At 56.7% G+C, this 56,065-nt stretch overlaps 5 protein-coding genes and 2 non-coding genes across 11 annotated transcripts; 6 read left to right on the top strand and 1 right to left on the bottom strand.

The window, feature by feature from the left end:
* The first annotated feature begins 2,693 nt into the window (after window positions 1–2,693).
* On the top strand, window positions 2,694–11,249 carry SLC29A2 (solute carrier family 29 member 2). Of its 2 annotated transcripts, none has more exons than XM_043926162.1 (12): window positions 2,694–3,101; window positions 3,369–3,450; window positions 4,937–5,097; window positions 5,328–5,467; window positions 5,851–5,985; window positions 6,598–6,695; window positions 6,911–6,995; window positions 7,783–7,919; window positions 8,182–8,287; window positions 8,391–8,476; window positions 9,225–9,424; window positions 9,573–10,105. In XM_043926162.1, exons 1-12 carry the CDS (start codon window positions 3,073–3,075, stop codon window positions 9,835–9,837), a joined length of 1,524 nt encoding a protein of 507 aa, XP_043782097.1. In that variant the 5' UTR covers window positions 2,694–3,072; the 3' UTR covers window positions 9,838–10,105. The 2 variants fall into 2 exon arrangements, with proteins under 2 accessions (XP_043782097.1, XP_043782107.1); XM_043926172.1 differs by lacking the exon at window positions 9,573–10,105 and adding an exon at window positions 10,112–11,249 and having other exon boundaries at window positions 2,710–3,101.
* A 4,115-nt stretch (window positions 11,250–15,364) lies between these two features.
* On the top strand, window positions 15,365–15,468 carry LOC122677693. Its single transcript, XR_006335891.1, has one exon. It is a non-coding gene; the product is annotated as a U6 spliceosomal RNA (small nuclear RNA).
* Window positions 15,469–19,170: 3,702 nt separating this feature from the next.
* On the bottom strand, window positions 19,171–19,252 carry TRNAS-GCU. The gene has a single exon. It is a non-coding gene; the product is annotated as a tRNA-Ser (tRNA).
* Window positions 19,253–19,707: 455 nt separating this feature from the next.
* B4GAT1 (beta-1,4-glucuronyltransferase 1) lies at window positions 19,708–21,969 on the top strand. The gene is made up of 2 exons (XM_043926198.1): window positions 19,708–20,882; window positions 21,107–21,969. The coding sequence occupies exons 1-2, from the start codon at window positions 19,827–19,829 to the stop codon at window positions 21,296–21,298; spliced, it is 1,248 nt and encodes a 415-aa protein (XP_043782133.1). The 5' UTR covers window positions 19,708–19,826; the 3' UTR covers window positions 21,299–21,969.
* Window positions 21,970–22,222: 253 nt separating this feature from the next.
* Window positions 22,223–29,340, top strand: BRMS1 (BRMS1 transcriptional repressor and anoikis regulator). 4 transcript variants are annotated; one of them, XM_043926227.1, is made up of 10 exons: window positions 22,223–22,377; window positions 25,081–25,226; window positions 25,299–25,389; window positions 25,549–25,676; window positions 25,824–25,903; window positions 25,979–26,075; window positions 26,606–26,698; window positions 27,877–27,941; window positions 28,352–28,391; window positions 28,790–29,340. In XM_043926227.1, the coding sequence occupies exons 2-10, from the start codon at window positions 25,088–25,090 to the stop codon at window positions 28,795–28,797; spliced, it is 741 nt and encodes a 246-aa protein (XP_043782162.1). In that variant the 5' UTR covers window positions 22,223–22,377; window positions 25,081–25,087; the 3' UTR covers window positions 28,798–29,340. The 4 variants fall into 4 exon arrangements, with proteins under 4 accessions (XP_043782162.1, XP_043782143.1, XP_043782170.1 ...); XM_043926208.1 differs by having other exon boundaries at window positions 22,239–22,354; XM_043926235.1 differs by having other exon boundaries at window positions 22,248–22,577.
* Window positions 29,341–30,239: 899 nt separating this feature from the next.
* On the top strand, window positions 30,240–36,981 carry RIN1 (Ras and Rab interactor 1). Its single transcript, XM_043926184.1, has 10 exons — window positions 30,240–30,413; window positions 30,560–30,740; window positions 30,838–30,952; window positions 31,053–31,125; window positions 31,262–31,353; window positions 31,519–32,265; window positions 32,553–32,858; window positions 33,178–33,309; window positions 33,436–33,587; window positions 34,549–36,981. The coding sequence occupies exons 1-10, from the start codon at window positions 30,328–30,330 to the stop codon at window positions 35,032–35,034; spliced, it is 2,370 nt and encodes a 789-aa protein (XP_043782119.1). The 5' UTR covers window positions 30,240–30,327; the 3' UTR covers window positions 35,035–36,981.
* A 9,559-nt stretch (window positions 36,982–46,540) lies between these two features.
* CD248 (CD248 molecule) lies at window positions 46,541–49,182 on the top strand. Its single transcript, XM_043926245.1, has one exon. The coding sequence runs from the start codon at window positions 46,583–46,585 to the stop codon at window positions 48,905–48,907; it is 2,325 nt and encodes a 774-aa protein (XP_043782180.1). The 5' UTR covers window positions 46,541–46,582; the 3' UTR covers window positions 48,908–49,182.
* The last annotated feature ends 6,883 nt before the right edge of the window (window positions 49,183–56,065 follow it).

Below are 56,065 nucleotides of genomic sequence, written 5' to 3' on the forward strand. Positions count from 1 at the left end.
TGGCTTTGTTTGGAACTTTGCCAAGACTTGGTCACCATTTCAGAAAATCATATCACCGAGAGCAAACTAGCAGTCCCGCAGTGGCTGGTTTGCCTACACTGTATGTGCATTATAAAAACAGTGGCTATACAAAGAGGGGCCAGCATCAGATTGCTTCACTGTGCCTGAGCATTAACATATTCAAACACTGCATTATTCTTTATCCTAGGTAGTACAATCAGGTATTTTATTGGCATTAATTTTTGTGTGTATAGATAGGCTTTATGATAGGTGAATTTCATTGCAGGATAGTAATAGAATGCATATTAGGAGGATGATTGGACTTTCCTGCTGGTAAGTGGATAAGAATCTGCCTGCCCATGCAGGGGACATGGGTTTGATCCCTGGTCCAGGAAGATCCCACATGCCTCTGGGCAACTAAGCCCATGGGCCACAACTACTGAGTCTATGTTCTAGAGCCACAACTACCGAAGCCTACAGCTTGTGCTCCACAAGAGAAGCCACTTAATGAGAAGCCCGAGCACCACAACTGGAGAAAACTTGCATAGCAACAAAGACCCAGTGTAGCCAAAAATAAATATGTAAATAAAACTAAAAAAAAAAAAGAATGACTGAGTCGAACTCCTCCTTTAAAATGAAATCCACACTCCTTACTCAGCACTCGGTCATAACCAGACCGGCCGTTGCAGAGGCTCGTCCCCCACTCCTGCCCTGCCTGCCAAAGGGATCTGTTTGCATGTCCCTGAACGTGTTGGCATTCTCTTGTCCCTGACCTTGGTACGGGCTGTTCTCTTGGAGAAATGCCCTCATCGTCCTAGCTTACTGCCTCACAAATGCAGTGTTTCTCAAACCTCAGTTCCTCATGTCTTTCCATGGAAGCCTGTGTCTCAGCTGTGCCCACACCTGCAGCCCCAACTGGGGCTTCATTTTCTATAAATTTTCTATAAATGACTCACTTTTCATAAGTAAATTTGTTAAGTTATATTAAATGTATAAATAAATTCATCTTCAAGGAAAAGTATCTATTATAATAAATAGGAAACCAGCATAAGTAGCCCTAAAAATAAAGTAACTATAAAAACATAGAATGAAAGTTTTAATAAAAATTGTTAATCTCTATTTAGGTAAAATCATCAGCAAAACCTCTGAGGTCAGTTTTGTGTGTGTGTGTGTGTGTGTTTGAGAGAGAGAGATTACCTAAATAGAGATTAATAAGTGTTAAAACGTTAGCACCACAATTGAGACTTTCCTCTTTGTCATATTCTAAAAGGTTGAAAGCAAATTGAAGACACAGTAACTTTCTCAATCACTGTAATTTAAAGCCAACTCTGTTCTCTCTAAAATCACTTGCGTATCACTGCAGCCCATTTATTAACCAAACATTTTTCAAGCATGTGTTATGTACCAGGCAGCTGCTCTAGACGTTTGCAATAAACGCCAAACTAAATAAGCACAGTCTTTGCCTCACAGACTGGAGAAAACACACACACAGGTAACCAGGAAATGGCCATAAAATGTCATTACTTATTAAAACAATTTGTGACAAAATTTTTCCAGCATCTTCATTACGCACGGCAACTGCAGAGAAAGCAAACCCTCTTGTAAATTATATGAGTTAGAGAAAATTAATTTCAAAAGTGCAATGGTTTATCATCTTTTCAAAGTTTTTCACGGAAAAAGGGTGGGAGCTGAATGCACGTTAATGTTTGATACGATGTGATGTGGGATCGTTGAAAGTCATATTTATTTATTAGCTGCACCCGGGTGCCTGTGTGTGTGCGTTAGTCGCTCAGTCCTGTACAACTCTTTGCGACCCCATGGACTGTAGCCCACCAGGCTCCTCTGTCCATGGGGATTCTCCAGGCAGGAATACTGGAGTGGGTTGGCATTTCCTTCTCCAAGGGATCTTCCTGACCCAGGGATCGAACCTATGTCGCTTATGTCTCCTGCATTGACGGGCAGATCTTTTACCATTAGCGCCACCTGGGAAGCCGGCACACAGGATCTTAGCTTCCCGACCAGCGATCGAACTCGCTTCCCCTGCAGAGGCCGCGGAGTCTTAACCACTGGACCACCGGGAAAGTCCCTAAAAGTAAATTTTTTTTTTTTTTTTTTTTTGAAGTGGCGGTGATGGGAGAGCCCCAGGTAAGACTAGGGAGCGGGCCTGGATCTCCTCTGGGTCTCCCTTTCCTCCGGAGCCACTGCTCCGAAGCTTAGCCACACCGCCACCAGGAAGCCCCTCTGGACTCCTCCTCTGGACTCGACCCTCCGCTGTGCGCCCCAAACTCCCGGCGATTCCCCAGGCACCCGCTGGAGGAGAAGGGTTCATCTATTTGTCTTCCAGATCTGCCCGCGGGCTCTGCCAGCTCCGACATCTGGCCCTCCCCTCTGCCTCCCGGGGGGACCCAGCTGAGTGCAGCCCGCCAGGACCGCCGGCGACAGACGGTCTCTCCGGCTTCCCCCGGGGCTGGCCGCGCTCGGGTTACCACCCAGGGGTCTTGCACTTTAGCGGGTGCTAGCACCGCCACGGCACCACCTCCGTCTTGGCGGAGCCTGGGGAACTCCGCGCCAGGTCAGCTCCATAGCACTCCGTTGGGCAGGGGGCCGGGGCAGGGCGGACACCCCTACTACCTCCCCCCACCCGCCCGCACAGGTCGGGGCCCGGCGCCCGCAGATCCGGGGGAATCTTCCCGGATCATAGCCTCTCGGGCGGCACGGGGAGCGGTGGAGTCCGGGGACCAGGAGGTCAGGCCGGGGGTGGGCTGGAGTCTGGAGCCCCTTCTCCTCGGGGGCCGGGAGGGGTGGGGCTCCCCGCTGTCCCCGCCCCGAGGGCGGAGCCGAGGTCCGAGCCTGCGGTACTTGAGACCGGGCGAAACTGGCGTGGAGCTCCCAGCCCAGCTTCCGCCTTCCACTGCCCGGCCTCGGACCGTGGAAGACCCGACCCCGCTTCCCGTGTCCACCACCGGCCAGACCCGGCCTCCCGGGTCCCCGGCTTGGCTCACGGGCCCCGGGGCAGGTGCAGGTGCGGCGCCCGCATCTTTTTCCCACTCGGGCTCACCCCGCCGGGCGGCCATGGCGCGAGGAGACGCCCCGCGGGACAGGCAAGTTGGGGACCATGTGGGGTGCGGCATATGGGGATCCAGTGGCCGTGGGCAGCGCAGAGCCGCTCCCTTTGGAATCTCTAAAGCGCAAAGAAGACCAGTTGGAACTACACTTCCCGTCAGCCCCCTGCCTGGGGTGCCTGAGCCTGGGTGATGGGGGTTGTAGTCCGCTCCCCGAGCCGGGTGGGGGGAGGGTGCTGGTCTGGGAGGCGGAGGGGCCGCCGGAGCGGGAAGTCCTCCGAGTGACCTTCTATCTGATCCTCACAGCTACCACCTGGTCGGGATCAGCTTCTTTATCCTCGGGCTGGGCACCCTCCTCCCCTGGAACTTCTTCATCACAGCCATCCCGGTGAGACTCGTGGCTGGAGTGACAGATCCAAGGCCACAACCACCAGCCGTCCCTCCAGCCGCCTTTCGCCACCACGCAGAGTGTCAGTGTCTCTGTCGGTCCGACTCGGCGACCGCAATGGACTGGAGCCCCGCCGGGCTCCTCTGTCCATGGGATTTCTTAGGGAATCCTCACTGTGTCCCCTTTGTCGGCTGAAACAGAGGGCCGCAGGGAGGAGAGGTCCCTCTCTCATGGCTAGGATCCACAAGCTTTCAGGAGTGCCCAGATCCTAGCGCAGGGCCACCAGGTCAGGAGATCCTGTGGAGCCAGCAAGGAGCTACCCACCCACCTCCACTTTGTCATTATTCCTGGGCTGGTCACTCCAAAAGTGGTTATCCAAGCCTTTGATTTTCATTGAAATAGCATGAATTACATTCATTCATCCAATGTACACCTAGAGTTCCTGGCACTGGGGTTACAGGAGGAACCACAGCCGAGGAAGATTTCATCCTCACTGTTTCAAGGGAAGGCAGGAATACAGGGCTTATGTTCTCTTCGGTAGGGGGTTGTTCTTGTATATTAAAAGCAACAACTTTCCAGATGCCTCTTCAGTGCCTAGCCATGTGCTGGGCCCTGGAGATGCAAAGATGAATCAGCCCCTGATCTTGAGAGCAAGACAGGTGCCAAGGAAATGTTGGTAATATAACATGACATGTGCCATCCCAGGCTAGGAGCCAAGTCCAAGGGGCCCCCAGGGGAGAGAGCAGTTCCTTCTGCTTAATAATCAGGTGATCTGTAACTTGGGAGAAGGGTAGGTAAAGCATTTGTGTTGGGAAGGTGAGTGGTCAGAGAGGGGAGGGCATTTCAAACAGCCAGGAGTCTGGTGAAGGCAACGAGAGGCAGAGAGTGCCAACCTCTACAGAGAAAGGGCCAGAGCTTGGGGTGCCTGAAGCTTAGCAGGATGGAACAAGAAATGGGCCACAAAATGGAAACTAGTTCTGAAAGGCCCCCAATGCTGTTCCCAATGCTGCAGGGCTTTGCCCTGCAGGCCACAGCGAGCCATGGGTGGGGAGAGGGGTAGTTAAGCAGAGTTGTGGCAGGATGTGTGTTCCAGAGAGAAAGCAGTTGGTCAGCATCTGATCCAGAGCCTGGATTATAGTTGGAGCTCCATAAATACTCAGGAATCTAGAAACTGCTGCAGGAGTGGGGGTGGGGGCTGTGACCGAGCCACAGGAGAGGAGGGGTGATCCAGAGATGGAGCACGGCCCAAGCTGGGGGATCTTTGGGCTTGGGCTCCGTCCCAGACTTCGATTCAACTCTGCACGTTCATTGAGCTCCAAGTGCATGCCAGGTGCTGGGGACAGCGCAAGGACAGAGAGCTAGTCCCGCAGGAGTTAATGGAGCGATCCCGGGCGTGGGAGGAGGCAGAGGAAGAAGGCTGGGGGGTTCCCGAGGGTAGGTAGGTTGTGGGGTGACCCTGTACCCTACCCCCCTGGCCTCCTGGCAGTACTTCCAGGGGCGGCTGGCGGGGGCCAACAGCACCGCCGAGACCCTGGGCACCAACCACACGAGCCCCGCAGATGCCTTCAACTTCAACAACTGGGTGACCCTGCTGTCCCAGCTGCCCCTGCTGCTCTTCACACTCCTCAACTCCTTCCTGTACCAGTGGTGAGAGCCCGCCCCCCGGCTCAGTCCCAGGCCCGCCCCCTGGGTCCCCTCCCCCTTTGCCGAGGCAGCTCCATCTGGGCCCCTGAGGGGAGCCCTCCCATCCTCCCTTCCCTCCCTCTGCGTCTCTCCCCAGCCCCCGCATCCAGTCCTAGGAGGAAACTCTTCGCCCTCCTCCCCTTGCCTGGCCTGAGCCCAGCGATGTCCACTCTGCCCTCCCCCTTTCCGAACAGCATCCCCGAGATGGTGCGGATTCTGGGCAGCCTGCTGGTCATCCTGCTCCTCTTTACCCTGACGGCGGTGTTGGTCAAGGTGGACATGAGCCCCGGGCTCTTCTTCTCCATCACAATGGCCTCTGTCTGGTTCATCAACTGTGAGCACCTCAGCCCTTCCCCACTTCCCCACTCTGCCCCCCCCCCACCAGGGCTTCAGCCAAGCCTCTTCTTGTAATTGAAAGGACCCAAGGTATCAAAGGGAAAACAGAAGAAACATCACCCATATCCCCGATGAGAAACCGAGGCCCAGAAGAGAGGAAAAGTCACTTGTCCCAGGCCCCGGAGTGACCTGAGAGCAGGTCTTCTGGCCCCCAGCCCCTCACACCCAGGGCTGCACCTCGGAAGAGGAATGCATGTGGGGTGTTACACCAGAGTGCCCAACCTAGTCTAGAGTCCCCTGTGCACCCAGCCGACACCCCCTCCAGGGAGCCCTCGAGGCCTACCTAGTTGAGCAGCAACCCTCAATCCTGTCCTTCCACAGCCTTCGGTGCAGTTCTGCAAGGCAGCCTCTTCGGGCAACTGGGCACCATGCCTTCCAAGTACAGCACCCTCTTCCTCAGTGGCCAGGGCCTGGCTGGGATCTTCGCTGCTCTTGCCATGATCATATCCATGGCCAGTGAGTAGACTTGGGTGGCAGGCTGGGATTCCAGGGAGCAGAGCGTGTGCTAAGGGTGAGATGCCTTGGGCGGTGGTGGAGACAGAGGTGATGGGGTGATGGGGGAGCTGGGGATTGGGTGTGGGGCTCTTGAGTCCTACCATGAGAGAATGATGGATGAGGACTGGGTTAACTTGGGGCCCAGAGCAGGGTTCCTGAGGCCAGCACTGGCCTGTGGCAGCAGGTTGAGGTTGAGGGAAGAGGGGACAGATGTGGGATTCAACCGGGTCTGAACTCCGGTTCCGCTGTTCTCTAGCCAGGGGCATTGGATAAGGCACTTACCTGTGTTCGCTTCCCAACCTGAATGATTCTTACAGCTCCATACTCAGATTGTAAGGAGCATACATTTATGTTGAGCACTTACTATGTGCTCATTAAAAATGACATGTGGGACAGAGCGAGAGACGCGAGGGGCTAGGCCAGGGCCCCCTGCACAAGGGTCCTGAGTGTCAGTGGGAGGAATGGAAGAGGCCGGGAGGTGAATCTGAGACGTGTATTCTGTGAAGTAGAACAAGCTCCCTGCGGGAGCTGGTGGACAGTCCCTTCCCTTCTGCAGCTGAAGTCTCTGCACAGGTGGCGTGGATGCCCAGACGTCCGCCCTGGGGTACTTCATCACGCCCTGCGTGGGCACCATCATGTCCATCGTGTGCTACCTCAGCCTGCCTCACCTGGTGAGCCTGGTATTGGGCTCGAGGCCCACTTTGGAGCATCACAGATACCGCCCTGAGTCTGAGGTCCTGAGAGAAGCCAAAGGAGGCAGAGGGGCCCAGTCCTGATCCCCAAAGGAGTCAGCCACTGGGGGAACCCAGCCTCTAAGTCAGCAGGGTGGGGAGGGATCCAGGCACCTCAGCCCAAGCCAGGCAGGGACAACGCTTTCCTTCTGCAGAAGTTTGCTCGCTACTATCTGGCCAAGAAACCATCGAAGGCCCAAGGTCAGGAGCTGGAGACCAAAGCTGAGCTCCTCCAATCTGGTGAGCCCGGGACCCTGCCGGGGAGGTGGAAGAGCCAGGGGAGGCTGGAGCCATCTCCACAGGGAAGCATTTTGCCTCTGTCCCCAACTAGAGCCCTCATCTCTAGGAGCCTTGTGTGAGCAGAGGCAGATGATCTTGAAGGGAAGTCAGTGGGATTGAAGTCATCCGTTCAATTCCCCTTTGGGCCTCAGTTTCCTCCTCCATAAAATAGGCAGGCAGCAGAGCTTCAGGTCTGCAGGTCCTAGATCCAGGTGTGTCTGAGTTGAAATCCTAGCTTCACGACATCCAAGCTGTGTGACCTCAGTCAAGTCACATAACCCCTCTGAGCCTCAGGGTTTTTGTTTTTTTTTATAAAGCAATGGTAGTGGAATAATCCATCTAAGGTGCTTAACTGTGCCTGATACATGTATGAACTTTAATAAACAGTGAAAGTGAAAGTGTTAGTTGCTCAGTTGTGTCTGACTCTTTGTGACGCCATGGACTGTAGCCCACCAGGCTCCTCTGTCCATGGATTCTCCAGGCAAGAATACTGGAGTGGGTGGCCATTAGGGAAGATCCAGGGGACCTTCCCAACCCAGGGATCGAACCTGGGTCACCTGCATTGCAGGCAGTTCTTTACCAACTGAGCCACCAGGGAAGCCCAATAAATAGTAGGTTGGCACATTTCCATTAGTTCTCTTGGCCTGCCCCTGGGCTGGTGGAGGGTCACTTGTTTTAACTGCTTGGAATCTCCCCTCCTCCAGCCTGGTTGTCACAGGCATGACCCTGCCCTCTCCTCTTGCCCCAGATGAGAAGAATGGGATTCCCAACAGCCCCCAGAAGGCAGCCCTGACTTTGGATCTCGACCTTGAGAAGGAGACAGAGGTGGAACCAGAGGAACTTCAGAAGCCAGAAAAACCTTCAGTTTTCATCGTCCTCCGGAAGGTTTGGCTTGGATACAACCCCCAACCCTCATCCCTGGGGAAGAGAGAGCTGCTCTCTCCAGCCTACCCCCGAGACGCTTAGAATGGACTGCGGCCTTAGTACTCAGCTTGTCCACCGGAGGTGACGGGGTCATGGCGGGTCAGGGACACGCTGGCCCAGGCCCCAATGTCCCAGTCCTGGGGCCAAGGCTGGGGTGGAGGGTCGGGGCTGCGTGCTGGGCTCTGAGCCTGGCGGCGTGCTCACCGCCGTCTCCGGCTCCCAGATCTGGCTGACGGCTCTGTGCCTCGTACTGGTCTTCACAGTCACCCTGTCCGTCTTCCCGGCCATCACCGCCATGGTGACCAGCTCCACCAGTCCTGGGAAGTGGAGTGAGTGGTGGGAAGTGGAAGGGGACAGGGCAATGGGAGTGGAGGGGAGAGAGGGGAGTGGGCAGCCTGGACCAGGATGAGCCCCCTCTGCCCCCACCCCCAGGTCAGTTCTTCAACCCCATCTGCTGCTTCCTCCTCTTCAACGTCATGGACTGTCTGGGACGGAGCCTGACCTCTTACTTCCTGTGGGTGAGCACATCTACTGGGGTGATCGGACGTTTGGAGAAGCTGTCAGGGATCAGAGAGTGTGAAAGAGCACAGAAGGGTGACTTCCCAATACTGACTGGCCCTGGTTTGGGTTTGGTAATGGAACAGCCAGTTAGCACAGAGCACCGGCCCCTGGAGGCATGCAAGCCAGGGCTTGGACGGTGAACTCTCTGAAAGCAGAAGCCATGTCCAGTTGATCTGGGTCTCCAGCGTCCAGCTGAGGGCCCAGCCCCAGGTGCTTGGAGAGTGTTACGCAGAGGTTCTTGTACCATGTGAGAGGTCAGACAGGATTCCTAGTATTTGGATTGCTTTTCACCATGATGCCCCTTCTTTCAATGAAATCTTCCAAGGACACACAACAAATATAGTAGATCAAAGAGGAGCTGCTCTGATCGGGTCTGGATCCCCAGTTTCCAATCCCATCTGCCCCAAAGGGTTCTTTGGAACCCCCAGGGGTGCTCAGCGCAACCAACTTGGAAAACCACAGACGTTCTTCTAGTTCTGCCACTGCAAGAGCACAAATTGGCGCTCAGGAGAGGCAGAGGCTGGGCGCTTATGGGCTGGGGGGCCTTGGCCCTGCCCGTTGCTCTCCAGAGGCCCCCGTGCTGGGTCCCCCCTGGCTCACACGGGGTAGGCCAGGGGAAGTGATAGTTGGATCTCTCGGGAGGGGGGTGGCCTGGAGCAGAGGCCCGGCTCCCGGGGACCGCCTCACCCCCGCCCTCTGCCGCAGCCTGACGAGGACAGCCGGCTGCTGCCCCTGCTGGTCTGCCTGCGCGTCCTGTTCGTGCCACTCTTCATGCTGTGCCACGTCCCGGAGAGGTCCCGGCTGCCCGTTCTCTTCCCCCAGGACGCCTACTTCATCACCTTCATGCTGCTCTTCGCTGTCTCAAATGGTTACCTCGTGTCCCTCACCATGTGCCTGGCGCCCAGGTCTGGGGCACGGGGAGGCGAGGGACGGGCTTGGGAGCAGGGAGATGGGGTCCGTCTTGGAGAGGGACAGCCGCCAAGGGTTCGGCTTCCGGCCAGCCCGGCCCAAGCTGTTTCTCCAGGCCTCACTGGTGCCCGCCCCGCCCGTCAGGTCAGGCCCTCACTGCTGGACTGGCCCCAGGCCAGGAGCTGAGGAACAGGGGACTCGGCTGGGAGGTTCCTGCCTAGGAAAGCAGCCCAGGCCGATTCTGGGGCCTCCTCTCTGGTCCTCAGTTTCCCCCTCAGTGAGTAAACAGGTTGCACGGTCGTTCCTTAAGGCCCAGCTACTCTCCCACGTTCTCAGTTGCAGGGGACCCAAGGTTGAGGTCACAAGCAGAGTTCCTGGGCTGCTCACCCTGGGGGACAAGGGAGCATAGAGGGGACAGGAAGACCAGGTAGGGGGCATTTTGCCAAGAAGGAAGGCAGGGGCATCTAGACCCCAGGGGCGTGAGAGATGTCCGTGTCCAGTGGCCCCATTTGACAGATCAGGAAGCTGGAGTCCAGAGGGAAGGGCCTCACTGTAGTGGCCCGGAAGTTGCGCCAGCCCAGACTGGAAATCATTCGTCCCGTTGTTAGAGGGGCAGAGGGCACGGGACTGGGTCCAGGGTGGGCCCGACATTTTTCTCAGAGCTCCTCTCCTGTGTATCCCAGGCAGGTGCTGCCACAGGAGAGGGAGGTGACCGGCACCCTCATGACCTTCTTCCTGGCGCTGGGGCTCTCTTGTGGCGCCTCCCTCTCCTTCCTCTTCAAGGCGCTGCTCTGAAGCGCTCCATCGAAGGCTCTCCCAGTGTCTCTATTCAGAGCTGAGGCCCAGCGCTGGGGGAATGACGGGGCCAGGCTCAAGCCTTCACCGGGCCGGGTGGGCGGGGGCCCTGTGGCCTGAGGGCTCCAGCAAGAGGCGGGCACAGCTCCTCTTCCTGGGCTGGCGGCCACCTGGAGTGCTGCTAGGAAGAATTCACCGCCTGCCATTCCAGCCCTCACCCAGGAGTGGAGCTGACGCACTATCTGGATGCACATAAGACCTCACTGAAAGGGTGATCATCAGGGAAAAGAGGGCCTAGGACCACGGCCCATCCTCACTGTCAGGACTGCGTTTGTTAATCACAGCAAACCCACTGGCGAATCGCTGGGACTCAGAGGCCACAAGTGGAGTCTTGCCAGCCATGTGGCTGGTGTGGACATGGCCTCAGAGTCTGTGTGGGGGTGGGGGCCAGTCCAGGGCAGGACCTCCTCTTCTCTCCAGGCTTCAACGACCCCACGGTCAGGTCTCTCGGACCTGTTCCTCCCAGAAGAGAGGAATCCAGGGAGGTTGAGGGGACGGGGGAGAAGGAGTTAGGGATCTGAGGGAGCTCAAAGGACCTCCGGGCCTCAAACAGTGTCTACGTTGCCAGGACTCACTGTGTCTACTCCCCGGAGCCCGGCTGGGCCCGGTTCCCGGAACTGCAGTTAGCCCGCAGGTGTGAGCTGCATTTTACAGTTTGCAAAACTCTTCCAACCCTGCCCTTTCGCTGAAGCCACGTTGAGGCCCTTGGAGGGAGGCTGGCAGGGACTGTGCCCCCCTCTGTACAGGTGAGGAAACCCAGTCCTGGGGGGAATGACCAGTTCTTGGCAGAGCCAGGACCCGGTCCCCACCTCCCTGTAGGTGCTGTTCTTCCTGCCCTCTGCCTGCTTCCCTTTTCCTCAAGGGGTTCAAGGCGAGAGCCCTGAACACTTACTGCACCTTTTTGTTGCTTGTTTTTCCCTCGGACCCTGCTCCTGGGTCTAATAACAACCGTCTTCATTTGTACAATGATCTCACTGAGTCTTTATTTCCAAAGCACTTTCAGTTCTGTTGGCTTTGATGAGCTGGGTGTAGTGGGGATGATTGTACCCATTCGACAGATGGGATGACCGAGGCCCTGAGAAGGGAAGGGATTTGTGGGCATCCCTGGGCTGGGCCTTCCTGGCCACATGATGGCCAAGGGGTACTGGCCTGTAAGAAGCCCTGTACTCCCAGACAGACTGCCTGGTTGCATGGATAACTATGACTCTCTCCCCGCACCAGCGTCCTCTGCCTCCCCAGGCTCCCTGCTTCTCAGAAATGGAGCCTCAGGGATACAGTCAACCAGCTCTGCAGAGGGATAGAGGAAAGGCCTGCTTTGCCACACATCTGTGCTACCCTGCCCAGGGCAGGGAAGAGCAGGGTGTTTGAGATTACCAGCACGGACCTTTCTGCCCATTTGCCCTCCTGCCTCCCACGGCCACTCAATGAGCAGCTATTATACACCAGGTGATAAATCAGCGCCAGGCCCTGCTCAGAAGCCAGAGGCTGCTTTGCAATCAAAGAGGAAAGTGAGGCAAGACATGACCTGGGGGACTTCCCCAGTAGTCCAGTGGTTAAGAATCTACCTTGCAATACAGGGGATGCAGGTTTGAATCCGGGTCAGGGAGCTAAGATCCCACATGCCCAGAGGTAACTAAGTTCATGCTACAACTAGAGAGCCTGAGTGTCACAGTGAAAGACCTGGTATGCCGCAATGAAGATCCAGTGCAGCCACACACACACACACAAAATATACAATCTTGGGAACTGAAATAAAGACACAGGGCCAACTCCAAGTGAGGATTTATTCCTTCGACCATTAGTCACTGTGCCAGCTTCTGGGTGGTCTGACGACCCTGAAACAAAGGAGCTATGACCCTACTCCCAAGGCCATGGGAAATAGAATGTAACTTGTGATAGGGCTTGTGAGGACCCTATAAAATGTGTAATATGAGATGCTAGAGGAGGGGGCCATTGATCTCACTGGGAAGTTCGGGCAGGCATCCCTGAGGAGGTGTCCTCTGAGCTGGGCGTTGAGGGATGAATATGAGTTTGCTGGGCTAAGGTGGGGGATGGGCAACCCAGGCAGACGTACCAGAAAATGCAAGGCCTGGATGGATATGGAATATTCAGGGGACAGTGGGGACTTCTGGCAGCAGGGCAGGGAGTGTGGGGAGTCCCTAGGGTGTGAGAGAGGGGAAGGGGCAAGGATAAGGCTGGGGCAGTGGGCTGCAGACAAATGATGAAGGGCCTTAGGGGTGAGGCCTAACCAGGGAATTAGAGGAGGAGACATAAAGAAGAAGAGGTGGCTCCCTCTGCAGAAGCCATTTAACTGGGTGATTTAAGTGCATGTGCCCTGACTCAGAGTCCTGGGTTTGAAGTTAGGCTCTTTCCCAGCAGTGGGAACAGGGATTCCTGAAGACTGGAGTACTGGAGAAAGCACTGGAGTACAGGCTGACATTTACTAAATGGTAGCTGTAGTCCTGGGAATATTTCGTACAGACCACTAAGCCTAACTGTACCCTTTGGCTGGGACTGGTGGGAGCAGGACCCCAATACTTCCGAGGTCCCCTTCTCTTCTTCACCTTCAGAGACTATTGTCTGTTGTACTCAAAAGCTCCCTAGACCTGCCAGACCCAGCCAACCTGGGGAACCCACTGGTGCTGGTCCATGGCCCTCTGGTGCAAGCCCAGGTGGGGCTGAGCAGTGGAGGATGGGTCCAGAAAGAGAACACCCACCCCTCAGATGCCCTTATGATGACACAACCTGGAATTCCTTCTTCCGGTCCTCCTCCTACTCTGCCCAACTTTCTCATCAGATCAGGATGCAGCTGGGCTTGATGTTAGAAACAAATACTTGAAATTTTTTTTTAAATAAAATAAAAGGAGACTTCTCCGGTGGCCCAGTGGCTAAGATTCTGCACCCCCAATGCAGGGGACCTGGGTTTGATCCCTAGTCAGGGCACTAGATCCCACATGCTGCAACTAAAAATCCTGCATGCCACAACTAAGACCCAGGGCAGTCAAGTAAATAATAAAACCTACTTTTTAAAAAAGAAACAAATACTTGAGCTGAGGGGCTCCACTTGCTGGTCCCTCTGCTGATGCCCAGCACCACCCCCTGCCTGCCCACTGCCACCTCCCCAGCCTGACACAGCTCCGCCAACAGGTCCCAGCTTCCCTCAGAAGCAGCCAGTGCCCATGAGCAAACAATTGGAGCAGGCTCTGAGTGGAGGGCACTGAGTCAGGCTCATGGAGGGACGCAAACATTGGAAGGCCAGTCCTTATCCTCAAGCTGCTCGCCCTTTCATGAGATGGACACTTCCTGGTTTTGTAAATGGATTTGGCTCTCCAATTAAAAGTTTGGACTTCCCTGGTGGTCCGGTGGTTGAGCATCAGTCTACCATTGAAGGGGATACAGGTTAGATCCCAAGTCTGGGAAGATTCCACATGCCATGGGGCCACTAAGCCTATGCTCTCTACCACTTGAGAGTAAAAAACACAAATAGGTTGAAAGTGAAAGGATGGGGAAAAGGTATTGTGTGCAAATGGTAAGCAAACGACAGTTGAGGTAGGTATACTAACATCAGAAACAAAAAAGACTAATTCAAAAATCATTCAAGAGACAAAGAAGGATGTTATGTATTTATAAAAGAGTAAGTCCATCAAGAAGATATAATAATTATATACATACCTAACAACAAAGTCCTAAAAAATATGGAGCAAAAATTGAAAACATTGAAGGTGAAATAGACATTTATACAATAATAGAGACTTCAAGATTCCACTTTCTTTTTTTTTTTTCAAGATTCCACTTTCAATAAAGGATAGAACCAGACAGAGGAGCAACAAGGAAACAGAGGACTTGAACACACATGAAACAAATAGGCAAAGAGACCTATATACACAACACTCTACCTAAAAATAGCAGAATATACCTTCTTCCCAAGTGCACATGGAACATTCCCCAGGAGAAATCATACATTAGGCCACAAAACAAAGCTGCAATAATTTTTAAAAGACTAAGATCACACAAAGCATCTTTTCCACTTACAGTGGAATGAAACTAGAAACCAATAATAGAAAAACTGGAAACTGCACAAATATGTGGAAATTAAACAACATTCCCCTAAACAACTAATCAGTTAAAAAAGAAACCAAAAGATAAGTTAGAAAATGCTTTGAGACAAATGGAAATGGAAAACAACATACTAAATTTTATGGGATGCAGCAAGAGCCATGCTGAGAGGAACTTGGTGTCAATGCCGACATTAAAAAGGAGGAAGTATCTCAGGCAAACTCAACCCAGAACCAACAGAAGGAAGGAGAGGCTAAAGATTAGAGTGGAGATGAACAAAATGGAGGATGGGAAAACAACAGAGAAAAATCAATGAAACCAAATGTTGGTACTTCGAAACAATAAAATTGACACACTTTTGAGTTGTTTAAGGAAGAAAGAGAAGATTTAAAAATTACTAAAATCAGAAATGAAAGGGGTCATTACTATTGATTATACAAAAATAAAAAGCATTGTAAGAGAATACTATGAACACCTGTATGCCAACAAATGAGGAACCTAGATGAAATGGACAAATTCCTAGAAACATACAAACTACCAAAAGTAACTCAAGAAGAAGTAGAAAATCTGGATGTATCTATATCAAGGAATGAGACTGAATCAGTAATCAAAAACCTCCCAGGAAATTCCAGGACCAGCTGACTTCACAGGCAAATTCTACCAGTCATTTAAAGAATTAACACCAGCCCTCAAACTCTTCCAAAAAATACAAGAGGAGAATACTTCCTAACTCTATATGTGACCAGCATTACCCTGATGCCAAAGCTAAATAAAGATATCACAAGAAAATAAAACTACAAACCCAAATCCCTTATAAATATAGGTGTAAAATTCCTCACAAAACACTAGTAGACTGAATTCAGCAACACAGTAAAAGAATTATACACCATGACCAAGTGGGATTTATTCTAGAATGAAGGTGGTTCATTAGAACGAACCTAACATTGGACCTGGAATGTTAGGTCCATGAATCAAGGTAAATTGGAAGTGGTCAAACAAGAGATAGCAAGAGTGAACATTGACATTTTAGGAATCAGTGAACTAAAATGGACTGGAATGGGTACAGAGAAGATTAGCATGACCCCTGAGCAAGAATGACAGACAAATTTGTGAAATGTCCCATATTTTTATTCATGTCGATGTATGGCAAAACTCATCACAATATTGTAAAGTAATTAGCCTCCAATTAAAATAAATTAATTTTTTTAAAAAAGAAAAAAGAAAGCCTTCCCTTAGTGATCAATGCAAAGAAACAGAGGAAAACATTAGAATGGGAAAGACTAGAGATCTCTTCAAGAAAATTAGAGATACCAAAGGAATCTTTCATCCAAAGGTGGGCACAGTAAAGGACAGAAACAGCATGGATCTAACAGAAGCAGAAGATATTAAGAAGAGGTGGCAAGAATACACAGAACGATACAAAAAAAATCTTAATGACCCAGATAACCACGATGGTGTGATCACTGGCCTAGAGCCAGACATCCTGGAATGCGAAGTAAAGTGGGCCTTAGGAAGGATCACTATGAACAAAGCTAGTGGAGGTGATGGAATTCCAGCTGAGCTATTTCAAATCCTCAAAAATGATGCTGTGAAAGTGTTGCACTCAATATGCCAGCAAATTTGGAAAACTCAGCAATGTCCACAGGACCGGAAAATGTCAGTTTTCACTCCAGTTGCAAAGAAAGGCAACGTCAAAGAATGTTCAAACTATCACACAATTGCACTCATCTCACACGCTAGAAAAGTGGTGCTCAAAATTCTCCAAGTGAGGCTTCAACAGTATGTGAACCAAGAACTTCTAGATGTTCAAGCTGGATTTAGGAAAGGCAGAGGAACCAGAGATCAAATTGCCAACATGTATTGGATCATCAAAGAAGCAAGAGAGTTCCAGAAAAAACATCTGTTTTATTGACTACGCCAAAGCCTTTGTGTGGATCACAACAAACTGGAAAATTCTTCAAGAGATGGCAAAACCAGACCACCTGACCTGCCTCCAGAGAAATCTGTATGCAGGTCAAGAAGCAACAGTTAGAACTGGACATGGAACAACAGACTGGTTCCAAATAGGAAAAGGAGTACGTCAAGGCTGTATATTGTCACCCTGCTTATTTAATTTATATGCAGAGTACATCATGAGGAATGCCAAACTGGATGAAGCACAAGCTGGAATCAAGGTTGCTGGGAGAAATATCAATAATCTCAGATACGCAGATGACACCATCCTTATGGCAGAAAGGGAAGAGGAACTGAAGAACATCTTGATGAAAGTGAGAGAGGAGAGTGAAAATTTCGCTTAAAACTCAACATTCAAAAAACTAAGATCATGGCATCCCGTCCCATCACTTCATGGCAAATAGATGGGGAAACAATGGAAAGAGTGACAGACTTTATTTTCTTGGGCTCCAAAATCACTGCAGATGGTGACTGCAGCCATGAAATTAAAAGAGGCTTGCTCTTTGGAAGAAAAGTTATGACCAACCTAGACAGCATATGAAAAAGCAGAGACGTTACTTTGCCAACAAAGGTCGATCTAGTCAAAGCTAAGGTTTTTCCAGGAGTCATGTATGGCTATGAGAGTTGAACTATAAAGCTAAGCACTGAAGAACTGATGCCTTTGAACTGTGGTGTTGGAGAAGATTCTTGAGTGTCCCTTGGACTGCAAGGAGATCAAACCAGCCAATCCTAAAGGAGATCAGTCCTGAATATTCATTGGAAGGACTGAGGCTGAAGCTGAAACTCCAATACTTTGGCCACCTATTGTGAAGAACTGACTCACTGGAAAAGACCCTGATGCTGGGAAGGATTGAAGACAGGAGAAGGAGAACACAGAGAATGAGATGGTTGGATGGCATCAACAATTCAATGGACATGAGTTTGAGCAAGCTCCAGGAATTGTGATGACAGGGAAGCCTGGCATGCTGTAGTCCATGGGGTTGCAAACAGTCAACACGGCTGAGGGACTGAACTGCAGGTGGTTCAACATACAAAAATCAATCATTGTAATACATGACACTAATGAAATGAAAGGTCATGGTCATCTCAATTGATGCAGAAAAAGCATCTGACAAAACCCAGTATCATTTCAAGACAGAAATACTCAACAAACAAGGCATAAATACAAACTTCCTCAATCTGAAAAAGTGTTTATGAAAAATTCACAACTAATGTCATGCTTAACTGTGAAAGAGTGAAGTCTCCCTGAGATCAGGAAAAAGACAAGAATGCCTACTTTTCACTATTTCATCTCTTCAACTTTGTACTGGAAGTTCTAGCCAGAGCAACTGGGCAAGAAAGAGAAATAAAAGGCATCCAAATTGAGAAGGAAGTAAAACTACCTGCAATCACAAATGATATACACACATACAGAAAATCCTAAAGAATACACACACACACACACACAATTAAGAGGAAATAAACAAATTTAGCAAAGTTGCAGGGCTCAAGGACAATACACAAAATTCAGTTTATTTTTATACAATTTTTTAATTTTCCTTACTTAAAAAAATTTTTAATTGGCAGATAATTCATTTACAATATTGTGTTGGTTTCTGCCAGACATCAACATGAATCAGCCATAGGTATATATACATCCCTCTGAGCTTCCCTCCCACCCCACCCCACCCCACCCCACCCCACTCCTCTAGGTTGCGACAGAGTACTTGATTTGAGCTCCCTGCTCATACAGCCAATTTCCCCCAGCCATCTATTTTACATATGGTAATTTATACATTTCCATGCTACTCTCTCAGTTTGCCCCACCCTTTCCTTCCCACACTGCATCAAGTCTGTTCTCTGTGTCTGGGTCTTCACTGTGTGTGTTTATGTGGTCAGTTGCTCATGTCTGACTGTTTTGACCCTTTGAACTGTAGCCCTCTGCCATGGGATGTTCCAGACAAGAATACTGGAGTGGGTTTCCATTTCATTCTCCAGGGTATACATACAATTTGGACATAAATTTTGATGCCTAGGTTTGTTTGGTTTATTTTATCCGCCACCCCCACCCCACATCAAGCAATTCTCTGACACCAGCTAAGTGTCCTATGCAACTCAATTCTGACACTACCTACCAGGAGACAGCTTCAGATTCCACAAGCTGGGGCCGCAAAACAAAGGTCTCCTGCTCCTTATCACTTCCTAACTCAACAACCTTGGTTCCCTACTGCCTGTGGAGCAGCAGGAAAATACCTTAAACCGACATTCCAGGCCCTCCCTGGGAGGACCCAAAGCTCCTTCCGAAGATTCACAGCGCTGGAACAGATTACCTATGAAAGTAATTGCCCTTCTGCACAGCCTCTCCTCGTCCTATAGAGTCCATGGGTCAATCATTCCGGAAACACTTATTAGGCGCCTTCTGTGTACACTGACTGGTGTTAAGTAGTTGTGTATGTGAGGGAGGGCAGCAGGTGTGTGGATACATGCAAGTGCTAGAGGAAGGGGAATCAGTGCGCTGAATAATTTAATAATTTAAATGATCTAACACCGCCTCCTTGCCTCCAGTCCCACTACTTTAGACAAACCAGCTCCTCCAGGGGGGGTCTTCTCTAGTTCTTGGACCCCAATTTGCATTGATCAGAATTCTGGCTCTGGTTTTTTGCTGTCACCAAACCGTTGGCCCTCTTTCTATGGAGAAGGAAAAGTACAGCTTCGACTTCTTCCCACTGGCTCCACATACTTGGAGCACGAACCTGCCGGAGTTGCACATTGAACAAACACAGAAAGGAGACCCGGCCTGTACTGAATTGTGCCGCATCCCCAGTTCAGTTCTCTTCAACCCACTGCCCCAGATACCAGGATGTGAAAATTAAGAATCACCTCCAGCGTAAAACACGAACGACGAGGATGGGATTCGAACCCACGCGTGCAAAGCACAATGGATTAGCAGTCCATCGCCTTAACCACTCGGCCACCTCGTCCCACATAAGGCACACTCTTCCACATGCCCTTATCTCTCATCCTGGCGTGTTCCGGGACCCCTGCAGCTGTTCCTTAATACAGACCTGATAAAACTTAGAGGGAGAGGCGGCAGACAGAGAGGGGCTTTTATGTTCCTTTCCGCCGGCCGCAGCCAGGAACCCGCGCCATCCTTCACCATTCTACAGTCAAGTTCGGTCACAGTTTCTGCTCCCTGATTCTGGGGCGAGAGAACCGAGGTCTCAGGACGCACTTAGTCCAGGAGGTCGCGCACTGACTCAGAGGAGGGGGTGCAGGTCCCCCGGAAGACAGCAGGCTCGGTGGCGGTCAGTTTCCAGTGTTTGCAAAGCGCGCGGCGAGGACCGAGGCTGCAGTAATTCCTCCCGGGGAGCAGGGGGCGAGCTGGCTCGCCCGAGGCCAGCGCGGGCGGCCGGGTGGGCGGGGCTGCGCGAGGGGCTCGGCTCGCCTCGGCTCGCTTCGGCCGCGCTCGGCAGGCTGCGGTAAATCCGGGCTTGCAGAAGCTGGCAGAGGCTGCGGCCCGGTGGTCCCTGCTGCGCGCCCCGAACCCCGAGAGCCATGCAGATGTCCTACGCCATCCGATGTGCCTTCTACCAGCTGCTGCTGGCCGCGCTCATGCTGGTGGCTATGCTGCAGCTGCTCTATTTGTCGCTGCTGTCCGGGCTACATGGGCAAGAGGAGCAAGACCAATATTTCGAGTTCTTTCCCCCGTCCCCGCGGTCGGTGGACCAAGTCAAGGCGCAGCTCCGCACCGCGCTGGCCTCTGGAGGCGTCCTGGACGCCAGCGGCGACTACCGCGTCTACAGGGGCCTACTGAAGACCACCATGGACCCCAACGATGTGGTCCTGGCCACTCACGCCAGTGTGGACAACCTGCTGCACCTGTCGGGCCTGTTGGAGCGCTGGGAGGGCCCTCTGTCGGTGTCGGTGTTCGCCGCCACCAAGGAGGAGGCGCAGCTGGCCACGGTGCTGACCTACGCTCTGAGCAGCCACTGCCCCGATATGCGTGCCAGGGTCGCCATGCACCTTGTGTGCCCCTCACGCTACGAGGCCGCCGTTCCCGACCCCCGGGAGCCAGGGGAGTTTGCCCTGTTGCGTTCCTGCCAGGAGGTCTTTGACAAGCTGGCCAGGGTGGCCCAGCCCGGGGTCAATTACGCGCTGGGCACCAACGTCTCCTACCCCAATAACCTGCTGAGGAATCTGGCTCGTGAGGGGGCCAACTATGCCCTAGTAATCGACGTGGACATGGTGCCCAGCGAGGGGCTGTGGAGAAGCTTGCGGGAAATGCTGGATCAGAGCAAGCAGTGGGCGGGCACAGCGCTGGTGGTGCCTGCCTTTGAGATCCGTCGAGCCCGCCGCATGCCCATGAACAAAAACGAGCTGCTGCAGCTCTACCAGGTGGGCGAGGTGCGGCCCTTCTATTATGGGCTCTGCACCCCCTGCCAGGCGCCCACCAACTACTCCCGCTGGGTCAACCTGCCAGAAGAGACCTTGCTGAGGCCTGCCTACGTGGTGCCCTGGCAAGACCCCTGGGAGCCATTCTACGTGGCTGGAGGCAAGGTGCCCACCTTCGACGAGCGCTTTCGGCAGTATGGCTTCAATCGTATCAGCCAGGTGCTCTTAAGGGAGAGGGAAGGGGAAATGGGGCAGGAGGGATGGGGGCATCAGGGAGGTCTGGATGGAAAAGAGGCAGTGAGGCAGGAGGAATCATAGTTCAGGAAGTGGTTGAATGTTTGGAAGATCCATGGTGCCTCCAGAGGACTAGAAATGCTGGAGCGAGCAGGGATGTCAGTCTCTGCTCTAGGAACGTCATCACACTTCTGTCTCTCCCTCCACAGGCCTGTGAGCTGCACGTGGCAGGATTCGATTTCGAGGTGCTGAATGAAGGTTTCCTGGTTCATAAGGGCTTCAAAGAAGTTTTGAAATTCCATCCCCAAAAGGAGGCTGAAAATCAGCACAATAAGATCCTTTACCGTCAGTTCAAACAGGAGTTGAAGGCCAAGTACCCTGACTCCCCGCGTCACTGCTGAGCCCTTCCCCCACCTAGTCTGAGAAGTCTCAGACCCCTCCCTCCTTAGGCCGCCCCTCAGGCCTGACTGGGGTAAGAAATGTCACTCCACTTTACAGTGGTGGCTGTGGTGTTTGAACACTGGACTTGAATATGGGGTGCTGGGGTCAAGTCCTAGCTTAACCACTAACTAGTTGTGTGGCCTTGAGCAAATCCCATTCTCTCCCTGAGCTTCAGTTACCCCGTCTGTAAAAGGGAGGTGAGAAATACCTACCTCACAGAACTGTTGGGAGGCTCAGAGGAGATGCTATATGTGAAAACACTCTGTAAGCTTCGTACAAATGTGAAGTATTATTAATATTATTACAGTATTATTGTTGTTATTATTGTTATTATTAACAATCTTGGGTGGGTGGGCAGTAGGAGAGCAAAAACGTATGAATGGGGCAGAGCTGAGAAGTCACTACTTAATAAAAGGGGCGTTTTGGAAAGAAATCAGATGAAGGCGTTGAATTTAATTCTTAGGTTTTCGGCAGCTTCCTGGTAGTCTAGGCCTCCGCCCCGGGCACTCTGGAGAAGGGAAAGGTCTGGTAGGTTCTGTGTGTTAATAGTCTGAGATTTGTACCCTTGAATAGGCTGGGCTGGGTAATTTGCCTACCGACTACAATGTGTAAATAAATGTGTTGACACTTATAGCTGGCTTCATTACTCTCCTGAACCGGGCGGGGATGGGAGAACAGGTCGCAGGTTCCCCCCCTTTTCAAGCTGGGGGAGGTGGCTGCCGACCGTGGCGCGCGGGCTTCATGGCAAAGAACGCTCGAGGGCCTTTCCTGCCTGTCGAGAGCCTGTGTAAATTTCGATCGGTTGCTATGGAAACCGGCCCGCGGTATCCCAGCCTGCCTCACCCCCAGCTGCCCAATTGTGAGAATTCCGATAGGCGCCTCCTGATGACGCATGCGGAAGCGCGGCCAGGCCCCCGCCCCAGGAGGAGAGAGGCCGGCCCAGCGCTTCCGGGAGCCCCGCGGCGGAGCCCAGTGTCCGCATCCTCCGGCACCTCTCTGGGAGTTTTGGACGTGAGGTCAGAGGCCCCACTCCCCGCGGGTGCGTAACGCCAACCCTGGCGCCTGGTTTGCCCTCTCCGATCAGTCGGTCGGAGCCGGCCCAATCTCCAGGGCCGAAGCGGAGACTTAACCGGCCGGACGCGTGCGGGGACCGCGGGACCAGAGCTGGCAGCGGAAGAGCCAGTGATTCTCCCGCCCGCGCCTGCACGTACGGAGATGGAACTGGGCGGGAAGCTCTCGGTGCGCCGTGGAGGGGCTGGGTTGGCTTCTTCGAGACTGGGGCAGAATCTTCCTTCTTAGGAGGCCTGCCCTCGACTTGCTCACTTTCTGAAAGATAAATTGCAATGTGCACAGTGCCTTACAATTTGCTTTGCCATTCACCGCTTGCAGCCTTTACAACACTGAGAGTGGCAATGGTTATTCTCTTTTTATACCCAGGGTAAGCAGTAGACTCAGAGACTGCTGGAGAGACTTTTCCCCAACCTCTCACCCTTTCTGGCCCAGAAAGATAGGCCTTACTAGTGAAGAATAACTGCAAAGTTTGGAAATTGAGGCAGGATGGGAAAGAGGCTGGTTTGGTGAACCGAGGCTTTCAGGCCAGGTTGAGATCATTTGTGAAATCATTGAGGGATGTTTTGAAACTTTGAAAGTATTAGTCACTCAGTCGTATCTGACTCTTTGCGACCCCATGGACTGTAGCCCGCCAGGCTTCTCTGTCCATGGAATTCTCCAGACAAGAATACTGGAGTGGGTAGCCATTCGCTTCTCCAGGGGATCTTCCCCACCCAGGGATCAAACCCAGGTCTCCTGCCTTGCAGGCACATTCTTTACCATCTGAGTCACCAGGGAAGCCCACTTTGAAACTTAGGCCAATGACTTTATTTGATGTTTGGTACCTTTGCAGAAGCCAGGGGCTACCGAGAAGTAAAAGCCAATCCCTGCCCTACAGAAGTTTTTGTTTAACTTTGTATTTGCAAATCCTCCAGTCATCAAATGAGTCGGTACAAATGGGTGAATCAAGCACATGTGCAGCCCTGCCCTGGTGAGGCTTACAGGCTGGTTGGAGAGACAGACATGAGAATGGGCAAATAGACAAATAAGTCAGGAAGGGTGACTGCACAGAGCTAGAGGACTACAAAGAAGCCCAGAGAAGGTATCACAGTGAAACAGAAGCCCCCAGTAGGCAAAGATGATCTGTTGATAAGACTGTTTATTCTTCCTCTTGGGTGCTCTTTTGGCCACACTTGGCAATGTCACTTCTTCATTCTGAAATTCTCTCTCCCCAACTTTGAGTTTTTCCTCCTCCATCTCTTGCTAATTTTCTTCTTTTTGGAGGGGTCTCATCATCTGCCCCTTCGGTGACCCTGGAGTTCCATCATGAGCCCCTTCTCACTCCACACATTCTGCCTTGCTGGTTGCACTCTCTCCCAAGGTCTGAAGAACTCGCTATATGTGATGACCAGATCTCTACAGCCCAGATTTCTCTCTGAGGCTTAAGACCCATGTGCCCCCAATCCTGCCCTTTCTCTGCTTTCAGGGTCTTTGCTCATGCCACTCACTCTCCTTAGAATGCTTTCTCTTCCTCAACCAGCTCAGCTCATGAGTCTGGCCCATCTTCCTCTGCAAGCCCTCACTGCTGCAGCAAGCTCCAGGTTTCAGTTAGCTGCCTCTCCCATATGCCATTGGTCTTAACTCTTCTGCTTCCTGGCCTCTCTGTCCCAGGAACTTGTAAACTCCTTGAGATCAGAGACTCTCTGTCTGCCACACTTGAGCCAAGCTCCTGCCATAGTGTCTGATGGTACCTAGCATATATTAGGTTTTTCAATAAAGATTAAATTGGTGAGTAAAAGAATGTTAACAGTGTTCTTTGTTGCTGAGGAGTCAAGATAGGCACTGAAAAATATTGGCATCGGGCACAAGGAGGTCATCTGTTAACTACAGGATCAGTTTCAGCTGAGAGCGATGCTACAGAAACAGATTGGAACAAGTGGAAGGTGAAAGAGTAGGAAGGGCAAGTGTTCACGAGACGTTGAAAAGATGGGAAGTGGGTAATTGAGTGGAGTAGGATGAAGTTTTGTGTTTCTGCTTTTTCTGTATGTTGGGAAATACCTAAGCATGTCTAAAGTTTCCTAAAAGCTGCCAAGAGGGAGAATTGAGCATGCAGAAGAGAGTGGAGAACTGATGATGTGGGGTCTTAGAGGAAGCAGAAGGAGATAGGATTTGAGCATAGCGAGAGGACCCAAGCATTGTAGAGGGGAAGGAGAAGTGGAGGGCTTCATAGGCAGAAGGAACAGCACAGTGGGCAGCAGGGGCTGGGGAGGAAGTGCGTAGTGTGTTTGAGAACTGGCCATTAGATGTGGGTGAAGGAGCTGGACAGTGGTTCAAGTCCAGTCTGTGCAGGGCCTTGAAAGCCTGGGTCAGAAGTTTGGGCCCAGTCCTGTAGGCAGTGGGGAGCCCATCTTGGCCTTTCCCATCTTATGGATCATCACCTTGGCCAGTATTACAGAGATTGAGAACACCAACAATGTCCAAGGGGATGGGCATTTCTGTGGCTCCTAGATTTCCAGGAAATGTGTAGACAACTCCATTTGTACCTGCCCCACCCCATGTGTCCCCGGAGCCCATCCAGTCCCTCCCCTGATTGTCCCCGTCCGCAGTGAAGCTTGGTTTGACTCCCCAAGTGACCACTTTGCCACTCGAAGCTGGGGGCAGGGGCGAGTGACGGCTACACTGCTACTCCCAGCGCCCAGATGCCCGTCCAGCCTCCAAACAAGGACACAGAGGAGATGGAAGCAGAGGGCGACTCAGCCGCCGAAATGAATGGGGAGGAGGAGGAGAGCGAGGAGGAACGGAGCGGCAGCCAGACCGAGTCCGAAGAGGAGAGCTCAGGTGAGCCCCACACACCCTCGAGCGCCCTGCCCGCGCCCCCCTCAGCCGGCCCTGACTGGCCTCTTGTCCCAGAGATGGACGAGGAGGACTATGAGCGGCGCCGCAGCGAGTGCGTCAGTGAGATGATGGACCTGGAGAAGCAGTTCTCGGAGCTGAAGGAGAAGTGAGCGAGGGGCCAGGGGCCAGGCTTGCAGGAGGCAGCGGCAGGCCTGGCGCCGGCCAGGGCTGGCTGGGGCCGGCGTGAGCGAGGGCCTGACCCGGGGCGCTGGGCACGTGTTCGACGGATGGGCACACAGGCGCACGGCTGCCTTTCGCCTCCCAGGTTGTTCAGGGAAAGACTGAGTCAGCTGCGGGTGCGGCTGGAAGAAGTGGGAGCTGAGAGGGCGCCCGAATACACGGAGCCCCTGGGGGGGCTGCAGCGGAGCCTCAAGATTCGCATTCAGGTGGCAGGTCTGTGGCCCGTCCTGTGCCCCGCCCCGCTACGAGAACCCACGGCTCCCTGTCCCCATCCCCTCTCACCCCTGCCCTGGCTCGCCCGCCTTTGTGGGCAGCCAGGGCCCTGGCCAAGCCGGGCCGCCCATCACCCTCCCTCCGTAGGGATTTACAAGGGCTTCTGTCTGGACGTGATCAGGAACAAGTATGAGTGTGAACTGCAGGGAGCCAGGCAGCACCTGGAGGTGAATGTGGGTGCACCGGGTGGGGAGGAGGTGGCCGCCCCGCCCCGCCCAGCTGAGCCGCGGCGCCTCTTGCAGAGTGAGAAGCTGCTGCTCTATGACACGCTGCAGGGCGAGCTGCAGGAGCGGATCCAGAGGCTGGAGGAGGACCGCCAGAGCCTAGACATCAGCTCTGGTGAGGCCAGCGGCCGGCCGGCGCCCCTGCCTGGCCCTATGCTTTCAGTGCCCGTTCCCCATCTGGGCCTCAGCTTCCCCGCCTGCTCGGGGGTGCTTGTAAGAGGACCTGCTCCGCGGTCACCGCGGGGACTGACGGAAAGCAGATGGGGAAGGGCCTGGCCCAGTGCCTGGCGCACAGTGGCGGCCCAGGGGTCCCCCGCCCCCGTGCTCAGTTTCCTGAACGGAGGTATCATTCTGACGCACATGCACCTGCCACGGCCACCGTGTCCGTTCACACAGGGCACTAGGGAGGGAGGGGTTAGTGATCTTTCACCCCCGTCCATGAAACAGATGAAGAAGCTGAGGTTCACAGAAGTACAGTGACCTCTTTCCCAGGATTGAATTCGGCTTCCAAGCCTTTCTTCTCTGCACTGCCCTGGGGAGGTTGATGGGGATGGGCTGGCCTGGCCCACATGAGGGATGCGGGCTACAGGGGTGGGGCGTCCTGGGAGGACAGCACCCTGATGCTGACTGTGCCCTGGGGCGCAGAGTGGTGGGATGACAAACTGCACGCCAGAGGCAGCTCGAAGACATGGGACTCCCTGCCGCCCAACAAGAGGAAGAAGGCGCCTCTCGTTTCCGGTATCCTTCCCCATACAGTGGCCTGAATTGGGCAGGAGGTCAGGGTGGAGGCACACGGGAGAGAGAGGCAGACCAGACTCACTTAAGGTCACCTGGCCTCCTGTGGCCGTGTCCAGGCAGATCCAGCTGTTGAATTTTCTGCAGGGTCCTCCTGGGCGGTGTGGACCATGGGGAAACAGAAGCATTCATCCAGAGGTTTTCCCATGGTTTTCTGAGTGAGGCCTCCTCTGAGGCCCTTCTGGCTTTCTCACAGTGTCCCGGGCATATCCCAGGCTCTCCCACCCCTGTGCCTTTGCTGACTTTCCACTCTCCTCTCGGATGCCTTTATCTGTCTGCCTGTTCGGTTCCCATCAATTATCACCTCCTCCGTGAAGCCTCTCCTGGTTTCCCCGACAAATGGCTGTGGCTTCCCTCTCCTCTGCACCCCTGTACCTGAACTGGGGCACCTGCCTCCCTTCTGGACATAGTCATCTCTGCCAACCCCCAGGTGTGAGCCCCTCTTGTTCAGGGCCTGCTGTGCTGGCCTCCCCTCTTGCATAGCCCAGCACGGAGTTGAATTGAATTCTCGGGTATACACACCCCTCCATATTTCTGCCGCAACCAGATTATCAGGAAATTGACCTCCTGGTGATGGGGATCAGGTTCAAGCAGGGAGAAGAATCTGGACTGCAGAGACTTGAGCGGAGGTGGGAGGTGAGGGTGTGGAGACGTCAGGGGGACAGAGTGGCTGTTCCTCAGACGGGTGTGTGAGACCGATAGAGGGTGGTTTTTAGGACAGAAGAGATGAGAGTCCCTGTGTAGGTGGGAAAGGGGCCAGACGAGGGAACAGGGGGGCAAGATCCCTGAGTGGGTGGCCTGGGCCTTGGCCTTCTGACCTTGAGGCCTGAGAGGAGGTGAGGAGGGAGCCAAGGGGTGGTAAGATTGGGTCTGGAAGCCCTCTGTGGACTGGGTGAGATTGAAATAGGCCACAGCCACGAACTCCACCCTGCTGAGAACCCATGAGCCACGAGGTCGCAGGTGCAGCCTGAGTGCTACCCCAGCTTGGCTCCCCACCCCGCCGTCCACGGCACCGTCTCTTCTGAGTGCTGCCACCCCCACCCCCACCCCCTGGGCCGGGGGCCCGGGCCCATCCCCTGCCCCTTCCACCAGGCTTCCTGCTTCCTTGACCCCCATCGCAGGCCCCTACATCGTGTACATGCTGCAGGAAATTGACATCCTGGAGGACTGGACGGCCATCAAAAAGGTGGGTGCAACGCTGCCTGCCACAGGGTGCGGGCTGGCGGTGCGGCGCCCCCTCTCCAACCAGACCGGCTTTGGTCTCTGTGCATGCCTTCCCCTGGGGAGCTCTCTTGTCAGCCCCCGGCGCCCACTGCCTTCAGCCCAGGTGCCCTGGCTTTGCTTGGTCTCCCAAACCTCCTTTTTTCCTCAGCCCCTTTTTTGTTCCCAGGCAGATTTTGATGGGCTGGGAGGAAGGAAGGCAGCCAGGCTGCCTGGGTCTCTGACAAGAGAGCATGTCCATCCTTTGCCTAGAAGGGGCCTTAAGCTCCCCTCAACCCCTATGTGCAGCCCCCCATCCCAGAAAGGCTGCTGTGGAGGGGGGTCTTGCTAAGCTGCAGGCAGCCTCTCAGTGGGCTTTTCTTCTTACCCACCCAGGCGAGGGCAGCTGTGTCCCCTCAGAAGAGAAAATCAGATGGTAAGAACCACCAAAGATGTCCCGCCTTCCACCACCCCCTCCCCCAGGCCAGCCTCCCGGAAAGGCGCCCGGGGGGAGGTAGGGGCATATCAGATCAGTTAGGATGCTCTGGGTCTGAGAGCAGCTCTGGGTTCGAGGTCACGGTAGGAATTGGGGTGGGGTTGGGGCCAGGTCTGGTTAGGAAGGATGGAATGCTGAGCCTCTGTAGCTGGCCCGGGGGCCGGGAGAACCAGGAAGCCCGTTAGTAAGGGCTGAGGAGCTGCCCTGCCCTCCTGGCCTCATCTGCCCTGGGCCGGACTAAGGCCACTCCTCTCAGTCCCCCGTATGAAGTGCCTCTCTTCCTCTTGGTTTGCCTTCCTCTCACCTGCAGTGATTTTTCCCTTCCTGTGTACCCTCAGGACCTTGACCCTGCTCTTCACAGCCAGGGCGGCCCCTTGGAGCAGCTGGCACCAAACCCAGGACTTGAACTTTACTGCTGCAGAAAGGCAGACTGACAGGCCCCTCGGGGTCTGCCCAGCCAGCTCTCCAGTGCTGCTCCGGGGTCCTCTGCTCCAGCCATCACTGGTCTGGGCTCCTCCTCTGCCCTCCCCAGGGCCTGAACAGGGAAGGCCTGGAGCTGCCCGAGGCCAGCCGGACGGTCTCCTCTTTCCCCAGCCAGCCCACCACCGCCCCCTCCCGCAGGTCGCCCTCCTTGGAGCCCTCCCTGACGAAGACATGCCTGTCTTAAGCCAAAGCAACATCCTTTCTTCTGACCTTGCACCCCAGTCACTGAGCTGGGTCCTGCTTCGCAGGAACTCTTGAGCCAGAAATTATATTTGGGGGACCTGCGTGTCCTGGCTGTTGCTGGAGGTGACAAGACAGGCTCCTCGGGTTTTCCTTCTCAAGGAGGTTCCTGGTGTCTGCCTCCCACATTTCAGGGACTGGAATTAAAACCTTTCCTGGGACTCTGGCATGACCCACATGTGTCTAATTTACCTTGCAAGGGAATCAGGGCTCTCGTGGAGAGTGCTTGAGACGGGCAGTTTCTGCTGGGGACCCTGGTATCTCCAGTGAGCAGAGCCTACCCCCTCTGACTTGGGGTATAGGCTGGGGAAGGGGGCATTCCCCCACACATGTGCTCCAGATGTGCGGGGCTGGGCCCTGGACTGCCTGGTGCTGGTGAACAAAGTCTGAAGCAACTCGTGGCACAGGCTGAGCACGTGGCCTGGGTGCTCCGTGCCTAGAGACTGGATCATGCCTGCACCTGCCCCAGTCTCTTGGCAGATTGGCAAGGCGGGCTGGCGGAGCCTGTGTGCGTGGGAGGCAGCCAGCAGCAGCGCCGTGTGCTGACGACCTCACAGCCAGACTCCCCCCTGTTTAGCGCTGGCTGTCAGAACCACCCCCAGAACCTCCACTAAGTGAAGGGGTTGGTTTCCATGGAGACACAGCATCCTTTCTCCATGGCAACCTGAAATCCCCAAAACCAAGTTAAGCTCAGGCATGAGTCATCTGTAGCCAGTAGGGGGCACTCTCCCAAAAGGCTGACCTCAGGGCCAGGGACACATGAGCAGTTGACCACAGACTTGAAGGTGCCCCAGGGGCGAGGCCTGGAGAGACCTTGGCAGGCCCTGCTTAACTCCTTTCTGCCCACCTGTGCGGTTCGAGGAGTCTGGCAAGGCTGCAGGACACGCCGTGTGGAGGTGGCAGCCCCACAGGTGGAACCCTGGGCAGGCCACCTGCACGGAGCGGATCCCTGCCCCCAGAGGCTGGGCCCAGAGCAGAGGAAGCAGGCACTGCCCGGGCTGAGTGGACACACAAGAGTTAACTGGCGGGTGTGACAGGGCGAACCGCCCTCAGGAAGTGTTACTCACCACTGGGAATGTGAGTGCTCTCGCCTTGGGGGCTGGCTTCTCTGAGTCCCGGGAGAAACCGGGAGAAACCGGAGGAGCTCCCAGCCATGGAAACCCCCGGGGAGCCAGGAACAGGCCCTCTCGGAGCCCCCTACCCAGCCAGCTTCGCTTCTGGGCACCTGGAGAGAGAAAAGTTAGTGAAGTTGGAAGGGCAGCCCCGGTGGGGTGGGGTGGAAGGTGGGGAACCCGAGCTGGGTCTGTCCCAGGGCAAAGGAGGGGGAGACGGTTGGGCAAAACCCTGCTCAGGTCTGGTGCCCCCGCCTCCCCCCTCCCCGCCAGGCCAGCCCAGGCCCCGCGGTACGATGTGCCTGGTGCCGGCGGGGTGCAAGCAGGTGGATCGCAGCGGCCGGGGCGCACCGTGAGCCTGCGGGAGCGCCTGCTGCTCACCCGGCCCGTGTGGCTGCAGCTGCGGGCCAATGAGGCCGCCGCGCTGCACGTGCTGAGGACTGAGCCCCCCGGGGTGAGTCTCTGCCCACCCCTGGGGCTGGAGGCTGAGGGCAGGGGGGCGAGGGGCTGGACACAGAGGCCTCGAGCCTCCGACCCCTGTCCACTCGCAGACGTTCCTGGTACGGAAGTCTAACAGTCGCCAGTGCCAAGCTCTGTGCGTGCGGCTGCCTGAGGCCGGCGGCCCCTCCTTTGTCTCCAGCCACTGTATCCAGGAGACCGCTGGGGGTGAGAGGGACTGGCCCGGCCTGGCGGGAGGGGCTGGAATCATCAGGTCGGGGTGCAGGGGGGTGCCCCGCAGAGAACAACCTCACTTCCCATCCCTCAGGTGTCTCCCTGGAGGGCTCAGAGCTCGTGTTCCTAGACCTGGTCCAGCTGATCTGTGCCTACTGCCACACCCGGTGAGCCTGCCTGCAGGGCGCCTGCTCTCCACAGGGCCCTGCTTCCCTTCCTGGGACGCCTTGTCCTCCTCACCCATGGGTGCCCGCTGCCCAGAGCTTTCCTCACTGCCCACTTTTTGCTCCCCTCTGGCCTCAGGGACATTCTCCTCCTCCCGCTTCAGCTCCCCAGAGCCATCCGCCAGGCAGCCACCCACAAGGAGCTGGAAGCCATCTCCCATCTGGGCATGGGTAAGGGCTCCCGGGCTACCCACTGCACAGATGGACAAGCTGAGGCCAAGAGGGAGAGGGAAGGCGAAGGCACACAGCCTGAAGCCTGGGCCTTTCCCCCAGCTGGGTCCCCTTCCTGACCCCCTCCACCCCCGCCCCAAGGTCCAACCTGCTTCTCTTTCCTAGAGTTCTGGAGCTCCTCCCTCAACACCAAGGCTCAGCCAGGCTCATCGGAAGGCCCCCCGCTGCCCCGGCTGAAGCCCCGGCCCCCACAAGAGCTGGACCAGGGCACCGGGGCCGCCTTATGTTTCTTCAACCCCTTGTTCCCCGGGGATCTGGGCCCCACCAAGCGGGAGAAATTCAAGAGGAGCTTCAAAGTGCGTGTGTCCACGGAGACCTCCAGCCCCCTGTCTCCCCCAGCAGTGCCGCCTCCCCCTGTCCCGGTGTTGCCAGGGACAGCCCCCAACCAGACAGAAAGCTTGCCCCCTCGCCAGCTGCTACGGAGGGAGAGCTCGGTGGGGTACCGTGTGCCAGGGGGCGCCGGCCCCAGCCTCCCACCGCTGCCCTCCCTCCAGGAGGTGGACTGCGCCTCCCCCAGCAGCTCAGAGGAGGAGGGGGTGCCGGGGTCCCAGGGGAGCCCAGCGACCTCACCCCACCTGGGCCACCAGCGGCGGCGGCGGCCCCTGCTTCGGTCCATGAGCGCTGCCTTCTGCTCCCTGCTAGCGCCTGAGCGGCAGGTGGGCCGGGCAGCTGCGGCGCTGATGCAGGACAGACACACGGCCGTGGGACAGCTGGTGCAGGACCTGCTGACCCAGGTGCGTGCCGGCCCCGAACCCCGGGAGCTGCAGGCCGTCCGCGAGGCCCTGAGCCGGGCCCGAGCCATGCTGAGCGCGGAGCTGGGACCAGAGAAGCTGCTGCCACCAGACAGGCTGGGTAAGACTCCAGCCCGGGGTCCGCCGGTGCAGCCCCGTCTCCAGAATTCAGCTCTTCCGCCTTCCGCTCTCTCTGCCTCTCCAGGGCCAGCCTGTCTCCCAGTCTGTTCTTCCGTATACACCCCCCTTGTCTCTGCACCATTCAAGCAACTGCTCCCCGCCGCCTCTCTCCCAGTCACAAAGATTCCTCCTCTTTTTCACCCCTCTCCCCTCCCGATCATGCCCTTCCTCCCCGGGACTCCCACCCCACCCCAGTTCTTCTGACCCCTGCCTGCCTCTCCCCCACAGAATGCGTCCTGGAGAAGTCGCTGCACCGCTCTGTGCTCAAGCCCCTGCGGCCCATCCTGGTGGCCCGCCTGCGGCGCCGGCTTTCAGCCAACAGCTCCCTGGGCCGCCTGGCTGAAGGCCTCCGCCTGGCCCGGGCCCGGGGTGCCAGCGCCTTCGGGTCCCACTTAAGCCTGCCCTCCCCGGTAGAGATGGAGCAGGTGCGTCAGAAGCTGCTACAGCTGCTTCGCGCCTACTCACCCAGCGCCCAGGTCAAGCGGCTCCTGCAGGCCTGCAAGCTGCTCTACACGGCCCTGAGGACCCAGGCGGGTATGCCCCCTCCCACCACCTCCCACCGGCCCCTGCCAAGTCAGAGGCAGGCCACCGGGCAGATGCTCTAGGAATGGCACAGCAGGGAAAACAAAGAAAAAGAAAAAAAAAAAAAAAAAAAATATATATATATATGGATGGGTCCAACCTTCCCATTTCACTGATGGTAAAACTGTGGCCCAGAAAGCAGAGCATCCACTCCCCATCCACTGCCCCTGGTTGCCGTAGAGACCACGTTGCCTGGCAGGCAGAGGGAGGGTCGTTGTCTAAGATAAGTAGCAGATGATCCTGACCCTGTGGCCCCGTCCACTACCTACAGGGGAGGGCGCAGGGGCTGACGAGTTCCTGCCGTTGCTGAGCCTCGTCCTGGCCCACTGTGACCTTCCTGAGCTGCTGCTGGAGGCCGAGTACATGTCAGAGCTCCTAGAGCCTGCCCTGCTCACCGGAGAGGGTGAGGGACCCCACGGGCCCCCGCTTCTGTCTGGGTGGGGCTGGGGCGCCCTGACTGAGCAGGGGAGGCAGGGAGGAGCGGTGGCTTATGCCGAGCCCGAGCCGCAGCCCTCCGCTCGTGTCCCAGGCGGCTACTACCTGACCAGCCTCTCGGCCAGCCTGGCCCTGCTGAGTGGCCTGACCGAGGCCCACGCCCTCCCCCTGAGCCCCTCGCAGGAGCTGCAGCGCTCACTCAGCCTCTGGGAGCAGCGCCGCCTGCCCGCCACCCACTGCTTCCAGGTAACGGGACTGGCCAGCCTCGGGGGGCGCCTGGCGTCATCTGGCACGGTCTCCTCCGTCGCCCAGTGAGACTCAGGAAAGACGTGGAAAGGGGAAGGGCAATCTTGCATCATCAGGCAACAGACAGCGCCCCATACGGAACACACGTCTGAGCCAGCCTTTCTGGATGGTGCATTCCACCTGCGGACACGGCTCAGTGCTCTGGCGGCCCACAGTCTTCACAGAAACTGAAGTGGGATCATTATTATGCCCATTTTACAGATGAGGAAACTGAGACATGACGCGGGAAGGGAAAGGGACACAGGCAGGCTCAAACCCCAGATCCTGGCTTCCGGCTGCCACCTGGACTCAGGCTTCCAGCCCATGCCCCCTTCACCCTCACTCCCTGCCCCCGACCCCCCTCCCCACCCCAGGCTCAGGCGAGGTGTCCTGAGAGCCAGAGAGTATCTCTGCCATTCACCTCCTTCCATCCAGTCAAGGGCCCCTTCCTTCCTTAGCCTTGGCTAAGAGTCCAGACTTTGTAGCCAGATCCCGGGTCCAGATGCAGGCGTTTCTGCTTTCTGGCTGTGGGAGTTTGGGCCAGTTAGGTGTTCTCTTAGTGCCTCAGTTTTCTCGTCTGTAAAATGGGGTAATAGGACCTACATCCTGGGGTTGATATTGGATGAAAGGGGTTAATTCAGAACAAGCGCTGGGGTCACAGGGTAAGCCTGACCTGAGTGGGATCGATAGGCTGTAGAGACGCGCTGGGCCGTCCTTCCAGCCCGCGGCTCTGACCCGTGAGCCCAGGGACAGCCCTCTCATCCATGGAGCCCCCCCTCAGAGCTCACCTTATCCAGAAAGCTTTGGTTGCTGGTTCTAGCACTGGCTCTGTTCCAGCCACCCCTGTCACCGCAGAGCCTGGACTGCGACCTCGAGCCTTGCCGGCAGGACTGAGTTCTTGTTCTCACTTCTCCCTGCATAGCACCTCCTCCGCGTAGCCTATCAGGACCCCAGCAGTGGCTGCACCTCCAAGACGCTGGCCGTGCCCCCAGGCGCCTCGATTGCCACGCTGAACAAGCTCTGTGCCACCAAGTTCCGGGTGACCCAGCCTGATGCTTTTGGCCTCTTCCTGTACAAGGGGCAGGACTACCAGCGCCTGCCCCCCGGAGCCCCAGCTCACAGGCTCCCCACCGCCGGCTACCTCGTCTACCGCCGGGCAGAGCAGCCCGAGGCCCCGGGGGCCTCACCTGGGGCTGCCACAGGGGAGGGCAGTGGGGGGCCAGAGGCAGGGGACAGGGAGGAGGAGAAAGGGGGCCGGGGAGCTGGGGACACCGAGGCCAAAACCAGCCCCAGGGATGGCAGGGGAGAATCTGCGACAGTGGCCGAGGGGGCCGAGGGCCAGGCCAGGGGAGGCCCCGCTCAGCCAAGGGGGCCAGAGACTGGGGAGAGCCAGGCCGCAGAGGAGTAGCTGCGAGTGGACAGAAGGGCCGCGCGGGGCAGGAAGCTCGGAACCTGCTGGGAAGGCCTTGCAGAGCGTCAGCCTCGCCGGCCCAGGCCGCAGCCCCCAGAGCCTCCCCACTCCGCTCCTGGTCTGCCGCCACCTCTGACCCTCCAGCATGCCGATCACATCTGCTAGCCACATCCAGGGCACTTGGGTGAAGCCCAAGGGGTCTGGGGGGCCCCAGATGAAGGCCCTTGGCCTCTCCTCCTACCCCCGCAGCTGGAGGCCAGGAAGCCCTCAGTGAAGAGTGTGTCCAGCAGGGGAGAAATCCAGCAGGGGCCCCACCTCTGGTAGCAATGGGGAGGGGTGGGCAGGTTCAAGGCCCGGAAAGGCCCCACCAATTCCCAGGTGTCAGGAGGATTCAGAGAGGCAGCAAGGCCTCAGGGCTCAGTCCTGCCCACACCGCCTGCAGAACAAGCACATCCGAAGCTCAGTGTCCTTGCCTGTAAAGTGGGGGTGCTACTGCTGCGCTGCCGTCTCCCAGAAGCCTTCCACGGCTCAGAATAGATGGTTTTGTTGCAGAGCAGAGCACAACTAGGGGAAGGGGGAGAGAAAGAGGTTGAATATTAGCAAAACCCCCAGCTTGCACATACACACGCTTCTCCAAGGGTCCATTCTCCACCCTAACCTAAGGGAGAGGTTCTCCAGGCGGCCCTGGGGGACATCTAGGGGGTCAAGCTCAGCCAAGGGAGCACCCCTGTTCCAGTCTTTCCCCAAGAGAAGAAGTCCTCCCAGGCATGCTGCTGTCCCAGGGGAAGTGGACAGGTGAGATAGCCTTCTGAAATGGAATGAGGACTCGGAAACTGTCTCTTCCCCACTGAAGTCTCTTGGACCTCACAAGAGGTTTTCAGGAGACAGGGCCTGATTTATTACATACCGAGGCTGGGGAAAGTGACTCCTAAGACGCCACACACCGGACCATTAGGCCAAACCAGGAGTCAGGTTCCAACTATGCCTTGTGTTCTAAGCCACCAATAAATTAATCCTCAAGGTCAAGGGCTTCTCCAATGGCTCAGTGGTAAAGAATCTGCCTGCAGTGCAGGAGATGTAGGAGATGAGGGTTCGATCCCTGGATCTGGACGATCCCCTGGAGGAGGAAATGGAAGGAGACCCACTCCAGCATTTTTGCCTGGGAAATCCCATGGACAGAGGAGCTTGGTGGGCTACAGTCCATGGGGTCGCAAAGAGTCAAACAGATGTGAGCAACTGAGCGGGAGGTCCAGGGAGGCAGCAAATGAGCAAAGAAAATCCCGGAAACCACCACAAGAGGGCACACATGGCCCAGGAAGCAGCTGAGAGGGCGACCTGATCGATGACTGCAGCTCCAGGGCCGCGGCGGTGCAGGTGGTCCTGGGGTTTGGAGTCTTGCAGCCGCCAAGCAACTAAGGGGCAGTGCAAGAGCCAAGCCTTCTGGCCCTCAGCTCTCTTGGGAGTCTGAGGTCTGGATGAGGCTTGCCTCCGGGGACCACTCCTTGGGAAGGAACTAGACCCCAGTGGAAGGAGGACCCTAGCCAGTCTCTGAGGGGCTTGCCCGGGCCCTGAGCACAAAGGGACACCAGCCCACATATCAGACATGACGGCTGCGAGGCAGAAATCACAGCCACTGGGATTTCAGACCCTCCAGATACAGCCCGGGTGCAGGACTCCCAAATTTCTCCCTAGGCCATCGGCAGCTCTCTGCCAACTTCACCCCCTCCCACACACGCGCACACACAAGCTTCTCACTGGTGAGGGTCTCCCTTCACTCTTTTGTATGTATTCCCCACCAGTCCCGCACCCACCCAGTGCCTTGTACAAGTGCTGGGCGCTCCACAGGCGCTCAATAAATGTTGTCCACTGACTGGAGTTTGATAACTAAGAGCACAGGGCAGTGAGGTGGGAGGCCAAGGGCGGCTGGGTTCTGGGAACTGAACACAGGATGTCTCAAGTTCAGTCCCAGAGGAAGGTCCTGGCATGGTCGTAGGAGGTGTTCAGAGAGCCCCAAGGCCGGATGTAGAGCTGGTCTCATGGGAACTAGGACTGGCGGAGGCTTCTGGGCCCCTGTGAGGGGGCCTCTGTAAGCCCCTCCCACCCCTCTCCAGGGCTCAGTCCTAATTCCTGGCCCTGGGAATCCAGTATGCCCCCAGCAGTGGCTCACTGAAGCATTGCCAGGCCTTGCTTGCTGCCTGAATCTCCCGGTTTATCTTCTCAAGAGATTCTGATGGTTCAGGGGTCCCAACCAGGTAAATCCGCATGACCAAGGGTCATCGGACAGGGCTTGGGGCTCCAGGGCAGGGAACAATAGGTCAGTCTAGGAGTGACCTCACTATCCCCGTTTTACAGATGAGGAAACTGAGGCTTGCTCAGGGGAAGTGACTCATTACAGGGCAAAGGACTCAGACACCAGGTTCCATGGGTCTTCAGATTCTATAGTCCTCCCAGGGAGAAGGACTTGTGTACTCATCCACTCAGCAGTAGCCCATTGTGTCGGAACCAGCTAAGCACCCACAGCCCCAGCTGGAGGGAGTCAGGTGTGATGTGGGCAGCCTAGTGTGCACTTGGGTCTGTACTACCCCACTCCCACCCCTGCCACCCGCCTGTCACCCTCTGGAAGAGGAAGTCAGGGCTCTGAGAGGGGCCACGCTGAGTCCAGCGGCCACTGCTGCAGGCAGGGCTGACCCTGATGCTTGCACCTCTGGAGGAGCAGCTGTCATTTCCTCACTTGGAACTGTTGCACTTAGCACCTCACAGTAGTTCTCTGAGTTTGTTTACCGTCTGTCTTCCTCACCCGAAGCCCAGAGCCAAGTCAGCCTTGTTCCCTGCTGAATCTTGGGGGCCTCGAACAATGCCTGGCCGGGAACTGGCATTTGGTAAGTGTGTGCGGAATAGTTGATCCAGGAAGACTCAACCTACAACCCAGTTCATCCTGGTTCTTGGGACTCGGGGCAGCGGTGCAGCCTCCATTGCTGCCACTAGGGGGCGAGCGTGCCCTGTTCCCCGTCAATGCCAAGGTCCCTTCTCTCCTGAGGCCACCCAGGGACCCAGGGCACTCCCTTCGAAGGATGGTGCAGGGCCTGCCGCCAGGAGGGAAGCAGCTCTGCAGAGGGGCCCTGGGACCGCCCTGCGAACAGGATCCTGCTAGCGGAGGTTGGGAAGGGAATGCGGGAGCGGCCACATCCCCTCCAGGGCTCTCTTTCCGGGCAGGCCCAGGAGCCAGGCCCGTGGGGTGGCCTGAGAGAGGACCCTGCCAGGGGTGGGGAGGAAGGCGTCACTGAGATCCACAACGCCCTGACTCAACTTGCAGACAAAGCAGTGAACACCCCGTATGGCCTGGGGACGATGTTCATGTGCACAGCCTAACACACAAAACGCCCTGACTCATTTGTGCACGGGCTGTGTCACACCTCACCTGCCACGGTCGCTTACCGGAATCCCTGAGCACCGCCACCCTTAAGGGGAACACCCAGAGTGTTGGGAACACCCTGACACTGTAAGCCGTTCGTGCCCCGCGGGACGGGACACGGACACACACGGCCCCTCCTCTGAGCCACACCCCGACACGGACGTCCCTGGGTCTGCGAACTCAGAGCTATCCCCTCAGCACCCTCCCTTTCGGCTTCAGAAAGTGACTCCCTGACCCACGTACAGAGACACGGAGACGTGTGGTGACCTGCTCCACAAGGACTCCACACACACCCACCCCTGCCGGACTGCCACGGACACACCCAGGGCCCCGGCTCGGACAGGCTTCCTCCTTCCTACACAGGCAGAGAAGTGCAGATGCTCACACACACAAGTGCAGACACAGACGCGGACCCACACGGCCGGGGCCTATCCCCGCCGCCACTCAGCCGCCCCAGCCCGTGGTGGACCCCAGTGGGGGCTGTGAGCCGCTGGGAAGACCCTCGTGGGGGTGTGGCGACCCCACTGGCCAGGCAGGAGGCAGAGGCCGGCAGCACTGGGCGGGGAGGCCTGAGCTCATCAGATTCCAGCCTGAGTGATTCATGGGAAGTGCCTGGGGAAGGGGGGGCCGGGGGAACGGTCCAGGGGCCTGGGGCTTGGGAGGCCCAAGTGGGCCTGGGACCAGAGGGTCTTGGGACCAGAGCAAGCCTCTAGTCTGAGATGGGGGAGGCGTCCTGGGGGAGGAGGTAGCCTCGGCCTGAAGGGGTGTCTACTGGGTCTGGCTCCTGGACGGAGCTTAGGACATGGAACTGAGTCGCAGAATGAGACAAACAGTCCCTCCCGCCCATCCCGCCTGGGGCCTGGGCCCCTGACCCCATGCCTTCCCGGCCCCAACAGCTGGGTGTCTTTAGCAGGGGTGAGGCCAAGGGTGGCGGGGCAGGGGTGGGGTGACCTTCACGGCCATGTCGGCCCCTCAGGCCCTCAGGCGGGCAGCCCTGTGGCCCCCAGAGGCCTTGAGTGGCTGGAGCAGCCTGGCCCAGTCAGGGCCCATGGGGTTACAGACCCTCGCTGCCCTGCCAGGCAAGGCCTCCGCCAGAGAGAGCTGAGGACGCGCCTGTCCCAGCGCCAGGGATGTTTTCCTGCCAGAGTCCTCAGCTCCCGCTCCCCCTCGAAGTCCCCTGTCTCCCAGGCGAAGACCCAGCTCCCCCTGCAGGGTGACAGGAAGAGAGGATGGGGTTGGGGACAGGCCGCGGGTGCAGGAAGTGCCTTTCTTGGAACTCAGCACCAAAATAGCCCACTCTGGGTCTCAGTGTCCCAAGGGGAGGTGTGTGTCACCAAGGAGACCCTCACCAGGGCGGGGCCTAAGCTGACCTCAGTCTGGCTCTTGCCTGCCTCCCTCCCACCCCTCCCGCCCCTCGAGAGCACTCACCAACCCCCCGCCTTGGGCTCTGCTCCACTTTGAAGTCCTAACATAAATATCATGTCTGCTTGGGTTCCCCTTCCCAGCCCGGTCACAGCCCCCAGACCTGGCTCCCACCCCAGCCAGCCCTAGGGCTTCGAGCCAGGGGAGAAGGGGGAAGGCCTAGACCACCCAGGGAAGGCGGAGAGCCAGAGACCCTGGGACAGGACAGGGGAGACAGAGCGGGGGAGACTGTAGAGGGGCGACATGAAAGAGGGCAGAGAACAGAGAGACAGACCCCAGAGACCAAGGAGGGGACCATCCCGGGGACAGGAGAGGAGACAGAGGGACCCCAGAGACTGACAGGGAAGCTGGAGACCCCGACACAGAGGCGAGAGAGAGGAGGAGAGAGGCAGACACCCTGCAGTCAGGGAGGGAAGTGGGACACGGAGGTCCCTGGGGACTTGATCAGGCAGGAAGACGGTGGATGGAGATATGTCTCCCTGGAGACGGGAGGACCAACCATCCTCGTTTGCAGGGCCAAGGAGGAGGCTCCAGGGACAGGGGACTTGCAGCACTGAGAACAAGCAAGTCCTCACAAAACCGGGCAGAGCAGATCACCCTGGCAGCCGGCCTTTGCCAGACACCGCAGGGATCAGAGAGTCCACTGCCGCAGGTACCCCGCCACAGATGAGGCAGCTGTGGCCTGAGAAAGGCCAGCCGGGATGTCCCTTGAGCACACGGCAGGGCTGCTCGGTGGAGCCCCCAAGCCAAAGCGCCCCAGAGAGGAACAGAGCAGTCCTTTCGTGGTCCCAGGACCCTCCCCCGCCACCTTCCTTGCCTTGGGTACAGACCCCACCTCGCCTCCACCTGTGTGACCTGCTATGAGCCTGGTCCCTCTCTGGGCGGGGGGAGCGCGGGGAGCATGACTGGGCTCCTCTATCTCTCATGGGGGCTCCAGGACTCGGAGCCCCCTGGCCAGATGTGGCCAGATGTTCAGGTCCAGCCTCGGCCAGGAGAAGGAATGGGGCTCCAGCTGGGCCCAGGTTGGGCCATCCCAGGGCCGCCATATGCTTCTGTCCTCGGCTGTGGGCACAGGTGCAGGCCCTCAGGGACATGTGTCACCCAGCTGTGCACACCCACAGCAGTGCCAGGCTCGTGAGAGTGCATGCACGCACACACACACACACGCACATGCACACGCACGGTCATGCATAAAAACCAAGGTGACACCCACTAACACACTCAAGGCCTCTATGGCAAAGCCATCTCCACCCGGCCACAGCCCCCTCCAGCTGTCAGAATCCTTTACCCGCAGGGGCCAGGCCTGGAAGACACCCCTTCTTGGCAACACCCCCGTTGCAGTGGGGCTCTCCTATCCAGAGGCACCAGCACGTGGGGCAGGGGAGGGTCCCGCCGTCAACCCCCCTCCCTCCCCGCCCCTGCCCTGGGACCTCTCCCACCCAGGACCAGGCGCCTCCCGCCCACCCGTTGGCCCTTCTTCCCGAAGCCTGAAGGCTGGGGTGGTTTGGGAAGAATTTAGACATGGAGGGGGTGGGGGAGGGGGACAAAAGAGGAAGGAGGAAAGGAGGTGATTCGTGCACAAAGCAATGTGCTGGCTCAGCGGCCCGTCATGCCAAGGCTCTGCAGGACGCCTGCCCAGGGGGCGCCCCCCAATCAAACTCAGCCCCCCCATCCTGGCTGTTCCACTGGGCCCTCTTTGGGCCAGCCCCTTCTGCAAGCTGCCTTCACCCCCACCCCCATGGGCCCCGCACACAGCCTCCAAAACCACCGCCTGGCTTGTCCCAGGAGCTGGAAGCCAGTGCTCCTCCTGGGGAAGTGGACTTCTGTCCCCGCATCCCTCCTGAGGTGAGCTCTCCCCGCGAAGGCCACGGTGCGAGCAGGGAACCCCAGCCTCCTGACTCCCAGCCTGAGTTAGGCCTGGTGTCCTGAGCTGTCCCCACGCCAGCCAGGGAGACGCACTGACCTCAGGCCCCAACAGAGAAAACTGGCTGGGTGGTAACAGGGAGGTAATAGCCATGCTCCCTGCCAGGGGGCGGCCCAAGCCATCTCGTCCTCCTGGGCTACACTCCTCTCAACCCCCAGAGTCACATTCTGACCGTGCCACCCATCATGGTGGCAGCTAATCATAGGTGAGCAATTCTGACACCACCTATACCCAGCCAGGCATCTAAACGTTTTCTCATCCACACACCCACCTACTTAGCCATCTATCTATTCATCCACTTGCTCATTCCCCAATCCTTCTATCTATCCATCTGTCCACCCATCCATCCATTGACCCATTCTCCTGTCTAAGCCACGCTTCCATCTATCCATCCATATCCCCACCTACCTATCCTCTGAAGCATCCCATTGCACCAGCATCTTCTCTGAGCTCTTGGTGAACCAAGATGAGTCAGGCTGAACAGGACTGGCCGGAAGACCACAACAAGCCCCTCTCTACCCCTCACCCCCAGATCCACAATGCTTGCCCACCACATTCCCCATCCCGATTAGGGTGGGAAATTCTTGGGTGGCTTCCACCTTACCTCTCCCAACCTGGCCGGGGGCACAGGTGAGTGCTAGATGCCCACCCAAACTGGGCGCCCTGGTGAATCTCCAAGTCTTATACTCTACCTGTCAAACCCTTAGTCTGGTGGCAGTCAGGGGTGGCCCCCTCCTCCCCACCACCACCAGCCATCCTGGCTCAGGCTTCCCTCCACTTGCCCAGCCGGGCCATCTGGAATTTGGCCCTTGACCCTCTTCCTCCTGGGTCGCTTGCCTGCTCCCCAGTGCCTCACCCCCACTGAGGCTGTAGTCCTGACCTCGGATCTGACCCACCCACTCGCCAGACGGCCTGCAGCCTCCCCTCAGACGCCCCAGCACTGGCCATTGCCCGAATCATGACTGGGCCCGCCACACCCTTGGACCGGGCTCCGGCCCGCCCCTGAGGAGCCTCCAGAGGCTGCCTCCCCCAGCCTGCCCCGCCTGCTGCCCGGCTCTCCAGCCAGCTCCCTCCCCCCTCCCAGACTATTGCAACAACCTCCTAACTGGTCCCTGGCCTCCGGCGCCCCCCTCTATCCACCGCACACCAGCCACAGGGATTTCTCATCATCCCGCCTCTGCCCTGTGCCCCTATGATGGAGGCCAGACTTCCAGGGGCAGCTCTGCCACCTCCCAGGCCAGGCCTCTACCGCCTTTCTCTCTCCACTCTCCGTTGTCCCTCTCACCCTAACCCCTCTCCAGGCCCAGCAGCGTCCTTCATATTCTCCAAACTTGTCGGGAGCTCTCCCAACTCAGTAACTTTGTTTCGGCTCTGCCTTCTTCCCATCATGCCTGCCTTCCATCCTCACTTCTTGACGTCACACCCATCTCCAGACCACTCCAATGACTCTTTGGGGTGCTGCAGCAAAAAGGGAACTGGAAGAAGGGTTTAATGCCTTGGTTCTAGTCCCAGCCCTGCCACTGACTCGTTCTGAGACTGCCGGGGCCTCCTGTGCAAAAAAAAAAAAAAAAAACCTTGTTGATTTCCAGGAATCTCCCAGGTCTAGGATGGATGACTTCTGGGGGAGGCTGGTGAATGTGGGAAGCAGGTGGGCTTTGGCTACAGGTAGAATTCCACCATCCCCACTGCGTTGCCCTGAGCCAGGTTCTTCACTTAGCTGAGTCTCATTCCCACATTCCTTCCTTCCTTCTTTTTTTTAAACCGTCTTTGATTTATTTGGCTGCATGCAGCATGTGGGATCTTAGTTCCCTGACCAGGCATCAAACCCAGGCCCACAACAGTGAAAGCATGGAGTCCTGACCACTGGACTACCAGGGAATTCCCCTTTCATTCATTTGTTCATTCAGCAAACCCCACAGAGCGGCATCTGTGGGCCAGGAGCTTTCCTGGCTTGGGGAATACAGTAAGAAACAAGACTATGACCTTACAGGAATGGAGCTTCCGGTCTCCTGGGCAGGGGTTCTCTACCTGGGGCAATGCTGCCCCCAGGGGCCAGAACATTTGGTGATGACTGAAGTCCTTTGATTGTTCCACCTGGAGGAATGCTACTGGCATCTAGAGAGAAGCCAAGGATGCTGCTAAACACCTTACAATGCACAGAACAGTCTCCACAAGGTATCATTACCCAGCCCTGGGTCTCAGTCAAGCCGAGGCCGGAAAAACCCCGGCTACTGGGGAATTCAGAAAGTGAAAAAAGTGAAAGTATTAGTTGCTCAGCTGTGTCCAACTCTTTGTGACCTTATGGACTGTAGCCCACCAGATTCCTCTGTCTGTGGGATTTCCCAGGCAAGAATATTGGAGTGAGTATCCATTCCCTTCTCCAGGGGATCTTCCCAACCCAGGGATCGAAGCCACGTTGCCTGCATTGCAGGCAGATTCTTTACCATCTGAGCCACCAGGCCAAAAAGCAAACCTATACCATGTCGAATAATGGTAAGTGCAAAGGAGAAAAATGGAACAAGACCAAGGTATGGTAGGGCCAGGGGAATGTGGGATGCTGATGCTTGAGCTGAGACCTGAAGAAAGTAAAGAAGCAGAGACTTCGTCTCTTGCAGGAACAGTGTTCTAGGCAGAGGAACAGCCAATGCAAAGGCCCTGAGGTAGACACATGGCCTGGTGAGCTTAAGGAACAGCCACAGGCCAGGGTGGCTGGAGCAGCATGGGTGGGGGGAAGGGAGATGGATGAGAGAAGGAGTTTGCAGGGAGATCACAAGGGCCTGGGGGCTGTATTTGGTGAAGACTTTGGCCTTCCTTCTGAGTGAGATGGGGGCCGCGACAGTTCTAAGCAGGACAGTGATTGGATCTGACTTGGGTTTTAAAAAGATCTCCCTGACAGGACGGAAAAGGCAAGAGAGGGACCAGAGGAGAGGCTGTTGCAAGAATCTAGATGGACAAGTGTAGCGGCTTGGGCCAGACATGGGTGGCAGAGAAAGTGGTGAGGAGCAATCAGATTCTGGGTCTATTTTGAAGGTGAAGCCAACAGGGTTGCTGAGAGATTGGACGTGGGGTGTGGGAGAAAGAGGAGTCAAGGATGATCTCAAGGCTTTGGGCCTGAGCCAATGGAAGGATGAACGGCCCCATATTGACTCTCCTCCCCTGAGAAAGGGGATAAATCTCTATACTTCACAGATGGAAACCTTGAAAGAACCACCTTCCTGGCATCGGGCAAGCCCTTCCAAAGCCTTGTCTCTCCAGGCGAATGGCCGCGTCTGCAGGGCCAGCCCTGCCACTGCAAGAAGGTTAGCAAGGATGCCCTGGTTCCTCCTCCCTCCCACCCAGATTTGCTCAGAAGAGTAAGGAACATTTGTCTTGTGCTTTGCAGCTGACAAAGCACATTTGCACACACTGAGTGCAGTGATACAATAGCCCTGCTGAGCTGAAGGGGCCTGGCACGTTCCCCTCATTTTGTAGGTAATGAAAATGGAGACCCAGAGAAGGTCAGCCACTTCCTGCCATCACACAGCAGGTCAGGGGCAGAGTGGGAAGCCAAGCCGGTCCGGGGGCAGCACACGGAAGGGCAGAACTTCTCCGTGTCTCCAGCCCTGGCTCAAATTCCTGCTAGGAGCGCAGTGGGTGTGCAGGGGTTAATATGGCAAACAGCTCCCCGGGGGACCATCCTGAAGGATGGTGCTCAGCACACAGGCCTCTAGAGGCTTCCAGGAGGGGCGGGAAGAGGACCCCGGCCAGGCCCACAGAACAGGCCCTGGGGGCAGGGAGGGCGCCACACATGTGATGCCTGTGTCACACACATATGTGCATCACTGTGTGCCCCGTGCCCACACGCGGCCTCTCCCAGTCGGCCCAGCCAGCCCTGCTCACCCTGCCCGGGCCCCCTCCCCCACGCACCCAGCCCTCCTGCAGCAGGAGCCCAAGAGAAGCATTTCCTGTTTAGGGGCCGCCTCCGCCCCCTCTAAGTCCAGGTTCCCAGGGCCCCAGGCTGAGCAGAGGTGAAGGGAGGGCAGCCCCTGCCCCTCCTCCTTCCCCCCAGCCCCCACCCCTCCTCCAGCTGGAGCCAGGAGGCTTGAGGGCAGAGGTAGCGGCAGGAGCCCTGTAGAGAAATGAGGCCGGAGGATGCCGGCGCCTGGGTGATCCAGGTGGTTCCCACACCCCGGGGCTGCACGCGACTTCCCTGCACCCGGAAACCCTGAGGGACTTCCCGTCTTAGGGCCCGTAGATGCCACCTCCCTTTCACAGGGACACCTAAAGGGGTCAGCGTGTTAGAGCGGAGGCCGATCTGGGACGGAGGGACAGGGTCTGAGAGAGAGCGCACACACGTGTGTGATGAGAGGGCCTGAGTCAGAGCGTGTTTCCACCCACAGGACGGGCGGCTGTTCACAGGTTTGATGAGGTCGGTGTATCCCCACTCGGGTCTCCGTCAGTCTCTGGGAACGACCTCACCCCACCTCCAAGAGCCCCAGACGGCGCAGGACGTTTCTGGGGGTCCTCCCGCCTCCTACCCGGACTCGCCAGCCCGTTAGCTGAGCCTCATCCCCTCCCCCGCCCCCACCCCCAGCACCCCACCCCACCCCTGCCCCCCGCCCGACGGCTTCCTGCTCTGGCGGCCCCGGGGGAGCGGGAGCAGGGAGCTGGCAGCGGCCCCAGCCCCACTCCTTACAAGGCCCGAGCCCGGCCAGGGCCCGCCCCCGGCCCGCCCACCAGAGGCCCCAGTCCCTCCCCCTGTCAAGAGCCGCCGCCGGCCGGGCCCGGGCCAGTCGGGGGGCGTCGCGATGCTGCTGCGCCTGCTGCTGGCCTGGGCGGCCGCGGTGCCCACACTGGGCCAGGCCCCCTGGGCCACCGAGCCCCGTGCTGCCTGCGCCCCGGGCAGCTGTTACGCGCTCTTCCCGCGGCGCCGCACTTTCCTGGAGGCCTGGCGGGCTTGCCGCGAGCTGGGGGGCGACCTGGCCACCCCACGGACCCTCGAGGAGGCTCGGCGTGTGGACAGCCTGGTGGGCTCCGGGCCGGCCAGCCGGCTGCTGTGGATCGGGCTGCAGCGGCAGGCCCGGCAATGCCAGCCCCAGCGCCCGCTGCGCGGCTTCACGTGGACCACGGGGGACCAGGACACTGCCTTCACCAACTGGGCCCAGCCTGCCACAGGCGGGCCCTGCCCGGCCCAGCGCTGCGCCGCCCTGGAGGCAAGTGGCGAGCATCGCTGGCTGGAGGGCTCTTGCACGCTGGCCGTCGATGGTTACCTGTGCCAGTTTGGTTTCGAGGGCTCCTGCCCCGCGCTCCCCGAGGAGGTGGGCCAGGCCGGCCCAGCCGTCTACACCACGCCCTTCCACCTGGTCTCCGCGGAGTTTGAGTGGCTGCCCTTCGGCTCTGTGGCTGCCGTGCCCTGCCAGGCTGGCAGAAAAGCCTCTCTGCTCTGCGTGAAGCAGCCTGAGGGTGGCGTGGGCTGGTCGCGGACAGGCCCCTTGTGCCCCGGTACCGGCTGCGGCCCCGACAACGGGGGCTGTGAACACGAGTGCGTCGAGGCGGCGGACGGTCGGGTGTCCTGTCGCTGCAGCGAGGGCTTCCGGCTGGCAGCGGACGGGCGCAGCTGCGAGGACCCGTGTGCCCATGCCCCGTGCGAGCAGCAGTGTGAGCCTGGAGGGCCTCAGGGCTACAGCTGCCACTGTCGCCTGGGTTTCCGGCCTGCCGAGGATGAGCCGCACCGCTGCGTGGACACGGACGAGTGCCAGATTGCCGGCGTGTGCCAGCAGATGTGTGTCAACTATGTCGGTGGCTTCGAGTGCTACTGCAGTGAGGGCCACGAGCTGGAAGCTGATGGCATCAGCTGCAGCCCCGCCGGAGCCATGGGCGCCCGGGCATCCCAGGACCTCGAGGATGGGTTGCTGGATGAAGGGGAGGAGGAAGAGGACGAAGAGGAAGCCTGGGAGGCCTTCGATGGTAGCTGGACAGAGATGCCTGGGATCCCATGGATGGAGGCCACGCAGTCATCCGACTTTGACCTGGCCTATAGACCTAGCTTCCCAGAGGACGGGGAGCCAGGGCTGCCCTACCTGTACCCCACCTGGCCACCCCCACTTAGTGCCCCCGGGGCCCCCCACCACCCTTCAGTGCTCTCTGTCACCCGGCCTGTGGTGGTCTCGGCCACGCGCCCGCCACTGCCTTCTGCCCACCAACCCGCTATTATCTCTGCCACACGCCCACCCCTGGCCCCGGCCCCGCAGCCCCCCGTGATCCCTGCCATACACCCAGCTTTGCCCTCTGACCACCAGTTCCCCATGATCTCAGCCAACTACCCAGACCTGCCTTCTGCCCACCGACCCCTCGTTATCTCTGCCGCACAGCCAGGACCGACCCCTGCCCACCAGCCCCCAGTGGCCTCAGCCAAATATCCCAAGCTCTTCCCCGCTCACCAGTCCCCCATGTTCCCAGACACCCAGGTCGTTGATACCCAGAACACCACACGTTTGCCTCGAATCCCAGCTAACCACACCCCTCTGGTCACCTCCTCCAGTCCCCCTCAACCCCCTGTGACCCCAGATGTCCCGATCCTCAAAGCCCAGGCTGGCCACCATCCCGTTACTTCTACCGTCCAGCCTTCTCGGACCACCGCTTTCAGGTCCCCTGTGCCCCCTGCCCATCAAGCGCCTGTGCCTGCGGCCTCCCAGCCCCCAGCCTTCCACACTCCTCTGCCCCCTCGGAGCTCCACTAGCCAGACCTCCTCACTCACCAGCACTCCACACCCCCACTCCAAAGCCCCACAAGTCCCAAGGGAAGGCACTCCTGACCCTAGTCTGGCTCCATGGCTGCCCTCGGCGGCCCCCACATCAGCTCCTCCAGCCCTGGGGGAGGCCAGTCCAGCTGGCCGAAGCCGGAGGGATGACCGGTGGCTCCTGGTGGCACTCCTAGTGCCAACATGCGTCTTCTTGGTGGTCCTGCTTGCACTGGGCATCGTGTACTGTACCCGCTGTGGCCCCCACGCGCCCAACAAGCGCGTGACCGACTGCTATCACTGGGTCACCCACACCGGGAGCAAGGGCCCGACGGAACCCGCGCCCCACCGGGGCAGCCTCACAGGGGTGCAGACCTGCAGAACCAGCGTGTGATGGGGCGCAGCCCCCCCCGTGGGGTGAAGGGGAAGGGGCATACATTGGACTCATGGCCCAGGCTGCACCAGGGACCCATGGGGCTGCCCAGCTGGACAGAAAGCTTCCTGCTCCCCCGGGCCCAGCCAGGCTCCTCTCTCAGCCAGCCACTAGACTCGACTCTTGGGAACTCTGTTTTCTTGGCCCAGCACTCACAGTGGAGGAGATGCCGAGGCCCCCAGGACCTCAGGGGGTGGGTGCTGGGGACTTCTCCAATAAAGGGGGTGCCAACCTCACCCAAAGCTTCTGATCCCCATTGGTGCCTGAGGGGAGGGTCTGGGAGGACTCAGAAAAAAAGGAGGGGATCTTCCTTCAGCTTGTTTGGGTCCCCAAGGAAATAAGGTAAGACTCCTTAAGGGAGGGTATGTTTTAGAGATTCTCAGGGAAACAGGAAACCAGAGAGGGCAGAACCTTGCCCAAGGTCACACAGTGAGCCTAGGAGTGGGAGGTTTGGCATGAAGAGAATTTCGTTTGTTCCTCTTTTAACCAAAACTCTTAGAAGGTGGGACTGAGTCTGAAATGAGGGCTTCTGCTGACCTGGAGCCAAGCTGGGACTTGGGGGTCAAAGGTAAGCTCTAGGCTGGGTGATTCTGGGGAGTGCAGGGGGCCCCCGAGGGTGAGCTTCTCTGACTTTCTGCTTGTACTGTCCTTCCTCTCCCTGAAGGCTGCAGAAGCTGGTGGCTGGGCTCAGAGTCAAGGGAGTTGTCAGCCTCTGGGTTGTAGGTGCTCAGGAGGCACGCCTTGGGGAGAGTCTAGAAGGCAGGGCTGGAGAGAGCAAGGAACCCAGGTGAGAGGTCCCACACGCAGCTCCCCGGGCAGCCTCCTAAGCAAGGCCTCGGCGGCTTGAGCAGCTCGGAGCCTTTCTGTGTGCATGGTGCTGGGTCAGGGAGACCCCAGGCTGAGAAAGGTTCGGGCTCCTCCAAGCTGAGCCGTCCGTGAACGGGAGGAGGGGATGGTAAAAAAAAACAAACCAAAATCATCACAGCCTGTGGGGACCCAGCAACCTCCCTCATCCTGGGCTCATTGCCTTGGGGACTGCGAGAGGCGGGAACTGGGAGGGGGAGGCGCCGGATCCCACCACCTCTGTAATTTTTCAGTTGCAGTTTCTAAGGGACCTCTAATTAGGACGGAAGAGAACCACCACGACCACCCGGGCAGGCGAGGAGGGGTGGTCCAGAGCTCCCTTCCCTACGCAGTGCCCTTCGCTACCCTATGACCCCCAGGGGCTGGGCCTGGGCTGGGAGGTTCAGCTGGGCCCCACGGGACTCGGAGAGGGGAGATGGGAGTTGGGACGAATGGGGGCGCAGGGTGGGGGGCGGCGCGGAGGGGGCGGAGGGAAAGCTGCGCACCGCCCCCCCCCGCTCCGCTCTCACGTTCCTCTTAACTCAAACCAGACGCCCCTACCAGATCCCTCCCAAGGTTTTAACGTCGGAGGTGCAGCCAGAGAGATTCACTGGATGGGAGTGGGGGGTCGAGGGGTGTCCCAAACAGTTAGATCGGAGGAGAAGGTAGGGGGCACGGCCTGTGGGGGTGGCAAAGCCCGCCAGGACGGGAAGGACTGGAATTCCCTCCTGTGACCCTGGGCAGGCGATCCAGAGCGCCTCGAGGGCAGGAAGGAGTTAAAAGCACTGCTGTCAGAGGGCGGGGATGGGAGTGGGGCAGGGGGCCCAGAGCCGGCTCTTTGTCATCCTGTAATGAGCACCAGATGCGGAGCTGCGTGCGGGCCTAAACAGACGGCCTCCCAGGGCAGAGCCCCCACTAGCGCTGCAGTGGGGCTCCGCCTAGACCCGGAGCTGAGCTCAGGCTCCACCCACTGGCTCCGGCCCCGCCTCCTCCAGGCGCGCCCCGGGTCTGCGCTGTCAGCCGGGTCTCTCGGAGCTTCGAGCCACGCCCACCCACGGCCGGCTAGCGTACCCTCGGGAACTCTCCGGAGGTCACGCCCACCAAAGCCGCAAGCCTCGCCCCCTGCCAGCTCAGAGATTCTTCCGAACGGTTGCCCCGCCCCTCCTCTCTTTAGCTCCGCCCAGGCCGAGGCGGTTACTAGGTCCCGCCCACCTGGGCCTTAAGCCCCGCCTCCTAAGTGCGGCTTGCACTGGGAGACTGGCAATTGTTATTTTTTTTATTTTTGAGACTGGCAATTATTAGTTCTCACTTCAAGGTGCTCTGAACTCCGTCCAGAGTTAACACATTTTCTTCACGCAGCTCCGCCTTTTGTTGAGCTGGGGACTAGGTCCACGAGTGCAGGGAGTCAGTCCCGCAGAGACACTAACTCTGTCCGGGAGAGATGAAAACTCCGCTCTCCACGAGTTTACTCGTTCCCTTCCTCTTCAGGCTACGCCCCACCCCGTTACAAGCCACGCCCCTTCCCCGAGTTCCCCCCCCCCCCCAATCGCGGAGGCGGGGCCCCAAGCCGGCCTCCCCAGGGAAGAGCTCCGCCCACATCTGGCTAACACACCTTCCCTTCACACTGAGATAATGAGCTGGCCATTGCCCACCTCTAAAGAGCCCCAGGTCCCTCCCGCTAAAAATGCCCGGGAGTCCGCCCACCCAGAGAGCGCTCGTCTCTCGGGCTTTGAACACGAGCATCAACCACGCAGAGAACGGAACCCAGCGTCGGGTTCCGCCTCTCGTTAATTACAGCCCCGCCCACCGTCAGGCCCCGCCTTCTAGGGACCGAAGTCGCGGCCGCTCCCGACCCGGCACTCTCCGAGGCCGCTCACTGCCTCTGGGTGTGATCGAGGCCAGGATGCCGTTGGAGCCGGCCATGGCGCTGTCTCCTTCCCTGCCCCCGGTTTTTAGTCGTCAAGATCGCGGGTTCTCTAGAGTGCGCTCCAAGTCAGTTGTCAGGAGTCCGGCGGACGGCGTCCAGAAGTGGGCCTTTGGCGCCGCCTGTCTTCGGCGCTTGCACAGGAAAGCACAACGCTGCTCAATGAACAGTTGCTTCTCTGGTTAAATGTTTGTGTAACTCGAATATCTGCCGACTCCCCCCAGCAGAACAGCAGATCTGCTCTCATAGTGTTTGGAAGACACCGAGAGGGCTTCACCCTGGCCGTCAAGCTGAGTGGTCTCTGTGTCTTTAGCAGCTTGCTGTCCATCCTCTCGAATCCTGTTTCCCAGGGAGGAAAGCACAACCTCTCACCTGGGGACCAAGAATTGTTAGGGCTAGGTCCCTCCTCCTCACTAGCTTGAAAGTGTCCACACCGTTCTTGGGGGGAGGTGTGTATGGCAGGAGGGAGTGGGTTTGGGCTCAGAAGTCCTCAGTTGGGATCTGAGAGTCACAGTTTTTTGGAGTAGGATTGAGTTCAAGGCCGTCCTGTTTATCAGTGCTCATCTCTACATTTGAAAATATTAGTCTGCTGACTCCCACACTAGTTGGGGACTCCAGGAAGCCAGGAGATCTCAGTTCAGTGCTAGGAACTCAATAAAATATTATTCAAACAATATTGGGACAGACCAGGGAGTAAAGTTGAGGGGAATGAAAGTAACACCTACTGAGCACAACTCGGTGCCAGCACCCCCTGCTTCAGAGCCACCCCAGACAAACGTGGGACTCAGGTGTGGGATGGCTTCCAGGGGGTATTCCAGTCCTGGTGTCCTGGCATCTACCAATGCACATGGGGCTTGGTGCCAAATAATAATGAAAACAATAGTAGATGCGTGCAGCGCTTATTTTATGCCTAGCCCAATTCTAATGGATTTGCATTTAAGAATCGTTTAAGGACCATAGTGTTAAAAAATATTTAAGAGCCATAACAATCCCAAAGAAGTGCTAGTTTAAAAAAAAAAAAAAGAAGAAGTGCTAGTTTTACCACAGTTTATGGATGAAGAAGCTGAAAGCACTTGCCTGAGTACCTGTGTTAAGCCCTGCCCAATTTGACCAAGTTAGTAAGTGGAGGTTTGAATCCAGTTCTATGATTTCACCCCTAGAGCAGAGCCAGTGAATAGTGACAGCCACGTCTCTGGTCCAGAAATGCCCACCTCCCAAGGAACTTGCTTTTGGGGGTAAAGCTGCAAGATGTGGGCTCCCAGGCTGATCATGCTGTGATTGGGTGTGGGGGGTGAGTGAAGCCTTCCTCACAGTCAGTTGTAGTTTTGATGAATGATAATTCTAACTGAGGCATTGCCTGTGACCTGGTAAGATCCAGACAAGGGGCCCAGAACAGGTGCAGCTTTAGGGTCTCTGAGATTGGCCATGATTTTAGCGTGGTTTTGATTGAGTTTGGGAATTTCTCTCCAGGAGACAAATTAGCAGTGGTTAAGACCAGGCACCCTGCACCAGACAGGCTTGCTTCCATTCCACCTCTACTGCTTGAGGGTTGCAGACTTTAGGCAGATTCCCTAACCGTTCCTCATTTGAAAAATGGGCATACTATAATGCCCATGATAGCCACAGTAATCTGTTGGAGAAAAGAAAGAACTCTACGAGGAGAGACAGATCTCTTTCTGGAAGCTGGTGAGGACCTTCGAGGTGGCTGCATGAACCTCCTACAGGAAGTGCTATCTATTTTAGCTGGCAGAATCCAGAAACTGATTGTGGGAGAGCTGAATCCCCAGAAACTGACATCTCACGCCCACCAAGTCCCTACAGTACAGGTTCCCAAACATTGTCAGTTTGCCATGTCCTGAGTGTCTCACTTGATTTTCTTCGTGGAGTCCCTCGGTCACCCAACAGTTCCATTTAATAAATAGTTAGATATAAACAACGTAAGAAATGCTTGTGTTTTAATACTTCAGTAGTCATTTGAGAAAATAATATAGAGATACTGGAAGATACAAAAATATTTTCTTCTTAAATGACCATAGTCGCCTGCTGGTCGGGTGTGTGCACCACTTCTCAAAACTTGGAATCCGACTGGACATCGTCACCTTCATTTCCTGTTCGGCATTGACTTTCGCTGCGGTACTTGCTTTTTATCATGGCAGCTGCCAAAATTCCAGCTGTGCAAAGAGATTATGTCATCGAAAGGAATGTGGTGCAATCCGATGTTGAAACTGTGAACGGCCTCAAGCTAGCAGCTTGCCAGTTGTCTGACAGATGTCCAGTGTCTCTGTCTTTCCCTCAAAGTTCTATCATATTTCATGGCACCCCATGAGTTTGCTGCAGTGCATGGGCCCTACATCAAAGACAGGATCTTGTTAGATGCCAGGATTCCGACTGAGGACACGTACAAGGACGGGGAAGAAGGTGTGTGAGGTTACGGGTGCCTGTAACCCTCCCCCTCCCCCTCGCTCTACTCTCTTGCCAGGTTGGTCCCATGGAAGCTAAGGAGAAGATGGAAAATGAAAACAAAATGGGTGTGGGTGGTGGGCAGAATCAAATTAGGAAGACATATCACACCCAAGAGGAATGACAGAAGCCTATGGAGAAGAGGCAGACCTGGCTTTGGGAGATGAACTCTTAAAACCAGGCGGCCAAAAAGTAAAGGTTTAGGTCTTGACTCATGGATGGTCTCAGAGGGCGTTATGGGAAGCTGGATTTTCTTGCTGTAATGCAGGCATCCGAAAGAAGCTTTGTCAGAGGACTCACTGCAGCCCCAACTGAGCACTGGCCTCATGTTGGGAAGAGTCAGGCTTCCTTGGAACAATACAGAGGAAAAAATTCCAAGGCTTCGGAGAACAGAATTGTAATATCAGTCTATCCCACTTGTGAGCTGCCTACCCCACAGAATGATGTGTCACCAGGTCCCAGAGATTCTCCACTCTCAGTGGCCACTGAAAATAGGCTGATTAAAAAAGCCCCCAGGAAAAAAGAGGGCTTCCCTGGTGGTCCAGATGGTAAAGAATCTACCTGCAGTGTGGGAGACCTGAGTTCAGTCCTTGGGATGGGAAGATTCCCTAAAGGAGGGCTTGGCAACCCACTCCAGTATTCTTACCTGGAGAATTCCCATGGACAGAGGAGCCTGGCGGGCTGCAGTCCACGGGGTCGCAAAGAGTCGGACACAACTGAGCGACTAAGCATGCATGCTCACAAAAACAAAGTGGTTCAGTGGTTAAGACTCTGTCCTCACAGTGCAGGGACATGGGTTTGATCCCTGACTGGAGAACTAAGATCCTGGGTGCCACTCGAAGCAATCAAAAATTTAAAAAAAAAAAAAAAAGCTTCAAAAGACTGATTAAAATGGGTGCTCCACCTGTATATTTCAGGATAATAATCTCCCCTTTCAAGGTTCTAACCTTAATCACATCTGCAGAGTCCCTTTTTCTGTATAAGATAACATACGCACAGGTTCCAGGGATTAGAACGTGGGCATATTTGGGGCCATCATTCTGCTGACCATACTTGGGGACCAGAAAAACTGTTCCAAGTTGGTGCGAGATCCCTCTAGCCACAGCAAGCTGGTCCTGTGGTGGAGCGCCCGGTAGGAGAGATGATAAAGTCTGCTTTTTATTGTCAGCTTGTTTTGTTAGTGAGAACTTGCCACCACCTCCTGCTGCCGTCCAAACAGCGGGGAGAGGTGCTATTGCTCCCGATTTACACGAAGCAGTCATTCCTGGTCACATGGCTATGGGACCGGAGGGGACAGTGTGTGGATACAAGCTGTCACAGCCTTGATAGTGAAGGCCCAGGTCAGGAGTTGTTTCTGTTTCATGAGATGATGTTGACCTTTTCATCTAGGAAGCATCAGACCCTGTACGAATTTGTGTCTAGCTACTCCTCCCTCTTGGGGTCCCTTGAGGTTCTTTCCTGCCATCTGATCACAATTCAAGTTCATCTCCAGCCATCTGGGGCTATTGAATCACTCTGAATCCCCAAAGGAGAGGAGGTCTCAAATGCTCACCTTCCAGGGGTACCTTGGCTCCCAGCGAGTCAGCATCCTTGATGGCAAGCAAAACAGAAGGGAATCTTTGTAAGACACTGGAAGCTGTGGGGTTAATGTGGGATGAAATTCAGGCCCGGAAACAAGCAGAAGCTGGGGTAGCTTGGAGGACGGAACAGGGATTCAGGAGCAGTGCGATCAGGCTACTCCAGCCAGTCTCAGAATCTTTGAGACTTTGCCTAGAATTTACATTCCAAGCATCCATTTGCCCTTTCTTGCACCACTTGCCTGTAATTTTGTTGGTTGAAGAGCAGGGGAAGGCTCCAGATTACAGACCCAGCAGCTTGGTTGAAAGCAGCAG

This window comes from Cervus elaphus, chromosome 2, assembly GCF_910594005.1.
Source record: "Cervus elaphus chromosome 2, mCerEla1.1, whole genome shotgun sequence".
Lineage (NCBI taxonomy): Eukaryota > Metazoa > Chordata > Mammalia > Artiodactyla > Cervidae > Cervus > Cervus elaphus.

Excerpts from the sequence above, each read along its gene's own strand:
- SLC29A2 (XM_043926162.1), top strand. The coding sequence starts at position 3,073 with ATGGCGCGAGGAGACGCCCCGCGGGACAG. Across the intron at positions 6,996-7,782 it reads AGCTGAGCTCCTCCAATCTG|ATGAGAAGAATGGGATTCCC; the intron begins GTGAGCCCGGGA and ends CTCTTGCCCCAG. Across the intron at positions 9,425-9,572 it reads ACCATGTGCCTGGCGCCCAG|GTCAGGCCCTCACTGCTGGA; the intron begins GTCTGGGGCACG and ends CCCGCCCGTCAG.
- B4GAT1 (XM_043926198.1), top strand. The coding sequence starts at position 19,827 with ATGCAGATGTCCTACGCCATCCGATGTGCCTTCTACCAGCTGCTGCTG. Across the intron at positions 20,883-21,106 it reads GCTTCAATCGTATCAGCCAG|GCCTGTGAGCTGCACGTGGC; the intron begins GTGCTCTTAAGG and ends CTCCCTCCACAG.
- BRMS1 (XM_043926227.1), top strand. The coding sequence starts at position 25,088 with ATGCCCGTCCAGCCTCCAAACAAGGACACAGAGGAGATGGAAGCAGAG. Across the intron at positions 25,227-25,298 it reads GTCCGAAGAGGAGAGCTCAG|AGATGGACGAGGAGGACTAT; the intron begins GTGAGCCCCACA and ends CTCTTGTCCCAG. Across the intron at positions 26,076-26,605 it reads GAGCCTAGACATCAGCTCTG|AGTGGTGGGATGACAAACTG; the intron begins GTGAGGCCAGCG and ends CCTGGGGCGCAG.
- RIN1 (XM_043926184.1), top strand. The coding sequence starts at position 30,328 with ATGGAAACCCCCGGGGAGCCAGGAACAGGCCCTCTCGGAGCCCCCTAC. Across the intron at positions 30,414-30,559 it reads GGGCACCTGGAGAGAGAAAA|GCCAGCCCAGGCCCCGCGGT; the intron begins GTTAGTGAAGTT and ends CCTCCCCGCCAG. Across the intron at positions 31,126-31,261 it reads TGTGCCTACTGCCACACCCG|GGACATTCTCCTCCTCCCGC; the intron begins GTGAGCCTGCCT and ends CTCTGGCCTCAG.
- CD248 (XM_043926245.1), top strand. The coding sequence starts at position 46,583 with ATGCTGCTGCGCCTGCTGCTGGCCTGGGCGGCCGCGGTGCCCACACTG.